The 72,089-nt window shown below is 40.5% G+C and overlaps 2 protein-coding genes across 6 annotated transcripts; one reads left to right on the forward strand and one right to left on the reverse strand.

The window, feature by feature from the left end:
• Positions 1 to 27,506: 27,506 nt before the first annotated feature.
• LOC145657505 (uncharacterized) lies at positions 27,507 to 49,596 on the reverse strand. 5 transcript variants are annotated; one of them, XM_081712650.1, is made up of 9 exons: positions 49,426 to 49,596; positions 47,070 to 47,238; positions 46,478 to 46,531; positions 42,012 to 42,074; positions 40,521 to 40,808; positions 39,975 to 40,265; positions 30,754 to 30,770; positions 30,129 to 30,206; positions 27,507 to 29,019 (listed from the first exon to the last, which is right to left on the reverse strand). In XM_081712650.1, exons 4-9 carry the CDS (start codon positions 42,070 to 42,072, stop codon positions 28,798 to 28,800), a joined length of 957 nt encoding a protein of 318 aa, XP_081568776.1. In that variant the 5' UTR covers positions 42,073 to 42,074; positions 46,478 to 46,531; positions 47,070 to 47,238; positions 49,426 to 49,596; the 3' UTR covers positions 27,507 to 28,797. The 5 variants fall into 5 exon arrangements, with proteins under 5 accessions (XP_081568776.1, XP_081568784.1, XP_081568780.1 ...); XM_081712658.1 differs by lacking the exon at positions 49,426 to 49,596 and adding an exon at positions 47,894 to 47,946; XM_081712654.1 differs by lacking the exon at positions 49,426 to 49,596 and having other exon boundaries at positions 47,070 to 47,421.
• On the forward strand, positions 48,668 to 56,904 carry LOC145657507 (uncharacterized). Its single transcript, XM_081712687.1, has 6 exons — positions 48,668 to 48,686; positions 51,023 to 51,079; positions 52,278 to 52,565; positions 52,799 to 53,089; positions 55,635 to 55,697; positions 55,778 to 56,904. The coding sequence occupies exons 2-6, from the start codon at positions 51,025 to 51,027 to the stop codon at positions 55,915 to 55,917; spliced, it is 837 nt and encodes a 278-aa protein (XP_081568813.1). The 5' UTR covers positions 48,668 to 48,686; positions 51,023 to 51,024; the 3' UTR covers positions 55,918 to 56,904.
• The last annotated feature ends 15,185 nt before the right edge of the window (positions 56,905 to 72,089 follow it).

A 72,089-nucleotide genomic window follows, 5' to 3' on the forward strand; every position in this document is an offset into this window, starting at 1 on the left:
AGTTCCACAGTTAAATTGTGCCATATTCTGACATCGTTGTGCGATTCAACTTTCATTATTAGGTTTTACATGTGTGATGTTTACAGCGTGTACTGTTTCTGATACACGTTGGCTTGATTTTCGTGTGGTTGAATGAGCAGATAAATTGATTAAAATCTAAAGGAAAAAACCTTGAACCGTGCAAGGTTTAGCAGGTTTAGCAAGTTGATATTTATGTAGAGATGGTACTTGTGGCATAATTATGATGTAATAAAGGGGCTGTGAAGTCACACAAGTTATCAGATTAATCACGCCTTTCACCATTCCCATAGTACTCATTTGTTTCGTTGCTGCTTATTGTAATTGGCTGAGGTCTGTTCCCCAAAAACTAAAAGGCTTATCAATCTTTAGAATTCACATCAAAAGACAAGAGGCGCCAGTAGATATGGAAAAGAGGAAAAGGGGCTGCACAAAGCTGCCACCAATAAGACCAAACCACAGTGCTCAGAAAGCAAACAACGTTCAGGTACGTGTATACACATTTTATTTAAATGCTGAAATGAAGGCGCATGTGTTTTTGAATCTTTAAATTATATGGGATACCTTAAAAATATTTGTACTGCTGCCTCAAGAAAGAAACAAATAGAAATACATTTTTAGTACATTTTAATAAAAAGTTGTTTGGCTATGATGGAAGGTTGTGTATGGTTATGTGTGCTTGATGTGTCAGTATGTAGATTCTTGTGTGAAAAATACCTTGTATACTTTGTTTAGGCTCTTGATGTGGGTGTGCACAGTCCAGAAACTAGAGACAGCACACATTTTGCTCCACTTGTTCTACCTCCAATCAATGGTAGCCATCCACTACCATTTCAGAGAAAAAAAGGTAAAGAACTATAAAGTCTATACATTCTAGAGAAAATTACATGGCAATTAATTCCTGTTGGTTTTTAACACATGGTTTCATACGAAGAGTCGTAATATATTTTTAAACTGAGCCTTCTCATCTGAACATAGCTCAATTTCAAGATGGCAAAATCAGCTGTTGCCATCTGTTAATTAATAGAACTGGATGATTCTTTAGTATAACTCTGCCCCGTAAATTTAGGTTCATATGAGCAGCTGCAGAAGACTGGTCTGGATGGATGTCATGACAATGAAGCTTCCAAAGAGCAGCTGGAGATGGAGAGATATAATCTTGAAGCTGAGTATAAGGAACACCAAGCGCTTCTGCAGAGCCTCCTGTCAGAAAGGGATGAACTCTGCCAGTTGAACAGCGAGCAGCAGATGATAATAGCTGACTGGTTGGAAAGGGAAAACGTGCCAATGCCTGTGTGTACAAGGCGGAGTCGCCATGGCTACCAGGACCAGCTAAAAATTCTAGAGGACCTAAAGTTGCAGTGGCAGTGCAAATCACAGCTCTACCAGCAGCAAGTTGAAGAACTCCGGCCCCGGTGCCAGGAGAAGAAGAAGCAGTGGGACTGTGAATATCAAGCCTTCATCATGATGATGCAAGAAGTAGTCGTTGCGGCTCTCGCCCGGCGGCTGGGAAAGCGGGCAGCTCTTGTTGAGGTGAAACGGCTCCTTGCAGCTGAGCAGAAGACGGAGAATAAGCTGACTGCTGCAAAAATACGGAACCTTGCGCTGCAGATGAGGGTACAAAGCCGGGAAGAAGCTATTGGAGAACTGGAGGAGAGGACAAAGGCTGAAAAACTGAAATTTGAAAATGAGAATTATAAGACTATGATCTTGGAGTATGAAGAGGAGGTTATTCGAATAAAGAAAGGAATTACCAGCACTAGAGAGGTATGACGTCCTATTAAACTCAGTAGATTAAGACTAATGTGGGTGCAACTTCTGTTGATTTTTTAGATAGCCATGGAACTGTCAAGTAGACTTGAAAACATAACAAGACCCATCCCATAAATCCCACCACAAAACTTGGAAATTTCGAGCCCACATTTAAAACTGAAAATGCAGTAAATTTATTGCCACGGAGTAGGATGGGAAGATGTATTGTACAGTAGAGTCCTGAAGGCATAGAAAATAATCTCAGTATTGTGTACCTCCACTCTCAGTTCCAGTCACATCTCAAAGAAACGATCAACTTTGTGGAGCTGGAGATCCAGGCCAAACTAGCCAATCTGGCCAAGATAAAGGCAATGATCGGCAACAAGCGGAAAGCTCTGGCAGGGGTAATGATAACTAAAGACAAGCTGCGTGCAGACAATCTGCGCCTGTGCCAGCGCTGCAGCCTGCTGAGAAACAAGAAGCTGCTCCAGGATTTTGAGAAGGTGAAGGATGCATGCGAGGACCTGCAGAGCCAACTAGACATTCTCAAGAGGCAGCATGAAAAGCTCTCTGTCAAGTGTAGCACAGTAAAGAGCAAGCTGAAGCAGAGCAGGCCACTGCGGCATTGTGTATAACACAGTTGAACACACACGTGTACACGTATATACACATACATGCTGTATGCTCTTTGTGCAGAACTAAAATAAAAACAGTACACTGTTATATTTGAAAATAGTGCTGTGCCTTTTATATTTGAAAGTTGACAAAATATCTGATATATGTGTGTTTGTGTGTGTCTGTCTGTTTGTGTATATGTTACTTTCCAGGGAATACAATTGTCTGTACATGTTTAAAAAATGTCAATATAAGAAGTCAGTATAACTTTGGGAAGGAAGACTATGTTCCAAACACAAGTCACTCGTTGTCTTCCAATGAATCAAATAAACACATCAGTATAATGGATTGTAATTGACATGGTTTGCCAGAATTGTACGTTTAGTATTCATGTTTGAAGAATTACATAACTTTTACTCTCTTAGCCTTCATCTTTATTCAAGGCTTTATGACTTATCTTGGGATAAGCATCAAACCTTACCAATGTACTGCTAGTCAGATTCTCTCCACCTAGTTCCACAGTTAAATTGTGCCATATTCTGACATCGTTGTGTGATTCAACTTTCATTATTAGGTTTTACATGTGTGATGTTTACAGCGTGTACTGTTTCTGATACACGTTGGCTTGATTTTCGTGTGGTTGAATGAGCAGATAATTTGATTAAAATCTAAAGGAAAAAACCTTGAACCGTGCAAGGTTTAGCAGGTTTAGTAAGTTGATATTTATGTAGAGATGGTACTTGTGGCATAATTATGATGTAATAAAGGGGCTGTGAAGTCACACAAGTTATCAGATTAATCACGCCTTTCACCATTCCCATAGTACTCATTTGCTTCGTTGCTGCTTATTGTAATTGGCTGAGGTCTGTTCCCCAAAAACTAAAAGGCTTATCGATCTTTAGAATTCACATCAAAAGACAAGAGGCGCCAGTAGATATGGAAAAGAGGAAAAGGGGCTGCACAAAGCTGCCACCAATAAGACCAAACCACAGTGCTCAGAAAGCAAACAACGTTCAGGTACGTGTATACACATTTTATTTAAATGCTGAAATGAAGGCGCATGTGTTTTTGAATCTTTAAATTATATGGGATACCTTAAAAATATTTGTACTGCTGCCTCAAGAAAGAAACAAATAGAAATACATTTTTAGTACATTTTAATAAAAAGTTGTTTGGCTATGATGGAAGGTTGTGTATGGTTATGTGTGCTTGTGTGTCAGTATGTAGATTCTTGTGTGAAAAATACCTTGTATACTTTGTTTAGGCTCTTGATGTGGGTGTGCACAGTCCAGAAACTAGAGACAGCACACATTTTGCTCCACTTGTTCTACCTCCAATCAATGGTAGCCATCCACTACCATTTCAGAGAAAAAAAGGTAAAGAACTATAAAGTCTATACATTCTAGAGAAAATTACATGGCAATTAATTCCTGTTGGTTTTTAACACATGGTTTCATACGAAGAGTTGTAATATATTTTTAAACTGAGCCTTCTCATCTGAACATAGCTCAATTTCAAGATGGCAAAATCAGCTGTTGCCATCTGTTAATTAATAGAACTGGATGATTCTTTAGTATAACTCTGCCCCGTAAATTTAGGTTCATATGAGCAGCTGCAGAAGACTGGTCTGGATGGATGTCATGACAATGAAGCTTCCAAAGAGCAGCTGGAGATGGAGAGATATAATCTTGAAGCTGAGTATAAGGAACACCAAGCGCTTCTGCAGAGCCTCCTGTCAGAAAGGGATGAACTCTGCCAGTTGAACAGCGAGCAGCAGATGATAATAGCTGACTGGTTGGAAAGGGAAAACGTGCCAATGCCTGTGTGTACAAGGCGGAGTCGCCATGGCTACCAGGACCAGCTAAAAATTCTAGAGGACCTAAAGTTGCAGTGGCAGTGCAAATCACAGCTCTACCAGCAGCAAGTTGAAGAACTCCGGCCCCGGTGCCAGGAGAAGAAGAAGCAGTGGGACTGTGAATATCAAGCCTTCATCATGATGATGCAAGAAGTACTCCTTGCGGCTCTCGCCCGGCGGCTGGGAAAGCGGGCAGCTCTTGTTGAGGTGAAACGGCTCCTTGCAGCTGAGCAGAAGACGGAGAATAAGCTCACTGCTGCAAAAATACGGAACCTTGCGCTGCAGATGAGGGTACAAAGCCGGGAAGAAGCTATTGGAGAACTGGAGGAGAGGACAAAGGCTGAAAAACTGAAATTTGAAAATGAGAATTATAAGACTATGATCTTGGAGTATGAAGAGGAGGTTATTCGAATAAAGAAAGGAATTACCAGCACTAGAGAGGTATGACGTCCTATTAAACTCAGTAGATTAAGACTAATGTGGGTGCAACTTCTGTTGATTTTTTAGATAGCCATGGAACTGTCAAGTAGACTTGAAAACATAACAAGACCCATCCCATAAATCCCACCACAAAACTTGGAAATTTCGAGCCCACATTTAAAACTGAAAATGCAGTAAATTTATTGCCACGGAGTAGGATGGGAAGATGTATTGTACAGTAGAGTCCTGAAGGCATAGAAAATAATCTCAGTATTGTGTACCTCCACTCTCAGTTCCAGTCACATCTCAAAGAAACGATCAACTTTGTGGAGCTGGAGATCCAGGCCAAACTAGCCAATCTGGCCAAGATAAAGGCAATGATCGGCAACAAGCGGAAAGCTCTGGCAGGGGTAATGATAACTAAAGACAAGCTGCGTGCAGACAATCTGTGCCTGTACCAGCGCTGCAGCCTGCTGAGAAACAAGAAGCTGCTCCAGGATTTTGAGAAGGTGAAGGATGCATGCGAGGACCTGCAGAGCCAACTAGACATTCTCAAGAGGCAGCATGAAAAGCTCTCTGTCAAGTGTAGCACAGTAAAGAGCAAGCTGAAGCAGAGCAGGCCACTGCGGCATTGTGTATAACACAGTTGAACACACACGTGTACACGTATATACACATACATGCTGTATGCTCTTTGTGCAGAACTAAAATAAAAACAGTACACTGTTATATTTGAAAATAGTGCTGTGCCTTTTATATTTGAAAGTTGACAAAATATCTGATATATGTGTGTTTGTGTGTGTGTGTCTGTTTGTGTATATGTTACTTTCCAGGGAATACAATTGTCTGTGCATGTTTAAAAAATGTCAATATAAGAAGTCAGTATAACTTTGGGAAGGAAGACTATGTTCCAAACACAAGTCACTCGTTGTCTTCCAATGAATCAAATAAACACATCAGTATAATGGATTGTAATTGACATGGTTTGCCAGAATTGTACGTTTAGTATTCATGTTTGAAGAATTACATAACTTTTGCTCTCTTAGCCTTCATCTTTATTCAAGGCTTTATGACTTATCTTGGGATATGCATCAAACCTTACCAATGTACTGCTAGTCAGATTCTCTCCACCTAGTTCCACAGTTAAATTGTGCCATATTCTGACATCGTTGTGCGATTCAACTTTCATTATTAGGTTTTACATGTGTGATGTTTACAGCGTGTACTGTTTCTGATACACGTTGGCTTGATTTTCGTGTGGTTGAATGAGCAGATAAATTGATTAATATCTAAAGGAAAAAACCTTGAACCGTGCAAGGTTTAGCAGGTTAAGCAAGTTGATATTTATGTAGAGATGGTACTTGTGGCATAATTATGATGTAATAAAGGGGCTGTGAAGTCACACAAGTTATCAGATTAATCACGCCTTTCACCATTCCCATAGTACTCATTTGCTTCGTTGCTGCTTATTGTAATTGGCTGAGGTCTGTTCCCCAAAAACTAAAAGGCTTATCGATCTTTAGAATTCACATCAAAAGACAAGAGGCGCCAGTAGATATGGAAAAGAGGAAAAGGGGCTGCACAAAGCTGCCACCAATAAGACCAAACCACAGTGCTCAGAAAGCAAACAACGTTCAGGTACGTGTATACACATTTTATTTAAATGCTGAAATGAAGGCGCATGTGTTTTTGAATCTTTAAATTATATGGGATACCTTAAAAATATTTGTACTGCTGCCTCAAGAAAGAAACAAATAGAAATACATTTTTAGTACATTTTAATAAAAAGTTGTTTGGCTATGATGGAAGGTTGTGTATGGTTATGTGTGCTTGTGTGTCAGTATGTAGATTCTTGTGTGAAAAATACCTTGTATACTTTGTTTAGGCTCTTGATGTGGGTGTGCACAGTCCAGAAACTAGAGACAGCACACATTTTGCTCCACTTGTTCTACCTCCAATCAATGGTAGCCATCCACTACCATTTCAGAGAAAAAAAGGTAAAGAACTATAAAGTCTATACATTCTAGAGAAAATTACATGGCAATTAATTCCTGTTGGTTTTTAACACATGGTTTCATACGAAGAGTTGTAATATATTTTTAAACTGAGCCTTCTCATCTGAACATAGCTCAATTTCAAGATGGCAAAATCAGCTGTTGCCATCTGTTAATTAATAGAACTGGATGATTCTTTAGTATAACTCTGCCCCGTAAATTTAGGTTCATATGAGCAGCTGCAGAAGACTGGTCTGGATGGATGTCATGACAATGAAGCTTCCAAAGAGCAGCTGGAGATGGAGAGATATAATCTTGAAGCTGAGTATAAGGAACACCAAGCGCTTCTGCAGAGCCTCCTGTCAGAAAGGGATGAACTCTGCCAGTTGAACAGCGAGCAGCAGATGATAATAGCTGACTGGTTGGAAAGGGAAAACGTGCCAATGCCTGTGTGTACAAGGCGGAGTCGCCATGGCTACCAGGACCAGCTAAAAATTCTAGAGGACCTAAAGTTGCAGTGGCAGTGCAAATCACAGCTCTACCAGCAGCAAGTTGAAGAACTCCGGCCCCGTTGCCAGGAGAAGAAGAAGCAGTGGGACTGTGAATATCAAGCCTTCATCATGATGATGCAAGAAGTACTCCTTGCGGCTCTCGCCCGGCGGCTGGGAAAGCGGGCAGCTCTTGTTGAGGTGAAACGGCTCCTTGCAGCTGAGCAGAAGACGGAGAATAAGCTCACTGCTGCAAAAATACGGAACCTTGCGCTGCAGATGAGGGTACAAAGCCGGGAAGAAGCTATTGGAGAACTGGAGGAGAGGACAAAGGCTGAAAAACTGAAATTTGAAAATGAGAATTATAAGACTATGATCTTGGAGTATGAAGAGGAGGTTATTCAAATAAAGAAAGGAATTACCAGCACTAGAGAGGTATGACGTCCTATTAAACTCAGTAGATTAAGACTAATGTGGGTGCAACTTCTGTTGATTTTTTAGATAGCCATGGAACTGTCAAGTAGACTTGAAAACATAACAAGACCCATCCCATAAATCCCACCACAAAACTTGGAAATTTCGAGCCCACATTTAAAACTGAAAATGCAGTAAATTTATTGCCACGGAGTAGGATGGGAAGATGTATTGTACAGTAGAGTCCTGAAGGCATAGAAAATAATCTCAGTATTGTGTACCTCCACTCTCAGTTCCAGTCACATCTCAAAGAAACGATCAACTTTGTGGAGCTGGAGATCCAGGCCAAACTAGCCAATCTGGCCAAGATAAAGGCAATGATCGGCAACAAGCGGAAAGCTCTGGCAGGGGTAATGATAACTAAAGACAAGCTGCGTGCAGACAATCTGCGCCTGTACCAGCGCTGCAGCCTGCTGAGAAACAAGAAGCTGCTCCAGGATTTTGAGAAGGTGAAGGATGCATGCGAGGACCTGCAGAGCCAACTAGACATTCTCAAGAGGCAGCATGAAAAGCTCTCTGTCAAGTGTAGCACAGTAAAGAGCAAGCTGAAGCAGAGCAGGCCACTGCGGCATTGTGTATAACACAGTTGAACACACACGTGTACACGTATATACACATACATGCTGTATGCTCTTTGTGCAGAACTAAAATAAAAACAGTACACTGTTATATTTGAAAATAGTGCTGTGCCTTTTATATTTGAAAGTTGACAAAATATCTGATATATGTGTGTTTGTGTGTGTCTGTCTGTTTGTGTATATGTTACTTTCCAGGGAATACAATTGTCTGTACATGTTTAAAAAATGTCAATATAAGAAGTCAGTATAACTTTGGGAAGGAAGACTATGTTCCAAACACAAGTCACTCGTTGTCTTCCAATGAATCAAATAAACACATCAGTATAATGGATTGTAATTGACATGGTTTGCCAGAATTGTACGTTTAGTATTCATGTTTGAAGAATTACATAACTTTTGCTCTCTTAGCCTTCATCTTTATTCAAGGCTTTATGACTTATCTTGGGATATGCATCAAACCTTACCAATGTACTGCTAGTCAGATTCTCTCCACCTAGTTCCACAGTTAAATTGTGCCATATTCTGACATCGTTGTGCGATTCAACTTTCATTATTAGGTTTTACATGTGTGATGTTTACAGCGTGTACTGTTTCTGATACACGTTGGCTTGATTTTCGTGTGGTTGAATGAGCAGATAAATTGATTAATATCTAAAGGAAAAAACCTTGAACCGTGCAAGGTTTAGCAGGTTAAGCAAGTTGATATTTATGTAGAGATGGTACTTGTGGCATAATTATGATGTAATAAAGGGGCTGTGAAGTCACACAAGTTATCAGATTAATCACGCCTTTCACCATTCCCATAGTACTCATTTGCTTCGTTGCTGCTTATTGTAATTGGCTGAGGTCTGTTCCCCAAAAACTAAAAGGCTTATCGATCTTTAGAATTCACATCAAAAGACAAGAGGCGCCAGTAGATATGGAAAAGAGGAAAAGGGGCTGCACAAAGCTGCCACCAATAAGACCAAACCACAGTGCTCAGAAAGCAAACAACGTTCAGGTACGTGTATACACATTTTATTTAAATGCTGAAATGAAGGCGCATGTGTTTTTGAATCTTTAAATTATATGGGATACCTTAAAAATATTTGTACTGCTGCCTCAAGAAAGAAACAAATAGAAATACATTTTTAGTACATTTTAATAAAAAGTTGTTTGGCTATGATGGAAGGTTGTGTATGGTTATGTGTGCTTGTGTGTCAGTATGTAGATTCTTGTGTGAAAAATACCTTGTATACTTTGTTTAGGCTCTTGATGTGGGTGTGCACAGTCCAGAAACTAGAGACAGCACACATTTTGCTCCACTTGTTCTACCTCCAATCAATGGTAGCCATCCACTACCATTTCAGAGAAAAAAAGGTAAAGAACTATAAAGTCTATACATTCTAGAGAAAATTACATGGCAATTAATTCCTGTTGGTTTTTAACACATGGTTTCATACGAAGAGTTGTAATATATTTTTAAACTGAGCCTTCTCATCTGAACATAGCTCAATTTCAAGATGGCAAAATCAGCTGTTGCCATCTGTTAATTAATAGAACTGGATGATTCTTTAGTATAACTCTGCCCCGTAAATTTAGGTTCATATGAGCAGCTGCAGAAGACTGGTCTGGATGGATGTCATGACAATGAAGCTTCCAAAGAGCAGCTGGAGATGGAGAGATATAATCTTGAAGCTGAGTATAAGGAACACCAAGCGCTTCTGCAGAGCCTCCTGTCAGAAAGGGATGAACTCTGCCAGTTGAACAGCGAGCAGCAGATGATAATAGCTGACTGGTTGGAAAGGGAAAACGTGCCAATGCCTGTGTGTACAAGGCGGAGTCGCCATGGCTACCAGGACCAGCTAAAAATTCTAGAGGACCTAAAGTTGCAGTGGCAGTGCAAATCACAGCTCTACCAGCAGCAAGTTGAAGAACTCCGGCCCCGGTGCCAGGAGAAGAAGAAGCAGTGGGACTGTGAATATCAAGCCTTCATCATGATGATGCAAGAAGTACTCCTTGCGGCTCTCGCCCGGCGGCTGGGAAAGCGGGCAGCTCTTGTTGAGGTGAAACGGCTCCTTGCAGCTGAGCAGAAGACGGAGAATAAGCTCACTGCTGCAAAAATACGGAACCTTGCGCTGCAGATGAGGGTACAAAGCCGGGAAGAAGCTATTGGAGAACTGGAGGAGAGGACAAAGGCTGAAAAACTGAAATTTGAAAATGAGAATTATAAGACTATGATCTTGGAGTATGAAGAGGAGGTTATTCGAATAAAGAAAGGAATTACCAGCACTAGAGAGGTATGACGTCCTATTAAACTCAGTAGATTAAGACTAATGTGGGTGCAACTTCTGTTGATTTTTTAGATAGCCATGGAACTGTCAAGTAGACTTGAAAACATAACAAGACCCATCCCATAAATCCCACCACAAAACTTGGAAATTTCGAGCCCACATTTAAAACTGAAAATGCAGTAAATTTATTGCCACGGAGTAGGATGGGAAGATGTATTGTACAGTAGAGTCCTGAAGGCATAGAAAATAATCTCAGTATTGTGTACCTCCACTCTCAGTTCCAGTCACATCTCAAAGAAACGATCAACTTTGTGGAGCTGGAGATCCAGGCCAAACTAGCCAATCTGGCCAAGATAAAGGCAATGATCGGCAACAAGCGGAAAGCTCTGGCAGGGGTAATGATAACTAAAGACAAGCTGCGTGCAGACAATCTGCGCCTGTGCCAGCGCTGCAGCCTGCTGAGAAACAAGAAGCTGCTCCAGGATTTTGAGAAGGTGAAGGATGCATGCGAGGACCTGCAGAGCCAACTAGACATTCTCAAGAGGCAGCATGAAAAGCTCTCTGTCAAGTGTAGCACAGTAAAGAGCAAGCTGAAGCAGAGCAGGCCACTGCGGCATTGTGTATAACACAGTTGAACACACACGTGTACACGTATATACACATACATGCTGTATGCTCTTTGTGCAGAACTAAAATAAAAACAGTACACTGTTAGATTTGAAAATAGTGCTGTGCCTTTTATATTTGAAAGTTGACAAAATATCTGATATATGTGTTTGTGTGTGTGTGTGTGTGTCTGTCTGTGTGTGTATATGCTACTTTCCAGGGAATAAAATTGTCTGTATATGTTTACAAAATGTCAGTATAAGAAGTCAGTATAACTTTGGGAAGGAAGACTATGTTCCAAACACAAGTCACTCGTTGTCTTCCAGTGAATCAAATAAACACATCAGTATAATTGATTGTAATTGACATGGTTTGCCAGAATTATACGTTTAGTATTCATGTTTGAAGAATTACATAACTTTTGCTCTTTAGCCTTCATCTTTATTCAAGGCTTTATGACTTATCTTGGGATATGCATCAAACCTTACCAATGTACTGCTAGTCAGATTCTCTCCACCTAGTTCCACAGTTAAATTGTGCCAGATTCTGACATCGTTGTGCGATTCAACACAGCTGGCATGTACACTATTATAGCTGTAATTAAGGGAGCCACGCTAAAGACCACAAATTACTGAAGAAAATATAACTTACATTTAAGGAGAGAGACTCAGAGCTGAGTCCTACTGAGAGAGCAGCTCCGTGACTTCTTCATCCAAAAGTTCAGTAGACAGGCGGATCCCAAAGTTACAATCATCTACGTTATGCTCATTTTTGCTGATATGCCTTCAAAACCATCCCCACTCTAACCAATTTCTTTGGGTTTGCCAGTAACACTAGTTGACCATAGCATAAAAATAATGTTTTGTTCTGTCCTATTTGTTGATATTTCAAACTGAATAGTAAGAAAAGGCAATACACAGTGACCAATAAGCAATAAAAAGTTAATGAAAAGCTACAGACACACTGTTAAATGGGCTGACCCAGATATTTATCACCAGAGACCTAGAGCCCTAAACACTTGCCCAAGTCATTGTTTTGACTTATCTGGGTCCTAATCAGATGATTCATACTATAGCTAAGCAATTTGACCCAGGAGTACATTTCACTGTGCATCATTTTTAAAACCATGACAAAAACAATACAGTTTTCCATCTATGTCACCAGCCCAGCACACAGCCAGTCTCATCGATGGAGCTTTCATAACTTAGAAAGGACCAGCTCAATAACCGCTTGGTGCTAGATGCTATACACAAATGGTGCACTGTCTGAACTGGACCTAGAGTAGGAAATGAAAAGTAATTAGCTAGTAATAGTAAAAGCATGGACTGAGAGATTTATTGAGTCCATTCTCTCTCTCGTTCCATCTCTCTCTATCTCTCTCTCTCTGAGGCATTTTCATTATTTATCACCTAGCTAACAAATCTGCAGAAACACCTGAAGGCATCTGAGTTCAGCTTGATAAAGAAAATGTTTTTAACCCAACAAGAACCAAATCTGTTTACTGAAATCTTGAAGCTCATTTTCTTAAAGAGCAGGGTCCAGCACTGATCTGTAGGTTGCAGACCACATCTCTACCAGCTCCATTCCTGAGTCACATGCTGTCAAAAAGATAGCTCCTGCTATCACTGCAATGAGCAGGGTGCTCCAAGTTGAATGTATATAGAGGCAGCATTGTGCTTTTTGAAGAGTACTGGGTCATGCAGCAGTGACATGAGAGCCTCTCTCTCGTTCTCTTTCTGTCTTTTTTCAGTTTGTTGGAGGTCCAATATGGCAGTGTCACTGTCCATGGTGCTCAGTGATGTCAGTGGAAACACTGATTGAAATAGCCTACAAGTTGGTACTATTCTTTATCTGAACATGGTGATTACAATTTATAAAATGTCACCTTCACTTTCAATTTGTTTTTGCAACTACCCTCTCAGCCCTCTGGTGATTCCATCTGTTTCTTTATATCACCTGCAAAGAATTACATGTTGATGTACTAAGAGAACAAGTCATTAGAAACCAGCTCTATGGACAATCACTTCCTAGAAAAATGTAAACCAAACAATTTCCATGTTCAAAAAAGTATGGGGAGTTAGAGTATAGCATGCATCATCCACAAGTTACACAAGTTATGTTTTAAATACTGACCACATTAACAGTAACAAGCAGAGCATATCATGTGCAAGCTCTTATCATGTTCATATAAATGGCCCACCATGCCTTCTACATGCACACTGCCTCCCCCACATAGGCCAAAGGTCTGTAAAAATCTAATAAGAATGATGTATACGATATGCAATATTATAAATATGTATCCTTAAAAATACTTATAGGTAATGCTTGAAAAAATATGTGGCACCGAAGCAGCATATACCTTTTGTACTAAATTATAATACTTTCTAATAGCCATTGTAAGAAATGTTCATTTAAGAACACTGAATAAATTATCTCTAAGTCCTCATAGTGATCACAAATATAGATGCTCTGAGGAAAAAAGTCTCTGTACCTGTCCTGGGCTCTAGGATAAGCAGTTAAAAACTTTGGCTTCATCAGGGTTTTTAGTAACCAATCCAGAAACCTCTCTTCATGCTTCTAAATTATTTTGCATGTCAAAAAATACAAAACAAAACCAGCAGTAAAAAGTTATCCTGACCATGGCATGTCAGTCCCACAAAGAAGCATTTGCAGTGCTAGTTCACATCATATACGACTCATTCTTAAAGAGGGCTTAGTATTAATAAACTATGGCTTCTGATATTGATGCTGTGGACCTCTGAAGAGGGAAGCATACTTCACAGCTTACAGCCCTTCCTTCAGAGGCAGCCATTTTGGTCTTCAGCTTGGCAGCATACTGGTGTGCTGTTGAGCTGCCCTCCTGTATTGGCTTGATTGTAACACCCTCTTTATTTTTTAGAGCAGAGTGAAGGAAAATAGAAAGTTATCCTGTTTTCTCCCTCGGGAATGCTTTGCTAGCCAGGAGATGACAAAAAGCCCTCCCTTGAGCAATGCTAATGGTTGTCACACTGCTCAGCCGAGATCTGTTCTAGGTTGTCTTGCCGGTAGGGGCCACTAAGTTCCTCTGGATGACACAGCTTCCCTGGTAGAATAAAACATCAGGTGCTTTTTCTGATGTTATCCTCCAGTTGTTTGCGACTCTTGTTTGGGATTGAATGGTTCACTAAAGCCTTGTGGTGTGTAAATCGGTTTCTGCATCTACTTGGTGCAAAACCAGTGCAGGCCTAACGTTAAATTGAATACTGCTTGCTGCAAGCCAGTGTAAAATTGGTTTTGAAGATTGTGTTCAGACTCTGTTCTGATCGTGGCCATGTTCAGCTCACAAGCATAACATGCTGCACTCGAATGCTCACTTCAGCTTCTGAGTCCTCCTTGAACCCATGAGCCACTCCTCACTGTACTGAGGAACCTCTGAGTACAAACTTTCTCATCTTCACTTCTGCAGACCTCTAAAATGGCTAGTGACAGGAAAGATTAATGTTATATAAAAGTTATACAAGTGAGTTTTATAATATTTTGCTGGGCAGGAAATTGTTATAGTTTCCAAATTTTGTCTTAACAGTTACTCTTAACAGTCTTAACCGTTACATGCTTATCTTTATGATCTAGTTGGAATCTTGCTAGTTAACTAGATAGGTTAGCTAGCAAGACATTTGGACAGATTCAAATCCTTGTTTTTCACTGGAAATTCATTAATTCAGCCACAGCACAAACACATCAACCAAAATTAAACATTGTCAATGTGCCACATTTTTGTTGTTGCTTAACACTAATGTGTGTTGTCACTTAATGATGTCTTCTCTAATTTCATAATTTTTGCTTTGCAGTTGCTGTTGTGTTGTGAATCTGGGCAGCTGTTCAAAGAGTAGGATGAGGCTTAGACGTTTTCAAGATTCTTTATTGTTCTTTTGTTGAATTACAAAATAGCTGAACAATTTCTCTAAAGCTGCTGCTCGTTTCCTTTTACCCCACAACCCATCTGTTGAACAGAAACAACAAAGTCCAGCAGCTCACTTGTGGCAAGTCCAGACACTCTGACACAGTTCTCTGGTGGGGCTTTATTTCATCCATTTACTTCTTTCACTTTTTCCCCTGACATCTTGAATGCAGACTTCCTGCTTTATTTAGATACTCATTCCATTAAGCAACCTTCAGGTCTGTGCAAACAACCAGAGGGAAGCAATGCCCAGCAGCAGGATAATCAACATGAGAAAGGTTCAGGAATCTCCAGGACAAATATTCCATCTTGTAAAACAGCATGTTACTTTGATGAAGAGTTAAAATGTTTTTATTTTATACTCTGTAATGCTGAAGCAAAAAATCTCAAAAATGGAGATCTTGTTTAATTTATAAACAAGGGGGCTGGGTTGGGCTCATAGATTAATTTATGGGCCAACACAAGCCGGATGTCACAGAATGCTCGCCTGTCACGAGTCAAGTGGTTTGGCCCGCCGCGTGCATTGGGGGGATCTTGTATGTTTGTTTTGTAGCCACGCTTCCATGGTTGGCACACACCTGCACAGGGTTTACTGTCTGTCTACTTAAACCCCTGTCAGTGTGTGCACCGTTGTTGGTCACTGTCTCTAGCTTAGTCTCTTGAGTCTCTTATGTAAAAAAAAAACCCATAGCAAGTAACGTCTGTGTTTGTTTTCACCGTTTCCGTATTATGTGTAGATCATTAGTGTTAAATGTTTAATAATGTTCACTGTTATAGTTGTATGAGATTGCCACTTGTGTTTTCTGTGTTTAATGTTAATAAATGTTTCACAAAGTCAAGGGAGTCTGTGTGTCCTGGCCCATGCCTTACAGCGCTCAGGCCAGCAGCAACATTACAGAATGACCAACCACCACAGGACGCTTACTCCCTCGGCAAATGACGGACTTCCTAGCAGGAGGTGCGTGAGTTAATGTCTAAATGTAACATTCGTAACCATTTTTGTCTACCTTGTGTTAATGTTAAAAATCGTTAGTGCTAAGTGTCTTTATGTTCACTGTTTGTGTTACACGGGAGTGCCACTATAGTCTTTATGTTTTATGTAAATAAATGTTTGTCCACGTCGAGAGAGTCTGCGCATCCTGCTCTACGCCCTTCAGCACGCAGGCCAACGCGTTACAGAATGACCAACCACCACAGCTAAAGATGGACTTCCTAGCGGGAGATGCGTAGGCACCCTGCCCTGCTGCCTGGATCCCAAGAGATTGGGCAGAGGACCGTGACTGGTGTCTATGTCCACCCCGGAAGTGAAGGGGAACACCCCCAAGAATTTCTTGGGGGGGGCTAGGGGGAGCCTTGAGCCTGGGCCGAGGAAGACCGAAATGCACCACAACAACCAGAAAGAGGGCGGTTGGGTGGACCCATCGGGATCTCCAGCGTGCAGAGCTGAAGCCCGTGTCCCTTCCCTTCAGCGGACTCACCAGCGAGACTGGAGGGGTCTGCCCAAAGCCCCGGAGGCAAACTGCCGCTGGGATGCTCCTAGAGTGGCAGGCGAATGGAGGACCGTTGGGGGAGGTAGCACGTCTGGAACCAGGGTGGACGTGCACCCCTGCATGTCCATTGAGGCCACGGACACGTACAAGGTGCCTGCGCAGACAGTGGGCATCATGTCACAGCACCTTATATGTTTGTGTGTGGGCGATATTGTTTGTGTTTACAACTTTTGTACATCTACAGGCGTAACGTTGTTGGGGGCATACCGGACTGCCCTGAGAGAGACAGAGAAGCTGCCTTTCTCCCAGGCGGCTGCTTGTGTGTACATGTACACTTTGTCCTGAGACTCGTGTTCACTGGAAGAATGCGTCGGGAGCCGCACCCCTTGAGAGGGGGTTCTGTAACAGAACGCTCGCCTCTCGCGAGTCATGTGGTTTGGCCCGCCACGTGCAGTGACAGGATCTTTGTTTGTATCCACACCTGCACCTTGTTTGTCTTTGCGTATTTAAACCTGCATCAGTGTGTGCAGTGTTGTTGGTCATCGTTGATGTAGCGTGTTGTTCGTGGGTTAATGTCTAAATGTAACATTCGTAACCATGTTTGTCTAGCTTGTGTTAATGTTAAAAAGTGTTAGTGTTAAGTGTCTCTATGTTCACTGTTTGTGTTATATGGAATGCCACTATAGTCTTTATGTTTTATGTAAATAAATGTTTGTCCACGTCGAGAGAGTCTGTGCATCCTGCTCCACACCCTTCGGCACTCGCGTTACACTGAGAGGACACAGAATCTCTATACTCCCTTATGTTTTATGTTATTAATATGTCTAATTCAATGTTAAACCTCTTTTCAGTGTAAACACTCTTTTTATTACCTCAGTATATACATAGGTTGCGTATATACACAATATGAACACAGTATATATACGTATATACACAAACACAAGGTATATATACACAAGTACAAACACAAGGTATATATACACAATTACAAGTGAGAAAAACATGTGAGAACAATGAAGTAAGGCAGAGAATACCAGACAAGGGGCGACAGAACTGGCATCAAATAATGTTCTAATCATTCTTTAGGGAATCTGTCAGTCACATATATGTTATGTACAGTATCTTCCAATGAAAATTCACAAAAATCAGCCTTTGTGTACTGTTATTCACGTCACACATATCTCTATATGCATTTCGGTTGTGGGCCTCAGTGAGCTTGACAACATAGGTTTTTCTGCAGCTGTCAAACGTTTTAAGCTGGTTGTAGACATTGCACCTGATCTGTGAACTTTTCAACAGTATGAAACAAACTGGTCTTTTGTCTGTTGTGTTTAGCTTCACTTTTTGTTGCTCAATTGGCTAAAACTCAACAAAGGGAAGTATGATTGTGACCCAGTCTGAAAGATGGTCAGAGATAAATAAGGGCTGATATATCAGTACAAAATTGGGCTTATGTAATGCTTAGACATCCACGGTCAAATTGTTTTCTCAGTCATTAATTGCTGTTCTCAATGTCTTGTCAACTTGATGTTGTATTATGTGTTTGTTTTCTGCTACAGAAGAAGCTGACAGATTTGGCCAGTGCAGTGCAGAGAGAAACTCAAAAGGATCCACCTGTCACTACAGAGGACTTTCATATTGTGGTTGGTAGTGTTTCTAGCTATGAGATATGGTTTTGGTTACACTGAAGCATAGTAATATTAAAGCTTGTTAAAGTATATAATATTTCCCATTTCCCATTCTGGCCTTATACTAGTAGCTACTTAAAAATATTAACACACAAGTAGATTATATTTCTCCTATAATTAGATGATGAGTCTTACACATAAAAAGCATGCAAAATGTGTCTTTTATGTATATGGTGTAACATGCATATTTTATATGTAAGATCATTTCAAAAACACTAAGATAGTACAAGAACATGTGGCCACTGAGTCAGTGAGTTAACTGAACTCCTCAACAATCTAAACTTCAATGAATGTTTCATACCATGGCACTGCAGATTAGGAGGACCTCTGTTGGCCAGAAGAGGGATTGCTGACACATTGACTATATGATTAAAGACATTATGATTAAAGAAATTAATTTTAGTTTGCACCTGTGGTATCTGAGTTACCGGCATTTTTGAAAAAAGGTCAGAAGTGTCTATCACTGAAAAGCCAGGTAAAATATATTTGTGCCAAAATAAGACCAATAATAAGACATCACTCTCCAACATCTACATATCCATTAGTGCAGGGGCTCACTGGGAGGAAGAGGAGGCTGGCCTCGGACACGCTGAGAAGCCTACCCAGACACATCCTGCTGGATGTTAAAGTCAAAAGCAGGGTGCCCGTGAGTCAGACGCTCTGGGAGCTTACTCGGCACGGGAGGGAGAGGTTTCAGGGCCAACATGGGAGTGTTGGACTGGCCAACGCTCAGGTGCAGAACATCCTGTTCCTGCTTTTTGTTCCTTGCATTGTACCCGTAACGAAAAATGCAGCCCAGCCTATTAGTGCTCAGCCTTTATAGTCCACAGTGCTAATAAGGTAAATATAAAACCCGGTAAACTCAGCACTGGGTCAGTGTCTGCTGATTCAACTCAAAAAGTTGAATACGGGTCTGGGCCATGAGGCCGGGGCTGCTGAGGACTACGTCCTAGATGACACTGTAGTCCCTCATGACAACAACCCACCTGTTCACCCTGACGATGGTCTGACCGGCCAGGTGAAGTGGACAAAGCACCAGGCACACGACCTGGACAAGGTGGCTGACGCTGGGCCACTGAGCAGTCCAATTCTGTCCAAAAGGTAACGAGAGGAAGAGACATCGTGCGCACGCACGTCTGTGGAGACAAAATACGACATGCGCACGCATAAATCTTTGACAGGCTACTTACTTGAATCCCTAGTCGATACCCAAACTGTAGAAAGAAGAACACACACATCAGTGCCACATATAGAATAGTACCGACACGGTCGCGGTTTGCTTAGTGAACACTTACAATGAACGCGGTACACCGCTGCACGTCTGCAATACAGACGATACAGACAATACAGACAATACCGCAATACGGTCGATCTCGAGTTGTGAAGCACCACTTCGGACACGCATGCAAGCTAACTGGGTGTGTTTAATCAGCCATTTTAATGTCATCTAGCCAGACACGCTGTATTTTACACATAAATGACCGAGACGAGCGACCGATTTAGCGAGCTAGCTCGGTCGATCAGTCGGTTGTGGCTGCTAATTTCGCCCATTAAATCTCACTTTTACATTCTTGACGCACGTAGACGGGGAATAAAAGCCAGGTAAAGAACCAGAGCGTAAAACCTACCGAAAACGGATCGAAGGGCTAAACTTCAAACAACAGGAGAAACCGGCTGTGCTGATCTCCACTGTAATCCGGAGACAGTCAGCTGGTGTTCGGCACCTTTTCCAGTCGCGCTAGTTTACTAGCTAGTTGGCTAACGTACGACAGCTTTCTTTCAGAGTAATCTAACAAAGCGGATGTGTTCAGATTCCACTCATACTGAATAAAATGTACTAAAGGTCATAAAGACGGTGAACTACCATGGCGTTGTTCAAGCATAACCCACTAATGTTAGTATTCAAGAAAACTACTGAAAACACATCTGCTAATGTTGATTTCTAGCTAACGCTAGTTTAGCTGCACTGTAGCTACAGTACAGTACAGCATTGACCTGTTCCAGCCTCTCCATCTGTATTTCTCTCCAGTGTCTTGGCTGTTTTGTTTTGTTTTTTGATGATTTTTGTCCTGGTTTTCTCTCTGAACTGTGAACTCTCTTCTTCTTTGTGTACTGTGAGGACGAGCGTCAGGTGCTGTGCTGATCTCCACTGTCATCCGACTCCAAACACACCTGTACCGGCGTCTCCTCATTAGAGGCGCAGACCTGAATGAACTCCAACGTCCACGAACGCTCCACCTTTACTGTTGATGGTTTATATGAAATTCACGAAGAGCTGTTTGTCCAGAAAATATTAATGTGTCTGCTGAATATAAGCATGCACAATATATAAAAATATTTGGATGTATTACTCATTGCATTGTTAAGTTTAAAAGCTCGATGATAATCTGCAATGCCATAAATTCCAGTATAACAAATGTAAAGGGGAGGCATCCGGTTTTAATTGGGCCAAAATGCCGAAGAAATTGAGGAAGCTGATGGAGGGCAAGAAATAAAAATAAAACATTTGAAATTAATAAAGTGGCTGCAAAATAAGAAAGTACTACAAAGAAAGATGAAATGCGATCTTTGTCACCACAGAATGAAACTACACAACAGCGACTGCTATGAATGGTAGGCTAACGAGCTTACTTAGATGTTTTAGTGTAACTTTAATTTACAACGTACAGGTGAGAGCAGCTAACACACGCAGGCTTATATGTCTTACTTTATACAACAAGTGTGGACTGAGTGGCCATTTGAACTGTAATCAAACAGATTTTTGTTCAGCACATCTAGATGCTTTCTGCAGTGCGGAAATATTTTAATGGTGCAACCGCAAACATCCATGTGTAACGAGCAGGTTAATTGGTTTTATTCAAATCAAGTAAATTGTTTGATTAAAAGAAGCAAAATAACCAGAGCAGTTCACATGACCAAATTAGCTTAATTAACAAATAAACTTTACAATTTTACTGAGTACATTCAATATCTTACTAAGTGTTAAATACATTTATTCAGTTATTTAATCAATTTAGCACCATTATGTCCCTTCAGGTTTTCTCAAGTTTCTTGTCAAAATTGTCTAAGAAAGTGAGAGAGGCTTGTGTGGTGGTGATGGAAGAACTCAGAAGAAGGAAAGGAGGATGCAGACAGTTCACTGTCATAGAAGAGAGTAACTTCAGGCATAGAAGAAATGCAGGTGCATCTTTTATGTGGGTATATAATTTTGTATAGTCTTAATAATGTATAATGGACATACAAGTCTTCATGCTTCATACCTTTAATTCTTTCATCTTGTTAATAGTTCTTAATTAATGTAATAATGCTTTACTTTTTATGTTACATGGTATGGAAGAGGGCGGATGGCCGGGCATTGTGGAGGAGGCAGTGGGTCTCTGGGATGCTGGGTGAAAATGCTTTCCACACTAAACAAAGACAGCCAGTTCTTCACCTAGTTCAGAGAAGGTCCAGAAGGGAACTAGTGCCACTTATCATTCAGCATGTAAGGAGGCGATCCACAATCCTCAGTGGTGAGTGGCGTGTCTACCGGCAGGCTCTGTCTCAGCTTGGCTACAGACATTACACAGTTAACCACAGTATATCATACATGGATGCTCCTACAGGGGCTCACACGCAGAATATAAGGAGGGCCTGGAGAATACACAAGGAAACTGTTTGGAGGCTTAGAGGTAACCGGACAGAGGAGCTGGTAAAGGATCACTGGACAGTAATAGAAATGTATGAACGGTTAGCAAAAAAAAACAATAATGGCCCTCTAGGACGATTCATTCATGATCTTGGAAAACTCCATGAATGAGAACTCCTACTATGCATATTTATTAACAAGCACATTAGTCTGAAGACATCAAGTCTTTTTTTTAATGTGTGTTTTATAAATTATTACCAAGTCATTTATACATTTCTTAACAGACAACTTCAAATGATAAGTTTATTTGAAAGTGTGTCGTTTATAAATGGCCTACAGACATTTATAGATATTCATGTATATTGAATAGTTTTCACCTTAGCGGCTCTAAAATGCTACAGATAATTTCTATATGACAAGTAATTTAGAAACTACAGCTGCTGTTTGTTACTGTTTAACAAATAATTTGTATGACTACACTTTTTAATTATTTTAACAGGTTCACAAAGACTCTTAGGAGCCAGGATTAATAAAGCTGTCATTTTAATAATATATTAACTAATGGTGCATATCCTCTGAATTCCTGAATTGGTCACCATTAATTCTGAAATTGTAACATACATATTTACATTAACATTTAAGGTGTTTAGCAGACTCTCTTATCCAGAGTGACTGTTGTGCATAACACAATAGCATATTTCATAAATGCAATTAAAACTTTTTTATTTTTTAATAAGTTTTAATAAGTGCAAATCTAATGTTCAGGTAAGTGCATCTTCAGTCGGCGTATGAAGACAATGAGGGACTCTGGTGTTCAGACAACCAGAGAAACTTCACCGCCTGCAGGGCTACAACAAGGAGTCTTGATGCTTGTCTTCCAGGCCTCTTAAAGGATGGAGGTTAAGCAGGTTGCACCTGAAGCTCAGTGAGTTCTAGGTACAGGTTGGGTTTCACCATTGTAAGGCTCGTGACATGACAGCAACTGGTTATGGTTACAGCAAAGTTTTACACGAGCAGACAGAGTTACCAGGGCATTCTTATATCTTATAAAGTGTAGACAAGAAAACCTGTAGACTGTGAATATTACAGCAGGACATGTACAGTCCCAAGATGCGTCAAAGACATCTAGACTGTGAATATTACAGCAGGACATGTCCTCAAAGACAATGCCCACACAGAGGGTTTATTGTAAAACATGTTAAAAGAAGGCAAGAGGTAAGGAAACATCTCTTGTTACTCTAGGAAAAACGACCTGCCACCTAAAGCCCCTGGAGCCCCAACTCCAAACCTTACACACAGTAACCTAACAACATTCTGAACATTTACTTTAACTAAATGCATTTCCATTGTTCCTGCACGTATGCAATGGCACAATTCATTATCTAATAAAGAATAGCGCTTAAAAACCCAATTAAGCATAACATCTGACTTCCTGATCTGTTCATGATCAGATAATTATGAAGTGAGAGCTTAGATACATCTTATAAATGATTACTAATATATTAATTCATGATGAATAACACTAACTCATTAGTTCATGATTAGTTCATTATGAATTACAAGCATATAAATGCTCTATAAACTATCGTTATTATAAAGTGTGAGCCTTAAATGCTTCATGCCCTGTCCATTCCCTCTTCTCTGACCTGTCTCCCAGATGGAGGGACGAACTAACACTCTTGCTTTCTTCAAACATAGACTGGACTCATTTATTTGTGGAGTATTTTAAGATTATTTGTTTGTACAGTATTTAAAGAGTACTTATTTGTGGAGTATTTAAGAATATTTATTTATGGACTATTTTAAGAGCATTTATTTGTAGGGCATTTTAATCCTGCACATATGGAAATATCATTGTAATGGTCCACTAGTAAAGACACATGGATACACTCCTAGTGGATACAAAAGAAAAGGTATTTATTGGCTCTCAGTAGTCCAGTGCAAACAAAAAGCCATATCCAATAAAAAACAAACAAAAATATTCAAAAAAAGGAAAATGCAGTATTTACAAGTATTTACAAGTATTTACAAGTTCAAGGGGAAAAAATCCAGCAATCATAAATTCTCCAACATCAATCAACTTCAAAACACAACTCTATTGAATTTTCCCTTAGAAACATATATAAAGAAACATCACCACAGGAAATTATGTGACATCACTTCCTTTCTTTGGGAAGGAAAATTCCCCATAAAAAGTCCCCTTCAACACAGGCTACAGTTTTTTTTTCACTCCAAAACAATGTGGAAGCTTCTCCACTAAAATAATCACAGGTAAGTCCATTTTTCTCTTGATCTACTTTGTTTTACCTTCTTAGTTAAAATAAACAAATTTTCCTGACAAGATAAACATTAAACTTAAACTCTAGAAACAAAATTAGAACAACAATATTTAATCTCAAATACTTACAGTACCTTTCTCTATGAGCATGGCGAATCATACGTGACATCCCTCTGCCCAAGACAAAACAACCCATGTTGAGTTTCATGATAAAGTCCTCAGGCAGGGCTGTGAAAAAGACTGTCCTGATACATTGGTCTGGACTCAAGCCATGTATCACTCATTCAGGACTCTGAAATTGGCCTTGTGTTCTGCTCTAGCACTTGGCCTACCAAACTATAATCTGACCTTCCACCTTTACATTTATGAAAATGGCTCCACAGCTGTGGGCGTCCTGGCCCAGGAGCACGGTGGCAGTTATTGCCCTGTGGCCTACCTTTCCAAACCTTTTGATTCGGTCGTTCCAGGCATGCCAGCCTGCTTATGCGCCGTGGCTGCCTCTGCCCTGCTGGTCACTGACGTAGAGAAATTGGCACTGTCTCATCCAATGGTTCTTCACACTTCACATCAAGTTATTACTATTCTGAATAACATTCAAACACAGCACATGACAGCACAGCAATGTTCGGGCTACGAGGCCATCCTCTGTGCCACTCGGAACTTAACCATTAAATCACACATGACCCTGCGCTCACCTGCTAGTCTGTTACAATCATTTTTGACATCGGTAAATCATTCTGCTGACTCTGTGCCCTACGACTGCATGGAGGTTATCCATGAGTCCTCTAGCATACGTTCTGAACTTTCTAGCTCGCTGCTGGAGGGCAACTATCACATTTTTGTAGATGGCTCATGTTTTAAGCCGTCTGACTCTGAATTTGTCTGTGGTTATTCTGTCTGATTTCTGCCTCTTGGGAGGCTCACTCTCTCCTTTACAGGTCTTCTCAAGCAGCTGAACTAATGGCATTGACCAGGGCCTGCCATCTATTCCAGGATCAGTTTGTCACCATATACACTGATTCCTGTTATGCGTTTGGGGTTGTTCATGACTTCGGTAAGATTTGGCACTCCAGGAGGTTCCGCAGCTCGGACGGTAAGCCCGGAACACGGATGTGATGATTTAAATGAAAGAGGAAACATTTTGATAATTTTTTTAAATCTAAATGAAATTAGTGTAAGTTCCAGTGCGATGACAGGCCTGTTGAAAGTCTTCCTTAGAACAAGGAAACGCCTCAGTGCACTTGGAAAACCTGTCTACAATCACTAGCATGTACTTCAACTGACCACAAGGTGGAATGTGCATAAAGTCTATCTGTAGACACTGAAAGGAATATTCTTGAGCCAGTAAGGCATCATATTTGGCTTGTGTTGGTTGCTTCTGGCACAGGTTAAACAGCAATCTAGGAGGAGTTTTACAGTGAGACGTTTTGCAGGAATACAAAACTGTTTTTGAATGCTAGCCGTCACTCCCCCTTTGTGCAACATGTGAAATCCCATGAAAATGACGCACAAGAAATGGCAAAATAGATTTAGGAAGGGTGATACGCCCCTCCGGGTCACGGATTAGACCATTTTAATCAGGACTACAGCCCTAATCAACCCAGTGAGAGCAGTCCTGTTGTGTACCCTGAGTTTGTAAGAAACGCAGATTGATATTATTCGGCACAAAGCAATGAGAAAACATGGCGACAGCTTCACACATCGAGGATATAGCGTATGGGCATGAGGGGGCATTAACAGCTGCCCAACGTGGAATCTCATCTGCTGAAGCATTGCCAGTGGCCGTGTCAGACTCAGAGGTTGTGTCATGACCCTTGACCGTTACGATAGCCAGCCAAGCTGGTAGTGTACATGCAGACAAAGTTGCAGACACTAGTCCTGGATTAGAAATGGGCTTACCTTCCAAGATACGAAACCCCCGGAGCGACAAATCTTATTGAAGTCATGAGCAACCCCAAATGCATAACGGGAATCAGTGTAGATGGTGACAACCTGATCCTGGAGTAGATGGCAGACCCTGGTCATTGCTATCAGCTCAGATTCTTGAGCAGACCTGTAAGGGAGAGAGTAAGCCTCCCAAATGAGGTTAGGCAGAGAGCAGACAGAATAACCACAGAGAAATTCAGAGTCAGACAGTTTAAAACATGAATCATCTACAAAAATGTGATAGCCGCCTATTTCTAATATCAGTCATGTTAGGAGGCATAACCCTACACAGTCTCTCACCCAGCATCATGAATGGAGCAGAAATATTCATGGGGGGATGGAGCCGTGCTCCAAAGTTTCACCCTGCTATAGAGAGTTGAGGTTAGTATAGAGGGCGGGTGTGGAATGCCATCCGCTCCTCCTCCAGAATATGTTGGTACAGACACATTCACCTGATTAGGCCCTTCTCGAAGCGATAAAGCAATGCCTTACACTATTCCTTGGGTTTTTGTTTTCTGTTTTTTCATTGCTTTAACGTGCTCTTCCTCTCTGCAATATGCAGGATGATCCGTTGCTTAAAATGATATGAAGTTTAGTTTATGGGATCATTATACAGCGTATCACTGTATTGGACACTTCTAGCTATAGCAAGCTAAGCTGTGGTTAGTTCCTACAACTAACGTGAGCTAGCTACCTGTCCATCCATACGTTCAGTGAACAAATACGCGACAACTCAAGAGATCCAGCTGTGCACAACCGCACTGTTTCACAATACCAAGCCAGCTTGTGTACCCCGACAATTCTGTCTACTGGTTGTGATGCTGCGTTTTGTTCTGGCAATGTTAACATCACGAGGCAAGCAGCAATACTGGGTCTAAGAACCTTTACTGTAAAAACATGGAAAAATGAAATTGCGTGCGAGTGTGTGTGTGTGCACATGTGAGAGAGGGAGACTGGCAGACTCCCCTGCCCTCCAGTTCCGTTAGTAAAAAATGTTTTTTCATCTGGAAATCTAAGTTGCTTTATTGTGCTGTGTAATGTTAAACTTAGCACAACAATGTCCTGTAGGTCACATAAATAACGTAAGTAGCCTAATGTCATAATAACAAATATGAACAGGAATGATCAACCACTACAAACAGAATGTTAAAATATTAAAAATAACAAACTGATTACAAATCGAGTAAACATTTACAAAGTGAAACTTAACCAGAAAACCCATATTTTATTATTTAACCAATGAAAGATAGAAAATCACAACAACAAAAAACAACACAATAACATATTGAAAAGATCTGCGCTAACATTAACAAGCATCGCTGTCACCATAGCAACCACAGCAGCTGGGGTTTTTACACAGGATACAAGGTTTCATGACATTGCGATTAGCAAAGTAACATTTTCAAAAGAAACATAAAATAAACAATAATATCTCTGTACCTGTGATGACATATAAACATGTAAAAACCAATTGCTTGTTAGTATGTGTGTGTGTGTGTGTGTGTGTGTGTGTGCGCGTGTACTACCCATGTAATAACAAATTGTGAGTACCAGTGAGAAGTCCCAAAAAAAAAAACATACGCACAATAAATGATGCTAAAGGACTGTTCAGCTGCAGTTGATTTCTGTACATATGATACACCCTGTTCTACAAGTTACACATGCTGTGGAATCATAACTCACTGTGTTGAAGTCTCTGTACAAATCTACACATTAAAGTTGGAAATCTTTGGAAACTGGGAAAGGTTTTTCATGCTGTTTTCTGTGTGGTGGAGTGATACAGGTGCAGATGCACACAGTATGAGTGTAATGTCTTGTGATAGTTACCCTCCACCACAGTGTGTTCATGGACTGTGGGTTTGAAATGCACATATGCTGTGTGTATATATATTTATATATGTATGTAAATTAAAACACAGGATTAACCCAGAAAAGTTTGTATATTTTAACTAAGTACGTAAAACAAAAGTGTATTAAGAAAAAATTAACTTACCTGTGATTTTATTTATTTTTTTTGAGAGTCTTCCATGTTGTCTTTGAAGGGGAGCTTTATGGGGAATTGTCCTGCTTAAAGACAGGAAGTGACAAAACCCAATTTCCTGTTTTTCCTTGTATTAGTTTCCAAAGGAAATTTCAAGAGTGGAGTTTTGATGTTGACTTATGTTGGAGAATTTATGATTGCTGATTTTCTTTTATTGAACTTGTAACTTGTAAATGCTAAATTCTATTTTTTTTAAACATTTTGTTTGTTTTTGTAGTGATTGCCAGATGAATCCTTGAAGCTTTCCATCCAATTGGTTCAAAAAAAGGTTCATATCTGGAGGCTTCATGTGCACACAAACCCCCCTGCTGGCTAAACCTTTATTGTCATTTCAACTATTTGTGATGGATCTCTTGGCTGTTTTGCACCAGTGTCAGCATGGGAATAGGCACTGCCAACAATAGAAATAAAAACAACTTAATATGATTTTGTGTGGTTCATTCAATTATCTAATCTGTTTTTGATGTGTAGGTAATGGTTTTGGAGGTCTACTAGTGTCAAAAAACAGGTTGATTCCAGTCAATGTTTAAATAAATCAAATAGGACATGAGATGTTTATGTTAAGATGTTTTTAAGACTGTTGCAGTGTTTTTCAAAGATGGGAAAATGGTTATGCTTATGAATACCGTGGTGACTTCATTCACTTTTATTAAGAAATAATATTTTTTCCACTGTGCTTGGATTCAGTTGGTTTCTCTTTTTGAAAATAACTTCCCCGGCTTTGAAGAAAACACTTTCACATGGTACTGAGAAGGCAGGGGTGCACAAGTATCCCACAGCAAGCCTGTAGAGATTTGGATATATGCACCTCTGCCTCTGCCAGTACTGGAGGGGACCCTGTGTTCTGCTTTTCTTCAGTTCTGCCAGGTCTGCACTTCAACTGTGGCATCAGCAGTGACATTGTGAGTTCTTCTGGCCTCCATGAATGTGGCATCAAAATGACACCACTGTTTGTTTCCTGAGAAGCAAAACCAGATAATATGAATGAGATCATAACTCTGAAATTGACTTTAATCCAATGCAAAAATACTAACCAGGTCTTTCAGCTACAGCATCCTGTGATGTTGAAGCTGCAGCTGGGGTTGAATGTGACTGTCTAGACGCTATTACATTGGAACATTCAAAGGTGACTTGTTTTATTCCTTCATCTGCCTTTTTTGGGCTAAAGGATCCAAGTGATTTGTATCTTGGGTCTAGCAGCGTTCCCAGCAATATAATGCTCATGCTGTGTGGAGCTTTTCCCTAAGGAGCCTGATGAGGTCTCTCCCAGTTCACTAGCTACTGGGACCGTTGCCTTTGCTGCCTCTTCCTGGAGCATCTTTTCCACCATTTTCAATAATAGCACCACTTTGGAGCCAGATACCTTTTTCTCCTCTGACAGCACCACAGTGGCCTTGTGAAAAGGAGACAGTATAGACAGGAGCTCACAAACATTATTGTACTCATCAGAGGTCAGAGCAGGAATACCAGTTTGTAAGCCTGCCAGTGCTTACAGGCTCCCTGAGTTCTACTAATCGCTCCAGCATTTGAAAGCTGCTGTACCACCTTGTTTCAACCTCCTGAATCAGTTTCTTTTTTGGTTTTCCCATATGCTCTTAAACAAGGTCCAGCTTCTCCTTTAACAATAAAAACCTAAACGTTACATATGTAGCAATATAAAACAATGTGTATACAAATGTGAAAATAATGTTACTAACTTTGACAGTTGTGCTGCTTCTAAAATAGCCCACCAGCTTCCTTGCCTTTGTAGGAATGGCAGACAGCACTGGGGTTAGTTCAAGAGCTTTTTTAACAACTATATTCAGGGTGTGAGCAATGCAGAAGGCATGACGCAGCTTCAGCTGTTTGCCACAGGCAATCATATCAGATGCGCCATCAGTAACTAGACATGTTACTTTGGATTTTATTTCCCATTCTTCCATAAGAGAGGATTTCACACAGGCCAAATTTTCAGCTGTGTGCGCCTGTGGGAATTTCACTACACCGAGTAATGTGCACTTCAGACATGTGTTGTCATCTATAAAATGGCAGGTCACAGCCAAGTAGTTTGTCTGCTGTCACACTCACTGCATGAACTTTCTGGACCTCAACTTTGGTCTTCGCTTTCGCTTGTTGATATTTGGCCTCAACCATGGCCTTTGCGGTCTAAAGGGAAGGAAGAAATATATTATTTTTTTAATACTACTCTCATAATTTATCCATGTCACCACACATACTTTCCTAGTTGGGAAAATATAGGTTGGATCAAATTTTGCTACTAAGTCCCTGAAGCCTTTATCCTCAACTGTGCTAAATGGTTGTGTGTTTCTAACAATCATGAAGACCAAAGCCTCATCCAGCTCTTCCTTTCTGGTCATTGCTTTGTAAAGATTAGATTACACTTTGTCATTTTTAGACTTTGTAATCCAGTCCAAACTGCAAATAACATGTAAGGTGCAGAGAATAATGCAGTATATAAATATATATATATACAGTATATACACATTATATATATGCATATTATGTTAACAGTGAATAAAATAAAATCAGGTTATGGTTTAATTACAGTATTTGCATGTCAGAAGTCATTACATGAACATGTGCACATGTTTTGTTTTTATTTTTTGATGTGTGTGATGAATGTTGCATCGTGGTCAATGTCATTATTATGATGGTTGATTAACAAATATGAAAATTGGAAACGTATACCCACCTTGGCTGGATCCAACTCTATCCCCCTCATTATACATGACAAGTACAATAACACAGATGAGGTGTTGTTGTTGTATCCCAGTGGCTTGGAATGGAAAAAAAAAATGCCTTGTGAATATTATAGTAGTAACACATTTCATTATTTACAGGCATATTATGTGCAATACCTTATTTGGAGAGATCTGCTCAAAGTGTTTCCATACAGGGGAAACCCTTTTCCTTTTAGCAGGCTCCATGAAAACAAGCTCATCAATGTCACAGGCAAATTGACAGAACACAAACATGCAAATTTTGCATGGATCCATTGCGCTTTATGTGTGTTCATAAATTGTGCCAACACTCGAAATGCTTCCTGAACCAGTGAGGTTTCAGGCATCATCAGTGACGTCATTCATCCTTAAAGAAGCAAGCCTCGATACATGTTTCATAAAAGACTTCCTGGAGCTCTCGACATGTGCTCCGAAGCCTCGGCACAGTAGGGGCCATCACTAGTCTCTCACTTGGAGTGAGGAGTAGGAGTGAAGGGTGAGAGTGAGGAGTAGGAGTGTGGGGTGAGAGTGAGAGGTGAGAGTGAGGGATGAGAGTGAGTAGGAGTGAGGGGTGAGAGTGAGTAGGAGTGAGGGGTGAGAGTGAGGGGTGAGATTGAGGAGGGGGGTGAAAGTAAGGAGTAGGAGTGATGAGTGAGAGTGAGGTGTGAGAGTGAGTAGGAGTGATGGGTGAGTGAGGAGTAGGAGTGAGCAGTGATAGTGAGGGGTGAAAGTGGGTAGGTGTGAGGGGTGAGAGAGTAAGTAGGAGTGAGGGGTGAGAATGAGAAGTGAGAGTGAGGGGTGAGAGAGTAAATAGGAGTGAAGGGTGAGAATGAGGAGTAGAAGTGAGGGGTGTGAGCCACTCAAACTAGGAGGTGCACCATATTAAAAACATCAAGGAAGCATTAACAAGAGAGCCTGACATTCTACCCGACTCACATGAACATGTAGGGAATTCCACAGCAGATATTTAAAAAATAAATGTTTTGATTTAGTTGAGAGGAAATTCAACTATGAAATTTAAAACAAGCCTCGTAAGATGTTTATGGTCATCTCTGGGATTCCAGTAAAAGGACAAAACGTAGATAATGTAAAATCAGGCAAAAATTAAAATGTAATCACAACCTCAAAGACAGAAACCATGAAAAGTGTCTTGTAATCTAATCTGGATTCACAACCGCATGAGATGAATTTCTCAGATGTGTTTTCTTCTTCTCTTTCCCCCTGGTTTGCTTTAGTCTGTTGTCCAGTTTGTGGACATAGTGCCCATCACTTGTGAAACAGAATGTATGTCATGAATAAATGTCTTGTTTGGTCCTTCCTATTGTCCGTCTCTATGGTTTCCTTTCTCAAGTTTCACTTTTCCAGTCCTGTTCCAGTCCCTGTTTTGGTTTTCACTGTTCATGATTTGCACCTGCGCCTTGTTTAGTGTTCATTAGTTCAAGTATTTAAACCCTGTCTGGTTCCCTGTGTTTTTGCTGTTCATTGCGTGTGTTTGTGTGGCATGTATTGCATGTATTGCATGTATTGCATGTATTGCATGTATTGCATGTATTGCATGTATTGCATGTATTGCATGTATTGCATGTGTGTAAGCTCGTCTTTGTTTCTAAGCCTCTGTTTATGTTAGCCTGTTTGATTCTAGCTGTTTTGTTTTTCCTTAACTCCGTATGTTACTTCTTTCTGTTATAGCTGCTTTCCCTGTTTGCCTTCGTGTGCTTTTGGTTTGTGTTTCCTAGGCTTTGTTATCCTAGCCCTTGTTTTTGTTATGTATTCTATGACCCTGGACTACTCTGACTACAACTCTGGATTTGCCCCTAAGAAATCTCGCTCTCCTCCGCACATGCGACCACCTCATTACCGCTCACCATTACAATAACCTGAACAATAAGGGGAACTCTTAAATAAAACATGTTGACAAATGGCAACTAAACTATTTAAACTATTCAAAGATACTACAGACAAAATTGTCTGTTTTTCCATGACTTGACAAAAGTATTTACAGTTGCATTAAATTACATCACAGGATCGCATAGTAATATTTCCATAAACATATTTACAGTACTGGGCAGATCCTCTTATAGTGATTGATACATATTCATCAATATGAATCAAACCTTACTGTACCTGCTCTACCAGGTGAGCTTCAGGAGCGCTCTAATCATGTATACATACACTGATCTTTGACCCCTGAATGGGACAGAGAAAGGCAGTGCGGATCTGTGTGTGTGTGTGTGTGTGTATTTAAACATACAGAGTTATAATTATATGTGTATGTACGAGATTGGTCACTGTGACAAGATCAAGAGGGATTGTGGGATCAAATTCAATCAAATTCAATCAGGAAGTAACTAGTACAGTGATGGAGAACTGTTTAGAAATCAAACTAAAACAAATCTGGATCTTGTAGAGAGATAGTGTTGTAAATGTAGAATAGAAACATACTGAGTTCAAAGTGAATGAACCAGTGGAGAGAATGAGCTACACAAAGGGGGGGGGGGGGGGGGTACACAACAACAACAACAACAACAACAACAACCACCACCACCACCCTGATCACCACCTGTGCTCCGTCATAACTATGATCACTGCTGAAGCTCCAGTCTGTCATATTAACACACAGCATAATTACTGCACCATCACTGACTACATCTACATATTAACACACAGCATAATTACTGCACCATCACTGACTACATTTACATATTAACACACAGCATAATTACTGCACCATCACTGACTACATTTACATATTATCACACAGCATAATTACTACACCATCACTGACTACATTTACATATTAACACACAGCATAATTACTACACCATCACTGACTACATCTACATATTAACACACAGCATAATTACTGCACCATCACTGACTACATCTACATATTAACACACAGCATAATTACTGCACCATCACTGACTACATTTACTTATTAACACACAGCATAATTACTGCACCATCACTGACTACATTTACATATTAACACACAGCATAATTACTGCACCTTCACTGACTACATTTACTTATTAACACACAGCATAATTACTGCACCTTCACTGACTACATTTACATATTAACACACAGCATAATTACTGCACCATCACTGACTACATCTACATATTAACACACAGCATAATTACTGCACCATCACTGACTACATTTACTTATTAACACACAGCATAATTACTGCACCATCACTGACTACATTTACTTATTAACACACAGCATAATTACTGCACCATCACTGACTACATTTACATATTAACACACAGCATAATTACTGCACCATCACTGACTATATTTACATATTAACACACAGCATAATTACTGCACCATCACTGACTATATTTACATATTAACACACAGCATAATTACTGCACCATCACTGACTATATTTACATATTAACACACAGCATAACTACTACACCATCACTGACTACATTTACTTATTAACACACAGCATAATTACTACAGTAAACAGTGGTATTGAGGCTGAAGTATTTGTTGATTTATTGAGGGTCGGCTGTAGAGGGATTGAGCTTCAGGAGCAGACAAGGCCAAACTAAAAAAAAAAAAAACATAAGACACACTAGAAATACAACTACTATTATTATTAATAATAATAATAATAATAATAATAATAATAATAATAATAATATTATTGGTTACATTTATTTAGCACCTTTCTCAAACTCAAGGACACTTTACAGACAGAAATCAGCTTTTATTCTCAAATCACTGATAGACAAATCACTGAAGCGGCAGCCAATTTACACACACAGTCTGTCAGAAACCACAGACCCCTGTGGGACTGAAGGGTGCAGGGGAAGGGGAGGAGGTTCAGACCAGGACAGAGCACCACCCATAGCTGGACATATACACATACATAGAGCACCACCCATAGCTGGACATACACACACATACGTAGAGCAGCACCCATAGCTGGACATATACACACATACGTAGAGCACCACCCATAGCTGGACATATACACACATACGTAGAGCACCACCCATAGCTGGACATATACACACACACGCAGAGCACCACCCATAGCTGGACATATACACACACACACAGAGCAGCACCCATAGCTGGACATATACACACATACGTAGAGCAGCACCCATAGCTGGACATATACACACATACGTAGAGCAGCACCCATAGCTGGACATATACACACATACGTAGAACAGCACCCATAGCTGGACATATACACACATACGTAGAGCAGCACCCATAGCTGGACATATACACACACACGTAGAGCAGCACCCATAGCTGGACATATACACACACACGCAGAGCACCACCCATAGCTGGACATATACACACACACACACACAGAGCACCACCCATAGCTGGACATACACACACACGTAGAGCAGCACCCATAGCTGGACATATACACACACACGTAGAGCAGCACCCATAGCTGGACATATACACACACACGCAGAGCAGCACCCATAGCTGGACATACACACACATACGTAGAGCACCACCCATAGCTGGACATACACACATACGTAGAGCAGCACCCATAGCTGGACATATACACACATACGTAGAGCACCACCCATAGCTGGACATACACACATACGTAGAGCAGCACCCATAGCTGGACATATGCACACATACGTAGAGCAGCACCCATAGCTGGACATATACACACATACGTAGAGCACCACCCATAGCTGGACATATACACACATACGTAGAGCACCACCCATAGCTGGACATATACACACACACACACACACACACACACACACACACACACACACACAGAGCACCACCCATAGCTGGACATACACACACATACGTAGAGCACCACCCATAGCTGGACATATACACACACACACACACACACACACACAGAGCACCACCCATAGCTGGACATACACACACATACGTAGAGCACCACCCATAGCTGGACATATACACACACACACACACACACACACACACACACACACACACAGAGCACCACCCATAGCTGGACATACACACACATACGTAGAGCACCACCCATAGCTGGACATATACACACACACACACACACACACACACACACACACACACACACACACACACACAGAGCAGCACCCATAGCTGGACATATACACACATACGTAGAGCAGCACCCATAGCTGGACATATACACACATACGTAGAGCAGCACCCATAGCTGGACATATACACACATACGTAGAGCAGCACCCATAGCTGGACATATACACACACACGTAGAGCACCACCCATAGCTGGACATATACACACATACGTAGAGCAGCACCCATAGCTGGACATACACACATACGTAGAGCACCACCCATAGCTGGACATACACACATACGTAGAGCAGCACCCATAGCTGGACATATACACACATACGTAGAGCAGCACCCATAGCTGGACATACACACACACGCAGAGCACCACCCATAGCTGGACATACACACACACACACACACAGAGCACCATCCATAGCTGGACATATACACACATACGTAGAGCACCACCCATAGCTGGACATACACACACACACGCAGAGCAGCACCCATAGCTGGACATATACACACACACGCAGAGCAGCACCCATAGCTGGACATACACACACATACGTAGAGCACCACCCATAGCTGGACATACACACACATACGTAGAGCACCACCCATAGCTGGACATATACACACATACGTAGAGCACCACCCATAGCTGGACATATACACACATACGTAGAGCACCACCCATAGCTGGACATATACACACACACGCAGAGCACCACCCATAGCTGGACATATACACACATACGTAGAGCACCACCCATAGCTGGACATATACACACATACGTAGAGCACCACCCATAGCTGGACATATACACACATACGTAGAGCACCACCCATAGCTGGACATATACACACACACGCAGAGCACCACCCATAGCTGGACATATACACACACACGCAGAGCACCACCCATAGCTGGACATACACACACACACAGAGCACCATCCATAGCTGGACATATACACACACACAGAGCAGCACCCATAGCTGGACATACACACACATACGTAGAGCAGCACCCATAGCTGGACATACACACATACGTAGAGCACCACCCATAGCTGGACATACACACACACACACACACGTAGAGCACCACCCATAGCTGGACATACACACACACACACAGAGCACCACCCATAGCTGGACATACACACATACGTAGAGCACCACCCATAGCTGGACATATACACACACACGCAGAGCACCACCCATAGCTGGACATTCACACACACAGAGCACCACCCATAGCTGGACATACACACATACGTAGAGCACCACCCATAGCTGGACATATACACACACACGTAGAGCACCACCCATAGCTGGACATACTCACACACACACAGAGCACCACCCATAGCTGGGCATATACACACATACGTAGAGCACCACCCATAGCTGGACATATACACACACACGCAGAGCACCACCCATAGCTGGACATACACACACACACACACACACACACACACACACACACAGAGCACCATCCATAGCTGGACATATACACACATACGTAGAGCACCACCCATAGCTGGACATACACACATACGTAGAGCACCACCCATAGCTGGACATATACACACACACACAGAGCAGCACCCATAGCTGGACATATACACACATACGTAGAGCACCACCCATAGCTGGACATATACACACACACAGAGCACCACCCATAGCTGGACATATACACACACACACAGAGCAGCACCCATAGCTGGACATATACACACATACGTAGAGCACCACCCATAGCTGGACATATACACACACACAGAGCACCACCCATAGCTGGACATATACACACACACAGAGCACCACCCATAGCTGGACATATACACACACACACAGAGCAGCACCCATAGCTGGACATATACACACACACACAGAGCAGCACCCATAGCTGGACATATACACACATACGTAGAGCACCACCCATAGCTGGACATATACACACACACGCAGAGCACCACCCATAGCTGGACATATACACACACACGCAGAGCAGCACCCATAGCTGGACATATACACACATACGCAGAGCACCACCCATAGCTGGACATACACACACACACAGAGCACCATCCATAGCTGGACATATACACACATACGTAGAGCACCACCCATAGCTGGACATATACACACACACGCAGAGCACCACCCATAGCTGGACATATACACACACACGCAGAGCACCACCCATAGCTGGACATACACACACACACACACACACACACACACACACACACACACACACACAGAGCACCATCCATAGCTGGACATATACACACATACGTAGAGCACCACCCATAGCTGGACATACACACATACGTAGAGCACCACCCATAGCTGGACATATACACACACACACAGAGCAGCACCCATAGCTGGACATATACACACATACGTAGAGCACCACCCATAGCTGGACATATACACACACACAGAGCACCACCCATAGCTGGACATATACACACACACAGAGCACCACCCATAGCTGGACATATACACACACACACAGAGCAGCACCCATAGCTGGACATATACACACACACACAGAGCAGCACCCATAGCTGGACATATACACACATACGTAGAGCACCACCCATAGCTGGACATATACACACACACGCAGAGCACCACCCATAGCTGGACATATACACACACACGCAGAGCAGCACCCATAGCTGGACATATACACACATACGCAGAGCACCACCCATAGCTGGACATACACACACACACAGAGCACCATCCATAGCTGGACATATACACACATACGTAGAGCACCACCCATAGCTGGACATATACACACACACGCAGAGCACCACCCATAGCTGGACATATACACACACACGCAGAGCACCACCCATAGCTGGACATACACACACACACACACACACACACACACACACACACACACACACACACACACACACACAGAGCAGCACCCATAGCTGGACATATACACACATACGTAGAGCACCACCCATAGCTGGACATATACACACACACGCAGAGCACCACCCATAGCTGGACATATACACACACACGCAGAGCACCACCCATAGCTGGACATACACACACACACAGAGCACCATCCACAGCTGGACATATACACACACACAGAGCACCAACCATAGCTGGACACACTCAAATCACTCACAGACAGATGAGAAGCAGCAGCCAATTTACACACAGTGTTCTCTCTATTAGAAACTACAGGAGAACCAGGTGTAGGAGAAGGGGAGGAGGTTAAGACCAGGACAGAGCACCAACCATCACTGAACAAACATACACACACACACACACACACACACACACACACACACACACACACACACACACACACACACACACACACACACACACACACACACACACACACACATCTATCTTTATCTATATTCATGCACAACTCACATTGATACAGGACAGTTTGAGTATCCAATCATCCTAACCTCCATGTTTTTGGGAGGATTCCAGAGGAAACCTACGCAGATACAGGGAGAACATGGAAACTCCACCCAGATAGGGACTCGACCCCCACACAGACACAAGAACACCACAGTGAAGATGTATCTCTGTCTGTCGCTTCTTCCCAGTCTTCCCCTTATATTCCCCTTATGCGCTGGGTAGAATGAGGCAGCCAATCAAGACAACACCGCAGCCGAGAACAATTCCAGCACAGGACAGAAGACTTCATCAAGTGGAGGAGGAGCATCAAGAAGGGGACGTAAACAATCACAAATTTTTCCCACTCAATCACTCTTTTGTTTTGGTATCAGCAAGCAAGCATCACACCAAGTGGTGTAAAACATCAGTGGCTGGATTCAAGCATGTCCATCCACCTCAAAGAGTCCAGTGAAAATCAACCAGGTCCACATGCTCTATTGGGGATATACTTTGATAAACAGGACCTCAACTAAGACCAAGACCTCAAACTATGACACTCAGTTCACGCTGTTTACATGATCCCAGCATTCATAGTCTAACTAAAACGGAACCACGGATGTGCATGTAAACATAATTACTGATACTACGCACACCCCCCTCCCCAACAAAAAGTAACTAGGCAACATTAAAATCACAGTAACCATACTTACCTTCCACAGTAACTGTGTATGTCTGTATAATCTCTTCATGCTTAGTGTCTCTGATGATGTAAACTCCACTATCAGATGGTGTGGTTCCTTGCAGCTCCACAGCAGAGATAAGCAACACTCTCTGAGTGTATTCAGGTTTACACTTCAGTGAGTGTCCAGCCACTGTACAGATCTGTCCACTAGAGGGAGCAGCTGCACCTGTGCTGTTATAAATCACCTCCACTGACTCTGATATGAGCAAATCCAGCACCAGAGGTTCACCAGGCTTAATCTGAACTGAAGAATTACAGGCTTTGGAAAAAACAATTAGAAACTTCAATGTAATATACAACTGATTTGACCATGTAACCTCAGAACGGTAAATCTGATATAAACATTTAAACGTTACATACAAGCTCCTTCTGTTTTTCCCCACATATCTGATATTTGAAGTTTACAATTCTATGTTCTACTTAGAACATACTCTAAGTTCTACTTAAAGTTCTCTCTGTCTACATAAATAATGGTTTAGTAACAATAACTAGGTAATCCATTGAGGACACTTACCCTCTATCTGTAGACTCACATCACAGAGCTCTTGACCTTTACAGGCGCAGGTGTACAAGGACCTCTTAGTGTAATCAGCATCAGTGATGGTGAGGGAGAGATCTCCCTTCAGGTACTGATCATGGGACATGTGAAATCCCTCCTCTGACTGGCAGGACGTCTGGTTACACTGAGCCAGTACGTCATGTGGTTTATGATATAAAGTCCATGTGACCAGACCAGAACATGTCTGAGTGCAGGGGAGAGTAGCATCATCATGAAGATTCACCTTTACTGAAGGAAAAGAACCTGAAAGACACATTAAGAAAAGAGAGTTTAAAACGTTACAGTGGTGCTTGAAAGTTTAGGAACTCTTTAGAAGTTTCTATATTTCTACATATATATGAACTAAAACTTCATCAGATTGTCAAAAAAGTCCTGAAAGTAGATAAAGAGAAACAAATCAAACAAATCAAACAAAATAATACTGTCATTTATTTATAGAGGAAAATGTTTCATATCAAGGCAATAAATATCAACTTGTAAACAATATTTATTATTTAGAATGTTATTTATTTTATCTGTCATATCCATGCATGATACAGCGCAAGTATCTATATATAATATATAATTATACATATATAAAATACATCCCACACTAAATAATCCCCTACACAACTGAACCACAGTGGCTTTTAATGAAAAAATATCAGATTGGTATTTACATCAGGCGACAATCAAATGCAAGACATCAGTATCAGATCAGTAGAGAAAAACTGGTATCATGCTCTCTCTATAAATACAGTAAAACTAAAAATAATCAACCATTCACTCAGACTACTTAAATATTCTTGGTTACTCAAATATGCATTTCTATGTAAGAGCAGAACTGACTGATACTGCTCTTTCATACGACTGCAGGGACATCTGTGCCTTCTATGTCTGTGTCTACATGACCATTCTGGTGAGCTTTTAATTAAATGGTTCTGAAATGCAAGTCTATTAGCAAAGTGACAGGAAATCTGTCCAATGAAATTGATTAATTTTGTCACTCTGGGGGCGGGCCATTAGCAACCTATCCCTTCTCAGTGTTCTGAAAAAAAGGTTATGACATTATTAGTAAAGGATCACTGTGTTCATGCTACCTTAGCCAGCTGACTATGAATGGGGTCTATGAGTGAGACAGACACTGTAGTTATACAGTAGGTACAAGGAGCCACATATCCACAGTGAGTTATACAGTACAGTTCTCATGAATAGCAGCAATGCAGTAAACAAGTTTACTATCCATTTTAATGTTATAAAAATGGATGGCATCGTTTACGCTGTGCAGCGCAAAATGAATTATTAAAAACAACCGTCAGAATTTATTACTTAATTTAATAATAATTTTATTAAATATAAAGAAGATTAAATAAAGATAAAGGTCAAGCAGGTACAATAGTCTGGTTAACACACCAAAGTCATGGATGAAATTCTGATGACCTGAGAGAACCTGTTCTGTCCACTTACCAGCTATGACTGTCCGCAGCTGTAACAGCAGAACACAGTGACACCTGCTGCAGGACAGCATGACTGAGGAGACAAAAGAGAACCCAGTGAGTACTGTACAGAGGAGACAGGAGAACCCAGTCAGTACTGTACAGAGGAGACAGGAGGACCCAGTCAGTACTGTACAGAGGAGACAGGAGAACCCAGTCAGTACTATACAGAGGAGACAGGAGAACCCAGTCAGTACTGTAGAGAGGGGACAGGAGGACCCAGTCAGTACTGTACAGAGGGGACAGGAGAACCCAGTCAGTACTGTACAGAGGAGACAGGAGAACCCAGTCAGTACTGTACAGAGGAGACAGGAGGACCCACTCAGTACTGTACAGAGGAGACAGGACAACCCCAGTCAGTACTGTACAGGTAGGAGCAGAGTGATCACTATTAGGAAAAATGTCACTTATTTACAGTACCCTGATTACAGCACCTGGCATAAAATAAACAGGACTAAACCCCACTACACCTCAGCAGCACAGTAATCCTCCTTTACCAGAGAGGGGTTAGTCCAGGGTCCAGAACATCACAGTCCTACCTGCCAGTACGTTGTGTCACTGTTCAGCTCCCTTATTCCCAGCAGTCATGCTGTGTTTGATATTTCTGGCAACACTAAACTACTAATCAGACGGGACTCATTTTCCAGTCATATGTACATATAGCAACTTTACCACAAGACCTCTGGAGTGTATAACAGACTCACACAGGATCAGAAACCTCAGGATAAATTACAGACATGTCAGCGGCTAATGGATTTATGTATTACTGTCTCACTAAAACATCCATGTGTGATACGTAGCCTTCGTTGGTCGCAACCACTAAATATTTTTCACACATTTGCACAGAATTCTGTTATTTAATGAAACCACTTATAGTAATGACTTGGGTTTGAACATTAGCAGGTTACATATGTGTAGGGGAATTTACTTAAAACCTCTGAGAAGTCATTTGCCTATTCGAGCACTTCCGAGATTGGAGAAAAAAAGCGCCCAAACTCTGATATGTGAACCCTGGATATTCGCCCGGGATTAAAAACCCCTGAGATTACAGCAAACAGCCGTTTATAGCAGGAAAAGGACGCAATAATTATTACTGACACTGCAGTAGGTAAAATGACGGACATGACGAGAGTAAAATCACTGAGGAACGAGGGAAATAATTACATTACCACACCTCGCCATGTCAAATGAATCCTGTCCGAAAGGTTTTAACACATGAGGTTCTGAACCTTGGTTTTGGGGACGCACCGCCCTGCACAGTTTCCCATCTGATCCAGCTCATGAAAGACTTGATGACCCAGAAAACCTGAAACTGTCCGCCAGTGGATGCACTGTTACCAGCCTTAAATGTACATGACAAACACAGAAATAAACCTGAAACAGTTTTTCTTTGGGCTGATAAACTGTTCCTGGCAACATGCAGAATCAATTAGTCTGTAATGCACCTATAAAACAGGAGTATTGTAACGGTCAGTAATTTGCGGACTGTCCCCTTAAGTTACGTTTACGTAAAAGGCGTGTGCACGTAGGCCACGCGGAAGAGTTGGTTTTGTACTGTGCGTGACGGACGTTGCCGGACCCAGCTCTTCATTTATCGTTATTTACTTCTTTAGAAACGCGTTATGAGCTGTGGATGTTTTTACAACTCATGTATGAGCTGTCTACAATACTCCAGGAGCGAGCCTGTGTCACGTGGTGAATAAACCAGCAAGTTTACTACTAAACTGAGTGATTCTGCTCCGCATCTCCTCCACGTGCTTCACAGGCTTCTCTCTACCAGTTCCAAAGATCTGCTCATCTGGGTTGGAGCATAATTTAAACAGGACTAACTCCAAGCGTTACAGTATGTACTAAAGTAGACAGTTACTGTATGTGCAAGGCAGGTGTTCTTAATAAAGTTACCGGTGAGTTTATGTAGCAACATTCGTACTTGGGATATTTATCTAACGACCTCGCAAATATTGTGGAGAAAAATGTGGGATAAAAAATAGAGGCAGTGAAACCCACTGGCTAATCACAGAGTGCGACAGTGCTTTTGAATATTATTATTATTATTATTATTATTATTATTTAATAGCAATAAAGGTTTGTACGCCACATGGACATTATCTCCTACCAAACGCATTTACTGAGGTACCTGCACGCCAGGAGACACACAGTCCATCTACTGAACTGCAGCATAAGAAGGCAGAACAGCACGCGGAGGGAACAAAGCGCACAGCTACTATCGCTCAGTGCACGAGCTAAAGTCCCTAAATGAACACATGAACCCGTTCAACAGTCCGCGAGAACAATCAGAGTTCTTAGCAGACATGCAAACTTTAAAACAGCTGCACTAAACATTACATATTAATTTATTATCTATGCAGTTGCCTAGTTGCGTTCATAAATCAGACTTTCTGACAGCTAGCGCGCATATTTGGACGGTAATCAGAAGTACATCGACATATAAACACTTTTAAACTAACTGCTAGAGATGTTGGAACTTGAAATGTCAAATTTTTTTCTCCTCCAAACCCTTATCTTTCTCTTTATGGTTCTTTCAACCTACAATTCACCAAGACACACAAGTGGCAGGCCAATCCGTTTCAACTCAGGCAAGCATATATGCTTGCGGATAAATGTGTGTGCGGTTTATTTGTTTTTTCACATGAAAGTTAAGAGGTGCGGTGTGACTGCGCAGGATGCGAGCGCCCCTGTTCCTCTCCGAGCAGAGGATAGGCAGCCGTATCCACGCAGTCTAAGCCACGCCGACCCGAAATGGGAACCCGAGTTTGACTTCAGCTTTCTGTTCGAGTACAGCGGCCGAGGCGGAGACACGGACACGGAGAGACGTTTGGAGGCAGGTCGCCGATTGTCGCGTAAGCTCAGGTTCAGTAAGATGATCAAGTGTATAAATTAATATTTTATATTAACTGTTACCTTATAGAAACCATCACCCTTGCCATTCCTGGCAGCTTCACTAAATATTACATATTCATTTATTATCTATGCAGATGGATACTTTTTCCGTCCTATATTGCTGAGCCGTTATGTTCATAAATCACTTTCTGACAGCTAGCGCGCATATCTGGACGGTAATCAGAAGTACATCTATATAAAAACTCTTAAACTCACCGTTACAGATGTCGCCTTTCAACCTGAAACTTGATTCAAAATGTTTCAAAAATTAAACCCGCGTGTAACCTCTGCCTAAAGGCGCCCTAATGAAATCATTCAGAGGGAGCACATCTCAGAAATTTCGTGTTAGATCAATGCAAATTAGCGCGGTGCCTCCAGAAATGTGTCTAGTACTATGTTGATAGTAATAAATCCTTTTAAACCCTCTCATGATTAATGACCCGAATGAGTCACAGATTAGTAAATACAACAAATGACACTTAATTAAAAAAACAAAAAAACAAAACGTATATCCCTGCACAAAAGAAAGCAATCGCGAAATAACAGAAGCAAATCACAAACAACGAAAACCGATTCAACATAAGTATGACCGATTAATGCAGTCACCTATTAACGTCACCACAAGCGGCGGAAAAAACAACGTGAAAAAATACCAATATTAATATTTCTCTTACCCTCAGAGGCTTCAGTTGCAAATCAACCACATTGAATAATTACTGAAATTAGCAAATAAACGCTCAATAAAAATTGGTCAATACAGCAACTTAGTACGTGGATTTTCACAAACGTTTGTGTTAAAAGGCAAAATCAACATTTGCTGTGGTGCTTTCACTGACTCACAGTTTATGTAAGAAAGTGTATTGTTAGCCATATGCTATTTGGAAATGATTTCATAGACAGTATTTATATAAATGTTCTTAGATACAATATATAAAATTAATTTACACTCTGCTATTGTGAGGACACCAATGGACAAGATTTAAACAGTCAATCGAGTTTAGAGTTTAAAAACAAGTGTCATGTTTGTCATTTCAGTAATGGTTTGTTATGGTCGGTATAAGATATGCGCAGATTAAGATTAAGGTTAAATTTATCTCTTATGACACTAACGGTCATAGCACATATTTAATTAGGCTAATATTTTTACAAATAATACTTACACTGAAAACCCTCCCTGAGAGTGCACACTAGTCTGCTTTCCAGTCAGGAAGGTCTTTATAGGTTGGGGAGGGAGGACATACAGCATTGCGGCATTATACTTCCAGATCTAAAGACACTGTGACCTCATCTGTTATAAACACTCCTGTGGATGGACTGAAATACATTTGAGAGCTACCATATTTTTCTGATAAATTGTAGCCATTGATGAAATAAGACAACCAATCCGATGACAATCATCATTTTTTTAAATGGGCCACTACAAAATGCTCCCCGTCAGAGCGAGCACAAGTATCAACCCTCTTGGTGGACTTAACCAGCACACCTTCCACTAATGTGTATGTCTCTGCTCTCTCAGCTGTATATGTAGCCACTCACCTCACCCTCACAGGTGCTGGCCTGGAATATGGAGATGCCAGTTTGGAAAACATTCTAAGGGATCAAGAGAAACAAACCAAAATTAATGCTAAAATTGATGCCTAAACATTTTTTAAATCAGCATTAATGTACATTACTCAGGACTATGTTAATAACGTGTTTGAAAATGGACTTTGATAAAAGGAGCTTCTTTGCAGTTAATCAGATAACTCTGTATCCCCAGCTAGTGAAGCTTAAGTGCTATTTAATTGTTGTTTGAAATAACAATCAGTCATTTTCAGTAGCACAGGTCATTGTACCGCAAATGTTAACTTCAGATGAAGTGGAAATGACTTCATTAACTTCATTCATTCATTCACCCACAACTGATAACCAAGATGTCTGAGAGAAAACTTGCACTGTGTCCGACACAGACAGGTTAACGAGCAGCTAGTTAGCTCGGTCTGTCGGTGTGGCCACTAACTTTGCCCATTAAATCTCACTTTTACAGTAAAGTCTGGACGTACCGAGATGGGGAATAAAAGCCATAGAAATAAATTGAGCGCAACAAATTGAAGGGAAAATGTAAAAGAGGGAGCCTGGCTTCACTTACCAAATGCTGTAAGTCAGAAGTGTGGTAGGATGCTGGGACAGCAACGGGATGGCAACGGGAGAGCCAATAAAAATTGGAGAAGCACGTTGGAACAGACCAATGGTGCTCTGCGGCGTTTTGCAGAATATTGGAACAGGCCAATGAGAGGACGCAAGCTCTCTGGAACATACTGGAACAGAAAATCAGGGTCAGTGGAATGAGTCAACATATTGAGACGGACAGACCCACAAAAGATAAAGAAAATGAAAGCTAAACACGATAGAACCAATACACTGACAGAAACACAACTGGGAACAGGTTACAAGGCAACAACATGAAATGAAGAAGGACCTTAGTATAAATGGAGGCTTAGTACAATGAACACAGGCTGAGTGAACAATAACCAGCGACAAGACTGGAGAGACACTAGAAATATATACACAAGTTAACAAGGAATATACACACAAGTTAACAAGGAACATATACACGAATTAACAAGGAACAACTAGAAACAGGAGAAAACAGGCAGAACAACCAGACAAGGGGGAGTAACAGAAAAATCAAAACAAAGAAGCTCATGGAAAGAAAACCAAGTTGTAAAGTAAACAGAGCATGACAGGATTGCTAAAGTGACCGAGATGACAGGGAGGGGACAACCGTGACAATGCAGAGTAATAATAATAATAATTACTCAGATATGCAGGAATATACAGTGCAATAATAATTACTCAAACATGCAGGAACATACAGAGTAAAAGTTACTCAGGCCTACAGGAACATATAATTATTCAGTCATATAGGAAGAGTGTTCCAAAGTAGGACACTGAAGGCACTGACATTTATACCTAAAATGTTTGTTGAAAGACATTTACTCTACAACACAGTGCTCCAATATTCCATCATCATCATCAGTCTTTTCACCCTCGTTGAAGCACATTGGGATGTGACGCAGCTTACATATGTAGTACTTATTAATACTACATATAATACTACATATGTATGTAATATGTAATATGTAATAATACTACATATTAAAACTAACAAAGGTAGTTTGTTAGTTATCTATGTATTTATTTCCAGCTTTTAAAACTGTTCTGTTGCATCGAAAAGCATGACATTTGTTGTTTCAATAAAAGCAACTAATAAAACTAAATGGACTGTTGTGCATGTCATTAAAATCTCATTGCTGAGTTGTGTACATACATCCAGGGTTTGGCAGAATACTTTGATGGTTGAATAATGTGATGTATTCTATTACAATAAAACAGTAATTTATTCAGAATACATTTAGAATGCACCCAGAACACATCTTACTAAGTCACATTTAAGAGCAAAAATATTTTATATATTTTAAATTGAAGTTCTAAATTGTGAACAGCTTATCATTAAACAAAACTGATAAAATGCCATCAATTTATGACTTTAGAAATTAAAGAATTATAAATAATTATTATTATAATAGTGCTTTTATAAAATACTCCACCTTACTTGATGGTAAAAGTGTTCAAACTTCAAAACGCCTTTTCTATTTCCGGCTCTGTCGTCACGTGATCATTGTAGAACGAATCAAGCACAAGCACGAGCACAAATCCATTGGTTTCATTTCTGAAGCGCGAAGTTCAAATTCGACATTTAGCGGTGAGTTTAAAAGTGTTTGTATGTCGTTGTACTTCTGATTACCGTCCAAATATGCGCGCTAGCTGTCAGAAAGTCTGTTTTATGAACGCAACTAGGCAACTGCATAGATAATAAATTAATATGTAATGTTTAGTGCAGCTGTTTTAAAGTTTGCATGTCTGCTAAGAACTCTGGTTGGTCTCGCGGACTGTTGAACGGGTTCATGTGTTCATTTAGGGACTTTAGCTCGTGCACTGAGCGATAGTAGCTGTGCGCTTTGTTCCCTCCGCGTGCTGTTCTGCCTTCTTATGCTGCAGTTCAGTAGATGGACTGTGTGTCTCCTGCGTGCAGTTACCTCAGTAAATGCGTTTGGTAGGAGATAATGTCCATGTGGCGTACAAACCTTTATTGCTATTAAATAATAATAATAATAATAATAATAATATTCAAAAGCACTGTCGCACTCTGTGATTAGCCAGTGGGTTTCACTGCCTCTATTTTTTATCACACATTTTTCTCCACAATAATATTTGCGAGGTCGTTAGATAAATATCCCAAGTACGAATGTTGCTACATAAGCTCACCGGTCACTTTATTAAGAACACCTGCCTTGCACATACAGTAACTGTCTACTTTAGTACATACTGTAACGCTTGGAGTTAGTCCTGTTTAAATTATACTCCAACCCAGATGAGGAGATCTTTGGAACTGGTAGAGAGAAGCGTGTGAAGCACGTGGAGTAGATGCGGACCAGACTCACTCAGTTTAGTAGTAAACTTGCTGGTTTATTCACCACGTGACACAGGCTCGCTCCTGGAGTATTGTAGACAGCTTATACATGAGTTGTAGAAACATCCAAAGCTCATAACGCGTTACTAAAGAAGTAAATAACGATAAATGAAGAGCTGGGTCCAGCAACGTCCGTCACGCACAGTACAAAACCAACTCTTCCGCGTGGACAACGTGCACACGCCTTTTACGTAAACGTAACTTAAGGGGACAGTCCGCAAATTACTGACCGTTACAATACTCCTGTTTTATATGTGCATTACAGACTAATTGATTCTGCATGTTGCCAGGAACAGCTTATCAGCCCAAAGAAAAACTGTTTCGGATTTATTTCCGTGTTTGTCATGAACATTTAAGACTGGTAACAGTGCATCCACTGGCGGACAGCTTCAGGTTTTCTGGGTCATCAAGTCTTTCATGAGCTGGATCAGATGGGAAACTGTACAGGGCGGTGGGTCCGCAGAACCAGGGTTCGGAACCTCATGTGTGTTAAGAATATTCAGACAGGATTCATTTGACATGGCGAGGTGTGGTAATGTAATTATTTTCTGCGTTCCTCAGTGATTTTACTCTCGCCATGTCAGTCATTTTACCTACTGCAGCGTCAGCAAGAATTCTTGCGCCTTTTTCCTGCTATAAACGGCTATTTGCTGTAATCTCAGGGGTTTTTAATCCCGGGCGAATATCCAGGGTTCACATATCAGAGTTTGGGCGCTTTTTTCTCCAGTCACGGAAGTTCTCGAGTGGGCAAATGACTTCTCAGAGGTTTTAAGTAAATTTCCCTAACCTGCTAATGTTCAAACCCAAGTCATTATTACTATAAGCAGTTTCATTAAATGCCAGAATTTGTGCAGAAGATGTCTGAAATATTCTGTGGTTTCTTTCAACTAAAGATGCGTTTCACACGTGGATGTTTTAGTGAGACGGTAATACATAAATTCAGTAGCCACTGATGTCTGTAATTTATCCCGAGGTTTCTGATCCTGTGTGAGTCTGTCATACACTCTAGAGGTCTTGTGGTAAAGTTGCTTTATGTACACGACTGGAAAATGAGTCCCGTTTGATTAGTACTTTAGTGTTGCCGGAAATATCAAACAGCATGACTGCTGGGAATAAGGGAGCTGAACAGTGACGCAACGTACTGGCAGGCAGGACTGTGATGTTCTGGACCCTGGACTAACCCCCTCTGGTAAGGGAGGATTACTGTGCTGCTGAGGTGTAGTAGGGTTTAGTCCCATTTCTACTGTGGGATAGATGGTGCCTTAATCCTGTTTCTTTTATGGCAGGGGGTATAATCAGGCTACTGTAAATAAGTGACTTTTTAACTAATAGTGATCACTCTGAGATTTACTCAGCTGCTCCTACCTGTACAGTACTGACTGGGTGCTCCTGTCTCCTCTGTACAGTACTGATTGGGTACTCCTGTCTCCTCTGTACAGTACTGATTGGGTGCTCCTGTCTCCTCTGTACAGTACTGACTGGGTGCTCCTGTCCCCTCTGTACAGTACTGACTGGGTGCTCCTGTCCCCTCTGTACAGTACTGACTGGTGTCTCTTTTGTCTCCTCAGTCATGCTGAGCAGGAGTCACTGTGTTCTGCTGTTACAGCTGCTGACAGTCATAGCTGGTAAGTGGATAGAACAGGTTCTCTCAGGTCATCAGAATTTCATCCTTGACTTTGGTGTGTTAACCGGACTATTGTACCGGCTTGACCTTTATCTTTATTTAATCTTTTTTATATTTAATAAAATAATTATTAAAATTAATTAAATGTATAAATCCTGATGGTTGTTTCTAATAATTCATTTTGCGCTGCACAGCATAAACAAATGGATGATATTGTTTAACATTTAAAAGGATTGTAAACATTTATTGCATTGCTGCTATTCATGAGAATTGTACTATATAACTCACTGTGGATGCTCGGCTCGTCGTACCTACTGTATAACTACAGTGTCTGTCTCACTCATAGACCCCATTCATAGTCAGCTGGCTAAGGCAGCATGAACACAGTGATGCTTTACTAATAATGTCGTAACCCTTTCTTCAGAACACTGAGAAGGTTTAGGCTGCTATAGGCCCGCCCCCAGAGTGAGAAACATAAAATTAATTAATTTCATTGGACAGATTGCCTGTCATTTTGCTAATAGACTTGCATTTCAGAACCCTTTCATTAAAAGATCACCAGAATGGTCATGTAGACACAGACATAGAAGGCACAGATGTCTCTGCAGTTGTACTAATGAGCAGTATCAGTCAGTTCTGCTCTTATTTAGAAATGCATCTTTGAATAACCAAGAATATTTAAGTAGCCTAAGTGAATGGGTTGATTATTTTTTGTTTTACTGTATTTATAGAAAGAGCATGATACCAGTTTCTCTTTACTGATCTGATACTGATGTCTTGCATTTGATTGTCGTCTAATATAAATACCAATCTGATATTTTTCCATTAAAAGCCACTGTGGTTCAGTTGTGTAGGGAATTATTTTTTGTATTATATATGCTGTATCATGCATGGATATAACAGATAAAATAAATAACATTCTAAATAATAAATATTGTTTACAAGTTGATATTTATTGCCTTGATATGAAACATTGGATCATTTTCCTCTATAAATAATATTATTATAGACTAATATTGGGTCTAATATTTGGTTTAATTAGTTTGATTTGTTTTTCTTTTTACTTTCAGGACTTGTTTGACAATCTGATGAAGTTTTGGTTCATGTATATGCAGAAATATAGAAACTTCTAAAGAGTTCCTAAACTTTCAAGCACCAGTGTAACATTTTAAACTCTCTTTTCTTAATGTCTCTTTCAGGCTCTTTTGCTTCAGTAAAGGTGAATCTTCATGATGCTGCTACTCTCCCCTGCAATGAGAAGTGTTCTGGTCTGCTCACATGGACTGTGTCCTATAAACAACTTGACATTCTGGCTCAGTGTAACCAGACATCCTGCCAGTCAGAGGAGGGATTTCACATGTCCCATGATCAGTACCTGAAGGGAGATCTCTCCCTCACCATCACTGATGCTGATTACACTAAGAGGACCTGGTACACCTGCGCTTGTAGTGGTAAAGACATCTGTGATGTGAGTCTACAGATAGAGGGTAAGTGTCCTCATGGATTACATAGTTATTGTTACTATACCATTATTTATGTAGACATATTTATCTGGGGTATGTAAGGTAGAACATAGGAAACTTCACAAACATCAGATATGTGGGGAAGAACGGAAGGAGCTTGTATAATGTTTAAATGTTTATATCAGATTTGCAGTTCTGAGGTTACTGCAAATCAGTTGTATATTACATAGAAGTTGCTAATTGTTTTTTTTCCACAGCCTGTAATTCTTCAGTTCAGATTAAGCTTGGTGAACCATTGGTGCTGGATTTGCTCACATCAGAGTCAGTTGAGGTGATTTATACCAGCACAGGTGCAGCTGCTCCCTCTAGTGGACAGATCTGCACAGTGGCTGGACACTCACTGAAGTGTAAACCTGAATACACTCGGAGAGCGTCACTCATCTCTGCTGTAGAGCTGAGAGGAACCACACCATCTGATAGTGGAGTTTACAGCATCAGAGATATTAAGAATGAAGAGATTATTCAGACATACACAGTTACTGTGGAAGGTAAGTGTGGTTACTGTGAGTTTAATGTTGCCTAGAATTACTTTACGCATACCCCCCTCCCAACATAGTATCAGTAACTATGTTTACATGCACATCAGTGGTTCAGTATTAGTTTGACTATGAATGCTAGGATCATGTAAACAGCATGGACTGAGTGTCATAGTTTGAAGTCTTGGTCTTAGTTGAGGTCCTGTTTATCTAAGCATATCCCCAATAGGGCATGTTGACCCGGTTGATTTTCATTGGACTCTTTGTGGTGGATTCTCACACGGACACTCTTGGATCCAGCCACTGATGTTTTACAGCACTTGGTGTGATGCCTGCTTACTGATACCAAAACAATCATGAGTGACTGAGTTGGAAAAATTAGTGTTTGTATTTGAAGGTGTTACAACCTTGTTTGTGTTATGGGTAGGGTTATTTGTGTTTGTTTACATTTATGTTACATCCTGTGGCTCCTCCCCTTCATGATTCTCCTCCTCCACCTGATCAAATCTTTTGTCCTGGGCTGCTGTGTTGCGCCAGGGGAAGACTGGGAAGGAGCAACAGGCTGCAATTCATATCCACTGTTGCTATGGCTGCTTGTGTTTGTTCAGGGAGTGTTTGCCGATTGTTGTGGTTTTAGGCCTCTGCTTGTTAAATCATTCTGACTTATCGCGTCCCCTTTTTCTGGACGTGTTCACTGTTATAAATATTATTCTGTGTATAGTGTATTATAGTAGTCCTACGTGAATCGTAGTTGGGAAGTGTGGAGTTTGACACCTTTTTTATTTGCTCAGTTCTTTACTTCTGTTTGTTTTTGGGAGTAGGGAAGGTTATTGTACTTAATTTTGTTTGTGTTCAGTTGGGACAGTTGGTTGTTTTGGGCAGCAGGGCTTGGTGGTTGGAATGTTTGCATCCAAGTCCCTATCTGGGTGGAGTTTCCGTGTTCTTCCTGTGTCTGTGTAGGAGCCCAGAGGAAACCTCCCAAAAACATGGTGTGTGTTTATGTCCAGTGATGGTTGGTACTCTCTGTGTGTGTGTGTACGTGTGTGTGTGTGTGTGTGTGTGTGTGTGTGTGTTCAGTGATGGTTGGTGCTCTGTGTGTGTTTATGTTCAGTGATGGTGTGTGTGTGTGTGTTCAGTGATGGTTGGTGCTCTGTGTGTATGCGTGTGTGTGTGTGTGCGTGTGTGTGTGTGTGTGTGTGTGTGTGTATGTCCAGTGATGGTTGGTGCTCTGTGTGTGTGTATGTCCAGTGATGGTTGGTGCTCTGTGTGTGTGTATGTCCAGTGATGGTTGGTGCTCTGTGTGTGTGTGTGTGTGTGTGTTCAGTGATGGTTGGTGCTCTGTGTGTGTGTGTGTGTGTGTGTGTTCAGTGATGGTTGGTGCTGTGTGTGTGTGTGTGTGTGTGTGTGTGTGTTCAGTGATGGTTGGTGCTGTGTGTGTGTGTGTGTGTTCAGTGATGGTTGGTGCTGTGTGTGTGTGTGTGTGTGTGTTCAGTGATGGTTGGTGCTGTGTGTGTGTGTGTGTGTGTGTTCAGTGATGGTTGGTGTGTGTGTGTGTGTGTGTGTGTGTGTGTTCAGTGATGGTTGGTGTGTGTTGGTGTGTGTGTGTGTGTGTGTGTGTGTGTGTGTGTGTGTGTGTGTGTGTGTGTGTGTGTGTGTGTGTGTGTGTATGTTCAGTGATGGTTGGTATTCTGTCCTGGTCTGAACCTCCTCCCCTTCCCCTACACCTGGTTCAGTCCCCCAGGAGTCTGTAGTTTCTGATAGAGAGAACGCTGTGTGTAAATTTGCTGCTGCTGCTTCTCATCTGTCTGTGAGTGATTTGAGTGTAAAAGCTGATTTCTGCCTGTAAAGTGTCCTTTAATTTGAAAAAGGTGCTAAATAAATGTAACCAACTAATAATAATAATTTTTATTTCTAGTATGGCTTTTTCTTTTTATTTATTTGTCCTGAAGCTCAATCCGTCTACATACGACCCTCAATAAATCAACAAATACTTCACCCTCAATATCACTGTTCACTGTAGTAATTATGCTGTGTGTTAATATGTAAATGTAGTCAGTGATGGTGCAGTAATTATTCTGTGTGTTAATATGTAAATGTAGTCAGTGATGGTGCAGTAATTATGCTGTGTGTTAATATGACAGACTGAAGCTTCAGCAGTGATCATAGTTATGACGGAGCACAGGTGGTGATCAGGGTGGTGGTGGTTGTTGTTGTTGTTGTTGTTGTGTACACCCCCCCCCCCCCCCTTTGTGTGGCTAATTCTCTCCACTGGTTCATTCACTTTGAACTCTGAATATATTTCTATTCTACATTTACAACAATATCCCTGTATAAGATCCAGATTTGTTTTAGTTTGTTTCTAAACAGTTCTCCATCGCTGTAATAGTTACTTCCTGATTGAATTTGATTAGATACTGATATGGAGGTGGGAGGTGCTGAGCTCACCAGAGGACACGGACACTTCTACAGAAGTGGTTACTATGGTAACTGGTGAAACATTATGCATACCTACTTGTTAAGATCTTGTGCAGTGATGCTGTTGTGATCTTTTTGTCAGGAACTGGAGCTGAACTGCCCCAATCCCACAATCCCTCTCGATCCCGTCACAGTGTTCACTCTGGTACATCCACACATGATTATAACTCAATACTGTTTAAATAGTGGTTTATATTTACTGACAGTTCTTTGTGTCTGTTGCAGAAGTCCAGCCGTGTCCAGATCAGAGCTCCACAGTGACGGTGTTGACGGTGCTCCTGGCTCTGACGTGGGCGGGGCTTGTGGCAGCAGTGCTGGTGATTGTGCAGCTGAGGAAAAAAATCAGCAGTGAATGGAGACTGTAACCATGACAACAGAGGAGTTAATATGAATGGACTAAACCACTCAGATGAAGAGCAGAGGTGATCTCCCAGTAATAACCATGAGGAAGTCTAAAAGAGATGATAAATTATTTGGCTCTCTTGTATACACACACACACACACACACACACACACACACACACACACACACATACATATGTACCCACACTGCCTTTCTCTGTACCATTCAGGGGTCAGAGATCAGTGTATGTTTGATTGTACCTGATCAGAGTTTTCTGACGTTAGCACTCCTGACCTCACCTGGTAGAGCAGGTACAGTAAGATGCATCTCCAGAATCATGGTTTGATCCTCAGAGAGCACACATGATGTTATACTGATAAACATACATCAGTCATTATAAGAGCATCTGCCCAGTACTGTAAATGTAATGCAAAGATGTTTATGTAAAAATGTAATATAAAGATGTTTATGTAAATATTATTATGCGATCCTGTGATGTAATTTAATGCACATGTAAATGCTTTTGTGTCAAGTCATGGAAAAACAGGTATTTATTTCTGTAGCATCTTTTAAATTTTATTTGCCTTTTATTTAAGAGTCTCCCCTTATTGTCCAGGTTATATTTTCAAGAGTTCACTTGTGGTCTTGGTGATTATGATCAGTTGTTGTGGTTGGTTTTTCCAATGCTGTAATGCTGCATTAATTTCAAAGCATTCTGCTCAATAAGTAGCTAAGGTTTGCCTGCCCAGGTAAAGCAATCTCCAATATTAAATAAATCAGACATGTATTATGGAAACAGGCCTGCTTCATGTCATTTCTTTTTGAGAAAGGTTGACAGACCCTGTGATGTTTACTGTTTTTATCAGCTGGCTATTATTAAATGCACTTGCTAGTTAACAGTGTCTGTGGAGTAATCTGTCTAAGGGCAAGAGCAGTTCACTAGAGGTACAGCTGAGATGCATATAGATAACAAGATGAATCAACAGGCATTAAGTAACTATAAAGTAAAGATTGTAAACAAACTGAGTTGTATTAGAATCAGTAGAGTTCTCATAAAGTGCAGATATGTGCTTAACTACATTTATTTGTAATAAGCTGAACATTTGACAAATTTTATGCTTGTACATTAAACCTTTAAGGATCAGTATCAAAATAAATGATTCCAAAGGGAGGATGAAGGCATTAATGAAAGGAGAGGAGAGAAGGAGAAGGAGTACACAGACTGGTGCTTTTGGTATAATATGTAGTTTGGATGTCACGGAACGCTCGACTCCCGCGAGTCACGTGATTTGGCCCGCCACGTGCAGTGGGAGGATCCTCATTTGTGGCCACACCTGCACACACCTGCACCTCATTTGTTTATATGTATTTAAACCCTCGTCATAGTGTGCAAGATCGTTGGTCATTGTGGATGTAACTTCTTAATGTCATGGTTAATGGTCTTGTCATCATTAAACGTATGCGTGTTTATTGTGCTTGTTTCATGTTAACCGTTACAGGTTCATGTTTTTCGTGTGTAATATTTGAGTGCCGTTATTGTTCTGTGTAACTAAATGTACGTCCCAGTCACTGGAGTCTGTGCGTCCTGCGCCTCACCCTGCAGCACTCGGGCCACCACGCGTTACACTGGAGCTTGAGGTCCACTGTTGAGTCTCCTTGCCAAGCCTTTGCCAAGCCTGGTGTCTGTAGCCTTCAAATTCAGGGAGATAAAATGTCATCAGTACAAAATGCAATTTGCTGGCAGGAGTTGCTTAATGTTTATCTTTAAAAAATTAGAAATTTTATTTTTCATCTGTCAGCACTACTTTGAGCCAGTGATGTTTTAAACTTTGCTCATGAATATTAATGAGGTGTTTTGCTCTGTGCCTCTGCAAATCCAACTGCTTCTCTTGCAGTGCCTTATGGGTAAAAACCTGCCATGTGTTTTTTTTTTTATCTCAGACATATAAGATGTAATGCGTTTATTTTGAAATACAAGAAGAAATCATGTTTTACAGAACTTTTTGTTTAAATGTATTACTGTATTTTGATGCCTGATGCATTGTTACCAAAATACAATATTTTAAATGCCTCTATGCTCTGTTTATCTTGAAACTGTTGATTAGTCTGATTGATATTTTTGATATTTTGAAGTAAATGTTACAAGTCCCAGTTTGAACACAATTTATTGCAGTAACAACAGACAAAAAATTAATACTTTTAAAAATGTTTGATAATTTGGGGGAGCCTTTATGGAAATGATTCATGTGAAATAGCTGTTATTTCTTAACAAGTGTTAGCAAGTAAAAACAGCACACTAAAAGAAACATATTTCATCAGTGGATTTATGTTAGAGCACTAACTGGTTAAAAATTGATCTAAAGTATTGATCTAAAACTCTAATGTATATATTTCAGTTTACTTTAAGCTCTTGTGAGGAACTTGTCAGGGATCCCCACTCTCACCTTCTTTCCTGGTATCACAGTGTGGATATAAATTCATAATTTGATGCTTTATTTGGATGATACTTTGTTATTTGTAACTGACCCAGTTAATTCGGTACCAACACTTGAATCCTTTTTTGAGGGAAGGTTAATATTCTTAAAATGAACTGTGTACCCAAAATTAATGATCTACTACAGTCTCTTCCTCTGGAGGTCCCTGTGATATATTTTAAACAGTTCGATGCTCTGTGTGAGATTTATTTGAAATGGGAAAATTACAGCAAGCTGTTGTGAGTGGTGGTCTAGGGCTACCTAAACATTTATTATATTATTATACTTTAGCCCTAGACATTTGGCTCACTGGTCACGCCACTCTGAAAGGTCTCCCCCATGGTACGGTACCATCAGCCCCACTGCCTCTTTTACACTGTGTCTCAATAAAATTATCACGGTACAGTAGTTCGAACTCTGTGGTTTCAAATTTGCTAAACGTATGGAATAAAGATGTGGAATAAAGCCATATGTTTAAATGTAATCCCTATTTGAATCCTCTAACATTTCACTAAACCCAAAGTTATGTATTGCAAAATCCCCCATTATGTGAAAGGAGTGGGTTGACTGTGTTATATTAAATATGTATAGATAGAAGATATTTATGATTTATGAAGGGTATAAAAAACATTTTGGATCAAGACTCATTAAAATCTTTCAACCAGATGGTGCAGGTATTTAACTTGCCCAGATCACAAATTTGGAGATATTTGCAATTAAAACATCTGCTAAAGGGAATTTTTTGGCGAGGTCAAAATGATCTGCAATAGGCAGAGTTGCTTTGTGAGATGTTAAATATATATGGTAAGAGACATGAAGTATCTGTTTACTATTCTTACTCCTCCCCATATGTGTGTGTGTGTGTGTGTGTGTGTTTGTGTGTGAATCACGGCCCTCCCTCGTTAGTTGCATGTTACACCTGTCCCTTGTTAGTCATCATTAACGTGTATATGTAAGTCCTTGAGCAATAATCAGCCCTTGTCAATGTTTAACCTGACATATGCTATTACCACCCAATTCTGTAGTGTTTATTGTCCTACTTAGTGATTGCAACATTTCTTTTACATGTAGTATCGCTGTTCGTGCTTTGCTTTCTGTTTTGTTATGTGTTTCTGTGTGCGACAGAGCTCGTCATCATTTCAGCATTTCAGTCAAGATATGTTAAATCATTCAAGTGTTTAATCTGGTGGCCACTCTGTTCAAACACTGGATTCTGTTTAAACTAATGGCCACACTGTTCAAACACTAGATTCTGTTTAATCTGGTGGCCCACACTGTTCAAACACTGGATTCTGTTTAATCTGGTGGCCACACTGGTCAAACACTGGATTCTGTTTAAACTAATGGCCACACTGTTCAAACACTAGATTCTGTTTAATCTGGTGGCCCACACTGTTCAAACACTGGATTCTGTTTAATCTGGTGGCCACACTGGTCAAACACTGGATTCTGTTTAAACTAATGGCCACACTGTTCAAACACTAGATTCTGTTTAATCTGGTGGCCCACACTGTTCAAAGACTGGATTCTGTTTAATCTGGTGGCCACACTGGTCAAACACTGGATTCTGTTTAATCTGATGGCCCACACCGTTCAAACACTGGATTCTGTTTAATCTGGTGGCCACCCTGTTCAAATACTGGAATATGTTTAATCTGGTGGCCACATTGGTCAAACACAGGAATCTGTTTAATCTGGTGGCCACACTGTTCAGCACTGGATTCTGTTTATTCTGATGGCCCACACTGTTCAAAGACTGGATTCTGTTTAATCTGGTGGCCCACACCATTCAAACACTGGATTCTGTTTAATCTGATGGCCACACTGGTCAAACACTGGATTGTGTTTAATCTGGTGGCCACACTGACCAGGCATCTGTAGGCATGGCCTTGACTCTGCCACTGGCTGTAGTAACCAACCAATTAGTTAGGCTGAACAGATGGAAGGGCCATTTCCTGTTAAAGTAAATCACCAATCAGATTGAAGAGTTAATTTCGAAAAGAAGAAGCCCCAAAACAGCAGAACAACTAACATTTTAAAATATAATCTTATAATAAATGTGAGACATTGTTCCTTTATTTTACTTTATTTATCTTCATTATCCATAATCATAATTATCTACATTCACAACATTTCATTCTGCCATAGATGAAACATGTTCCTGTGACGTAGGCGGCACAGAGGAAGCGAGAGGTGAAGTCGAACAGATATGTTCTTTATTTTCCATTGAATTCTAATGAAGCAATAAATGGGTTTAGTTAAATCTCCTGAGTCAGAGTAGTGTTGCAGCAACAGACACTTGTGACCCTGTCCGCTAATGCACAGCTCTGTCCCTCCGAACCTGTAGGAACATAAATAGTGTTAGGTTGTGATGAGGAGCAGGTGACTCCTGTTAGAAGACAGGTGATTGCCATCGGGGCAGGTAAGTGGTACGGTTCTGGTCTGGAGTGGATGTGTCCCTCCTGATAGGGAACCCACACAACCCGTAAACACACAGAACACTACAGAGTACATGTGAACCCACACAACCCTACAGAGTACATGTGAACCCATACAACGCTACAGAGTACATGTGAACCCACACAATGCTACAGAGTACATGTGAACCCACAGAACCCTACAGAGCACATGTGAACCCACATAACGCTACAGAGTACATGTGAACCCACAGAACACTACAGAGTACATGTGAACCCACAGAGAACCCTACAGAGCACATGTGAACCCACATAACGCTACAGAGTACATGTGAACCCACAGAACCCTACAGAGTACATGTGAACCCACACAACGCTAGAGAGTACATGTGAACCCATACAACACTACAGAGTACATGTGAACCCACACAACCCTACAGAGTACATGTGAACCCAAACAATCCTACAGAGTACATGTGAACCCACACAATTCTACAGAGTACATGTGAACCCACAGAACCCTACAGAGCACATGTGAACCCACACAACACTACAGAGTACATGTGAACCCACATAACCCTACAGAGTACATGTGAACCCATACTACGCTAGAGAGTACATGTGAACCCACACAACTCTACAGAGTACATGTGAACCCACAGAACCCATGTTGTTGTTTATTCCAGTAAACATACTGGCCTTTTGTTATCTTTGTAAATGTCACATAATAAACATGATACTTACAGAAACAGAAACAACAGAAAATGTATTGAAACACACCATTAATTACAGTCCCAACTTGCTGTCTCTGGCAATGTGAAATATTTTGTTTCTTTGATTATTGTATGATGATTTCTCTGAAATATTTATTGATCATATGTATTGATAACTTGGCATAACCCACCAGAATAATATCTAGGCAATGCAGTTTAGACTTTGTTATTTCACAGAATAGCATTATCAAAATGTTAGTAAAAGTGGCTAGTAGGTGTCACCGTGGAGATCAGTGTCAAGTGTTTTGAAGCAACCACCTGTAGTGCACCAAAATGCAGTGGACAAACAACTGATGTACACTGATTAAGGACAAAGGTACCACCACCTATAGTGTACTGTAAATGTAGTGAACTACTGATGTACACTGATTAAGGACAAAGGTACCACCACCTATAGTGTACTGTAAATGTAGTGAACTACTGATGTACACTGATTAAGGACAAAGATACCACCACCTATAGTGTACTGTAAATGTGGTGAACTGATGATTAAGGACAAAGATACACTCCAAAACAATGTGCACATATACGGCCATTTCAGTATTTGTGTGCTGAGGGAACTTTGATAGATATACAAAAGCTTTTTCATCCAAATGTATTACACATGTTGCACACAACTCAAGGTTTTTAACTGATTAACTATAACAAATATCAGGACTGTGGGGATTCTGAACCAGCACTGAAAATCTTTAGAAAATCACTAACCAAACATAATCTGTATATAATATTAATTCATTAATAATAAATGGTTTCAATCGATTAAAAATTAATCAAGTTATTCACAATAATAGACTATGACTAATCATGATTAATCATGAAGTTTAAACATTTTAATACAGTATTACAATACTAGTATTTGCTTGTATTTTCGGGGATAAACATACATGTGTTTTATTGGAATAAAGGAATGCATGATAAACTGGTTAAAGGAATCCATTGTTTTGCTCTTTTGTATTGGAAAATCTCAGCTTAGTTGAATAAGAAGGAATATTTTTAAACTTGCCTTTCAGAACATGTGTGTTAAATGAATCAGTTCCAGCAGTTTGTCATTAAATTCATATTAGATGCATGTATGTTTAAATAAGTGTCACGGAGCGCTCCGCCCCCCACGAGTCACGTGGTACTTTGTCGCGTGCAGGGGGATTCGTGTGTGTGTTTGTAACCACGCGCCCCAGGATTGCACACACCTGCCCAGGGTTTAATGGTGAATGTTTGTCTGTCTATTTAAACCCCTTTCAGTGAGTGCCACCTTTGTCATCTGTGTTTAATGTTAATAAACGTCTTGCACCGTCAAGGGAGTCTGTGCGTCCTGCGGCACTCGGGCCAGCAGTGTTAAAATAAATAATTTGCTTCTCTGAAAAATCCCACACTGAAAGTAAAACCACAAATAGAACTCAGTGTCTTGATAGCTGTGCTTTTGCTTGAATTTAAAGTGATCTTCACAGTTCATAATGTAAGTAATGTTTATTATGATTATTATTAAATACAATATAAATCCTGCCGACATACAAAATACAGGAAAATAAATACTTTTTTTTCAGTTCTTTACTTGAAATAAAGAGACTCACATGCCCAGCATCCAGCAATTAAGAAGATTCATTTTTTCATTCATGTTATGGAGTTTGAATAAATAAGTATGTGTGCTGCATAGGACTGGACTTTACATTATTATTATAGAGCAAGAACAGAACACTACAACTAAAACACAGTGGCACAGTTTTAAATATGAATAAATAAATGTGCAGGATGATTGTACACGTGTGCAGAGGAAATGCATGTATAACAACTGTCTATAAGAAGTGTCTGGCAAGTGTCCATAACCAAAGCCGTAAAGTGACAGAGTGCTGTCCATAAGTGACGAGTGAAAGAGATCAGCACTGACTACAGTGTATGTAAAGCACATGAACAGACACAAAGCTGAATGTGTACCTGGAACATTAATGATTTAGTGACAACTGACATTTGAGAATGAAAAGCATTTTACTAAGTAATAAAATGCTTCAGTACAGCCTAATGCTCATGATGTTAGCTGCTACTTAGCATTAGCTTTGGGCTATAATGCTATAAATAGGATAAGTAATCTTGCTAATTAATGTTAGTGGTATTGACTCAACACATGGTGAATACAAATTACGTTTCTAGCAGATTGTCTAGCGGAATTACAATTAGCTAAAAGTCAAATACAAAAGCAAAGCAGTAAGTTAAGTTCCCCCAGCGTTTCAACCATATAAACATATTATATACAGTCTGAGGTTTCAGTTTCTGACATATTACATATGTACTCTCAGTATAAACATATGCTTTATAACTCAAGTAAATAAATAACAGAGCATGGAGTGGAAAACATGAATCAGAAGCAACTAAGAGCCCAACTTTAAACCTTGCAGTTAAACTGATGCCCTACCACCTGTATTAACCTCAGAGGTGTGTGTTTCTCATAGTTAAACCGAAGCCCTACCACCTGTATTAACCTCAGGGGTGTGTGTTTCTCTTCAGGGGTTCCACAGATATGCACAACTACAGCATCCTGAGATCAGTCCTGATGGGTCTACTGATCTTAGCTGGTAGGTTTTACCTGTTTATAGTTCTGGAACAAATACTGACAACCTCATAAATTAAATATTGGGTAGGATTTTTATATTGGAAAAACATTAACAGCTAAAATAACTCGAACACCTTAGGTACAGTGGTGCCCCCAAGGGGTGGCTAGGGGATCTGCAGCCACCCGAACTGACACTGTTTCCTACAAGTTGAGAATTTACTTGTGAGGCTAAATGTGGCTGGCTAGTGTTGGTTAGTCTGTAGTAGATACAGCTGTAGTTTATTGGTGTGTATATCTGGTTTGTTAAGTCGTGTTACTTTTTTGTTAAATTGACATTTTAGATGTGCTACCCTCAGAAGTGGAGCTTAAATGGGTGTCATTCACCCATCACAAACTATACCAAGAAGCCTCCAGGAAAACAGTATTTATAAAACTTATTGTTTTATGTTTAAGAAATACGTTATACACAATTTCTGCTCATTTCCATTTATACTTTGGCTCATTAAAAGTACAAACAGCTGCAACCGTGCTGCTTCCAAATGTTCCAGCGCTCTGCTCAGGCTACACGGCCTCTTTCCCTGAAGTCCTCTAGTGCGTTTCAAGAGTCAATCAGAATACGTCTGATACATTAAACACCTCCAATTACAGATTATCACATTAAGTACATTTTTTGTTGAACAACCATATGAGATAAACACAATAACATTCATATACCCACACTGTTGCTTTTTAAAGCACAATTTCTTAGACGCTTAGTGTAATTTGTTATTATTTTTATTTTACTTTTTTTTTTTTACTGTGGCTACATTTACAATTTTGTATTTGTCTAATTTAGACTTTATGCAGTATTTACTGGGGATACCCATAAAGTTCCCTGTATTTGGTTATTGTAGTGTTTGTAGTATTTACTGGGGTTACATGTACAGTTCTGTGCATTTGGTTAGTGTATCTTTATGCAGTATTTACTGGGGTTACATGTTACATTTCTGTGTGTTTGGCTACTTTAGGCATTGTCTGTAGCCTGTATCTGGGCGTTATGCTGTGTTTGTAGCCTGTATCTAAGGTGTTATGCTGTGTCTGTAGTCTGTATCTAGGTGTTATGCTGTGTCTGTAGCCTGTATCTAGGTGTTATGCTGTGTCTGTAGCCTGTATCTAGGTGTTATGCTGTGTCTGTAGCCTGTATCTGGGCTTTTTTGCTTGCACTCGTATACTGACATTTCAATCTCTGCCTCTGTTAGTAATATTAAGATGAACAAATTACAGCAGATTGATCTGAATGGAATATATTTGTAAATATTTTTGTAATTTGTGCTGGACATAAATAAAACCTTTTGTTCTCAGCTAATTATTAATATTTATGTTTCATTAACCTACACCCTTGATTTATTGGTGATAATTAATTCAAATTGGAATTTCATAGGTTTATTGATGATCCCTTGGCTGATCGCATGAGAATATCATAATCTGATAAGGAATTAAATTGTGTTCAGTTTATTATACACTATTATAATATTGATTTGTATCTTTGTATTAACCTGCATAGCCTGAAACTACTCTGTGCTGTGAGGCCTTTTTAGTGTACCACCACAACCCTAACCCTCTGCTGTAACACAGTTTAGTGTACTACCACAACCCTAACCCACTGGCTGTAACACAATTTAGTGTACCACCACAACATGTTCACTGGTCCCATCTGTCCCCCACTAAATATTTTCTGATGGCACCACTGCATAAGTAACCAGGGTTGCAGATTGTAACCGATAATTCAAAGTTTAAATTTCTATCTATTAAATTTTCTATCTTTTCATAGGCAAATCAAATATAAAGTTGAAGAGGGACACAGTTTCTCCTTGTATTCTACACTGTCTCTCTCTGTCTGTGTATCTGCAGTTTTTTCAATCATGTTTCATGTAATGCAGCACAATTCATAAGATATGTTTTGATGTTACTGACTAACACAAAGATGTTAGTGACTTAGGTTGTTAGTTGGGAATTTGGTTCAGTATTTCATAGTAGGTGTTTTGGTATAGCAATGACTTATGCAGCCAGAAAGTATGTACTGGTTCTTGTGCAGTGATCTTGTCTCATAAATCATGAGCTTTTCTCACTTACACTGTAGTGAGATTAAATGTATAAAATGTTTTAACAGGTAGTGTTAATTTGATGAAAAAGTTAAGACTGGTTCAGATCTAGCAGCTGAAGAAAGTTGAGTGTGTGCTGTTGAATGTGTTGAATGTGTGCTGTTGAATGTGTTGAATGTATGCTGTTGAATGTGTTGAGTGTGTGCTGTGTAACACAGAGTTTTCCATCCTCCGTCTTCTCCTCTTCTCCAGTTCTTCATTCTGCATCATCTCTTAGCTCACTAAAGGTGAATCTTCATGACAATGCTACTCTCCCCTGCATTCAGACATGTTCTGGTCTGGTCACATGGACTGTGTCCTGTAAACCACATGACATTCTGGCTCAGTGTGACCAGACATCCTGCCAGTCAAAGGAGGGATTTCACATGTCCCATGATCAGTACCTGAAGGGAGATCCTCACCATCACTGATGCTGATTACACTAAGAGGACATGGTACACCTGCACCTGTAATGGTAAAGACATCTGTGATGTGAGTCTACAGATAGAGGAGGGTAAGGGTTTATTCTCTCAGTCTTTGCTGACGAACCCTTAATGATTTAGGTTTAATAGGGTGAATTAGATTGGAACCCATTTGAAGTTCCTGAGGGATTTCACATGTCACATGATCAGTACCTGAAGGGAGAGCTCTCCCTCACCATCACTGATGCCGATTACACTAAGAGGACCTGGTACATCTGTGAGTGTGATGGTGTAGGGATCTGTGATGTGAGTCTACGGATAGAGGCTAAGTGTCGTCCTTTATTTTCCCTACTAAACATTTGCAATTGGAGAATAAAAATAAGGTGATTCCATTTGGTGGTAATCTGTGCGTGCGTGTGTGTGTGTGTGTGTGTGTTTGTGTTTGTCTATGTGTCCTTGCAGCTCCTGAGGTTTCCATGCAGTTTACCTCTGGAGAATCTCTTATCCTGGATGTGCCCATATCGGAGCCAGTGGAGATGTTTATTAACAGGACTAGTGATGACAGTCCAAACATTGTCAGATTATGTGAGGTCATAGGTCGTGAAATTCAGTGTGTCTCTGAGTATGAGCAGAGAGTGTCATTCAGTTCCAGTCTGCAGTTGAAGGAGCTGAAAGCGTCTGATAGTGGCGTTTACATCATATGGGACATCAGTAATAAGGAGACTGTGTTCACCTTTAGAGTCACCATAGAAGGTAAGACTTTAACCTGCCTGAGCACAGTCATGTTCAGGATACTCTCAGGTAACCTAATGTATAAATCAAATAGCAAGATTTCATTTTTTTTATGTTTCTATCTGGTTGCTTGTAAGTCTGATGTTGTTGTAGGAAAGAAAATGACTGTGCCTTCAGTAAAAGGTGAGTATAATCTGCTGTTTTATATTTTCATTATATACTTCACTATATACTTCAGTATGAAGACAATCAAAATATAGTGAAACTCACAGTTTTGAATAATAAACTCATTTACTGACCAGTAATATGAACCGTTCCTTAATAAACTTAATAAACAGAAAATACATCACCTGTGTGTGGTCCATCCACACTGATTACATTGTACAGTAGAACATCTCCTACATGAAGAGGTTCTAGTGGAGGGGAACCCTGCACATCAGAGTAGACTCTTCCTCCTCCTCCTCTTCCTCTTATTAGTTACATAATAATATATACATTTCTCAGACTCAAGGATGCTTTACAGACAGATATCAGCTTTTACAAACACTCACACTGTAACGTTGGATGTTATATGTGAATGCCAATGGGTGCGGAGCAGGACGCACAGACCCCCTCATCTGTGAAGGACGTTTATTAATATAAAACGTGGACAATAGTGGCACTCACATATAACATCTACGGAGAACATACTTAAATAATTAGCACAATGAACACATACACATCAATAAGGAACAAACAAAAACCCACATTACTGCTACAATGTACGTACAGACTGATGTAAACACAAAGTCGCAACAATGACCAACAAAGGGAGCACACATGGACAGTTTAAATAGACACATAAGACCTTAACATTAAAATCTCTGTCACGGTATGGCCCCTCCCCGCCCCAAACATCTCCATGTGTGTTTTGTCTGCATCGCCACGCCCTCTCATGTTTCTCACTGATTCTTGTTGTATGTCATTGTTGTGTGTGTATAAAAGTCCCTTGTCTTATCATGGATGTTGTTGGTGTTTGAAACCTTAGCCTGCTACGTCTTATTGTTTAAGTGTATTAATAAATGTCTGTTTCAATGTGTCTCATCCCCACATCCTGCTTAAGCCTCCATACGTTACACCCTCTACACGTGTGTGCCATCCCGGGGGTCGTGGTTACAAACAGAGACACAGTACATTTGTGAATCCCCCTGCACGTGGCAAGCTGTACCACGTGATTTATGGGGGAGGAGCAGTCCATGACAGAACCCCATCCTATGGGCCGCGGCTCCTAAAGCGTCCACCTTTGGGAGTGCGAATCCCAGGTTGCCGTGCAAACACACACAGACAGACACTGCACGGCTCTGCCGGGTGCCCACTCACTACCAGGCGGGCCAGGAACCACCAACTGGGGAGACTTCTCCAGCTGCAATCCCGGTGGCCGTGGTTACAATTAGAGACATAGTACATTTGTGAATTCCCCCTTGCACACGGCGGGCTGTACCACATGACTTATGGGGGAAGAGCAGTCCGTGACACACACACCGATGAGAGTAGCACTTCATTCAGTATCTGAGTTATAACCACCCATCTACTGAATAAAAGACTAGGACCAGTTTATTGGATTAATATATCCTGTTAAATACTGGGAGGGTGGAGGGGGTGTTTAGTTTGTTTCATGTTATTTAGTTTGTTTTTTCCTCTCACTAAAGTAAGTAATATTTATCTCACATATGCACACAGTTAAACTAAGGTAACCAATTTAACCACACAAATCTAATTTGTTATAATACATGGAGATCATATATATTTTGTTGCAAGTATTGTGTGAGGGATCGTATTTAAATATTACAATAACGGGGAAATGTGATGAATGCTGAGGGATCTGTGTTCCTCTGTTCAGGTGTAAAGGAGAGTTTGGTGGTCAGAAGCTACCAAGGTCTTCTCATTGGGTTTGCCGGGGGTCTGGTGCTCTGGGTGTTGATATGCCGCTTTTTTTTTCCACTGCAAACACACTGTAAGAATGTCAGGAGAAGAGTACAGTGCTTTATCAGAGATCGCTGTATGGATGAGGAAATGCGTGGTCCTTAATACGACCCCTTGAAGACAGTATGTGTATATTCACACTCTGAATACGACCCCTTGAAGACAGTGTGTGTATATACTGTAATGACTCTTCCTGTGACAGGCTGTAATGGAGGATAAATGTAGACCTTCATAGTGAACAGGAGAGCTCACACTCTCAGGCAGCTGCTGGCCATGGGGTCTCATGCTAGAACTGGAACTGGAAATGTACTACAGCCATTGATCTCACTATAGCATTAATCCCACTATAGCATTAACCCCTATGTAATCCCACCTACATCCAAATACATCGATTCAATTTAGCATTAATGTCACTTTATGTGCTAAAATAATCAATCCACTCTTTTATCACTAATTCAAACAGTATTTACATATTTCCATTTCAACATTACTTTCTTAAAATGATCAAAAGTGCCTTTGTAACATGCATTGATGGGAACATCACACCTTGGTCTGTGAAAAAGAAAAACTTTTTTTATGGAGTATAAATACATTTAGAAAAGGTGTGATTATCTCTCAGGTTTCAACTTGGACACACACACACATGCACACGCACTGTAAGTCTTGCTTTTTTGGGAGGATTGATACCATCACCTGTGAGCTGTGTTACAGCAGGGTGTTTATTAAAAAACAGAACAAAAACCCCAACTTTTTGGGTCATGTGACCAGCCAGAAACTCATTATGATGAACTTCCAATCACTGAATGTTTTACCATTGTTGTTTTACCTTTGTTTCCAAATACAGTAGATTGTAAATAAGATCTGGCAAAGCTACTGAGATCACTGGTAAAATATTTACAAGTAGGTGTATTTTTGCACTGAAAATTCATTACATTCCATTTATATGCACTGATGGAAGACTGTAAGATTTTCTTCTTATTCTAGAGACAGTTGATTACCTGCATTGCCAAGTGAGAATTAATTTATCGTTTGTATGCTTGAAATTTAATAAATGCATTTATTCTTTTCTCCCTGTTGTTAAGTGTATTTAGGCTGTGCCAGAGGACTGTCCATTATAATTAATAAGTGTATAGTTACTGAAACATTTTTTTTATATTTTATATTCAGTGTGGAATAGTGGCACCCAGTCAGAGATGAGAGAATTGTTGGTAAAATGTTCTATATGTTCTCTTCACATGTTCACTGTAGATGGCCTTCTCATCCCATGATATTTAACAACCTGTTGGTACAATCAAAGTCCTGGTGTATTATTTTGTTTCCTTTGTCACATTGTTTAATGTTGTTGAGGTCATTCTCAGTGAAGGTCCTGATGAAATGTGCTGCGTCTGTGGCTTTAGTTCTGCTTTCTAGATGACAATGTCTCTAATTACATTTCATATGTATGTTGCACATCTTGGTTTGTTTTGACCCCTATGACCCCTATGTGTACAGTTCTTAGCTACAGTAAGAGAGCTTTTTAAATATTTTTATGTCGTACCATAACCCAAAGTCTGCCCTGCTATTGGCGGTATGTGTGGCTGCCTGATCTGCAAGGCAGAGGCCATTAAACCAGTTGTATTGTATATGGTTTGTTTGCACCTGGAGGTAGCTTGCATAACTGGACACTGCAGGGCACTAATAACCCATTGTAGGTGGTTACTGTGGCTTTGGAGAATAAAGGAAACTGAAGAAAAGCCAACCACCATGTCTCTTGAAGTGTTGTGTCTACTTACTCTGACGTAGTACTTTAGTGTGGCATTACTGGCTATAGATGCAACAATATTCACAGTCATTACATAAATAATTACGTGTAGAAACCTATAATAATTACGTTGACCAATTACATAAACGAAGACACTACATAGACCAATTATTGTATTAATATGTTTAACACTAAGAACTCTGCATTTATGTATAAACAGAAGATTGTTAAAAAGTTTTTCCATTGACTATATAAGGCTGTAATTTTCAAACAAGCACATCTATGTAATGTTCGTATGTTTGATATGAAATAATGAACATGCATTTCCTGGCAGTTAAATTTACCGCCTTCCTCGTCCTGCCTCCTGCTAATCAAAGTGAAGGTACCTGCTTGTTTTGGACTGTGCATGTGCAGAACACCACACTATATTACACTACCTTTGTACAGCGGTACCTCACTTAAAGTTTATAATTTTACGGCACTGACCACATCTGCAGGTTAAACCAATTGCAGATATAGAATACTCACTGCATTAATGGGTTAATGGATCTGACATAGACCTATGAACATACAGACACAAAAGCAAATTATTTAAAGATAAAATGTCTCAAAAATTATTCTTTTATCTTGCAAACAAAGTCTCGACTAAACGATACTGGCTTGTAAATATTTTTGTGATATCTTTCAACTCATATTATCCTGCTTTATATTAAGAGTGCATTTTGAACAGTTATTGAAAAAACAAGTGAGCTGTCTGCTGCTTCCATATACACCAATAAGTTCATTTATTAAATCTTGAACTTCTACTGACTGCAGGTGTAATGACAACCTGCAAACAAGCATGAGAACAGAAACACATTAATTTCCATCAAGTCATACTAAAATCACTCCACACACTACATAATTAGGCCCACTTGGCAATCTTATGAATTATGAATTTATATCAAACTGCACTTACGCAAACCGTCAAGAGTCTAACCAGCTGTTAAACCTGCAAATTACAATGTAACA

The sequence above is a fragment of the Electrophorus electricus genome, chromosome 1, assembly GCF_041902795.1.
Source record: "Electrophorus electricus isolate QZ-2024a chromosome 1, ASM4190279v1, whole genome shotgun sequence".
NCBI classification, from domain to species: Eukaryota; Metazoa; Chordata; class Actinopteri; order Gymnotiformes; family Gymnotidae; genus Electrophorus; species Electrophorus electricus.

Bases quoted from the DNA above. Each gene is read 5' to 3' on its own strand.
- LOC145657505 (XM_081712650.1), bottom strand. From the start codon at position 42,072: ATGCTGTCCTGCAGCAGGTGTCACTGTGTTCTGCTGTTACAGCTGCGG. The intron at 40,809-42,011 runs GTAAGTGGACAG...TGTGTCTTTCAG, and splicing joins GCTGCGGACAGTCATAGCTG to GTTCTTTTCCTTCAGTAAAG. The intron at 29,020-30,128 runs GTGAGTGTGACA...TTTGCTTCTCAG, and splicing joins AGGTCCAGAAAGTTCATGCA to GAAACAAACAGTGGTGTCAT.
- LOC145657507 (XM_081712687.1), top strand. From the start codon at position 51,025: ATGCTGAGCAGGAGTCACTGTGTTCTGCTGTTACAGCTGCTGACAGTC. The intron at 52,566-52,798 runs GTAAGTGTCCTC...TTTTTTCCACAG, and splicing joins TGTGAGTCTACAGATAGAGG to CCTGTAATTCTTCAGTTCAG. The intron at 55,698-55,777 runs GTACATCCACAC...TGTCTGTTGCAG, and splicing joins CCGTCACAGTGTTCACTCTG to AAGTCCAGCCGTGTCCAGAT.